At 46.2% G+C, this 62,107-nt stretch overlaps 1 protein-coding gene across 2 annotated transcripts; it reads left to right on the top strand.

The window, feature by feature from the left end:
• Positions 1–2,356: 2,356 nt before the first annotated feature.
• Positions 2,357–52,048, top strand: LOC125361713 (prolylcarboxypeptidase). 2 transcript variants are annotated; one of them, XM_048360293.1, is made up of 10 exons: positions 2,357–2,670; positions 27,748–27,888; positions 30,503–30,604; positions 33,054–33,235; positions 33,476–33,633; positions 35,624–35,793; positions 39,550–39,591; positions 44,364–44,528; positions 45,311–45,498; positions 51,808–52,048. In XM_048360293.1, the coding sequence occupies exons 1-10, from the start codon at positions 2,491–2,493 to the stop codon at positions 52,028–52,030; spliced, it is 1,551 nt and encodes a 516-aa protein (XP_048216250.1). In that variant the 5' UTR covers positions 2,357–2,490; the 3' UTR covers positions 52,031–52,048. The 2 variants fall into 2 exon arrangements, with proteins under 2 accessions (XP_048216250.1, XP_048216251.1); XM_048360294.1 differs by lacking the exon at positions 39,550–39,591 and having other exon boundaries at positions 2,358–2,670.
• Positions 52,049–62,107: the final 10,059 nt, after the last annotated feature.

Here is a 62,107-nt window from a genome sequence, read left to right as displayed (position 1 = left end):
GCCTTTTCTGAAAAGGTTCCAGCATCAGTGGTCTTTTCTCAAGCTCATCAATATTAAGATGTCAAGCTCTTGCCTGTCTTCTCTTGTAAGGATGGATCATTACCATTTTTGATTTCTGGTCGGTTGTGAGGCTTGAACTCAGAGCCTGGGCACTGACCCTGAGGCTCTTTTTCTCAAGGCTAGAGCTCTATCTTGTGAGCCTTAGCACCACTTCCGGTTTCCTCCCAGTTAGAGGGAAGTGTCTCAGGGACACGCCCCACCCCTATCCTCAGATTTCAGCCTCTAGAGTCACTTGCGATTACAGGCCTGAACTACCCTAGCTGGATCATTATCTCTTCAGGCCTCAGTTTTAATATCAATATCCTCAGGGAGGTCTTCCCTGACCAACCTAATCTCAGGTCTGCTATTCATTTTCTGATCCTCCCAGAGACCAGGTCTTGCAAAGTGGCTTAGGCAGGTTTCAAATTCCACATCCTCTTGCCTAACTCTCCCCTGCGGGCCTGGCTCTGTTATTCACTTTCTTAGCTCCACAGAAGAACGCGCAAATTCAATTACAATAAGAGTATATCCTTCTCACCATTGTAACCCAACGCCTGGCAGTAGTTGGTATAGAGGGAAGCACTTGAAAACAACAAACAAACTACTATACTGCTGGGTTCTCAGGTGGCTCATCTGAGCTACTCCAGCTGATCGGGGTTGGGAGCCAGCCCAGACAGGAAAGCCGAGGAAACGCCTCTTTCCAATTAACTACCCCCAAAATGCACCAAATGAAGCTGTGGCTCAAGTGGTAGAGTGCTAGCCTTGAACAAAAAAGATCAGTGGCAGCACCCAAGTCCGAAGTTCAAGCCCCAAGGCGGGCAAAGGAAAAAAAAAAAAAAGAAGCAAGCTCCTTTGGGGGAAGGGGGCAATTACTGTACTGTACAGTGAGTGAAAAATTACTTAGTGCCCCGTGACTCCGTCTTGTGGGGTGAAGAAAGGCTGCCTGATCTTTAAAAAAAAAAACACAAATATTTTCAAACCGAGAAATAAGAATGGATAACAAGCCGGGTTGGGGATGGGGCAGGCGGAGACCTCGAAGAGGGAGGATGGTTCATTTGAGGAATAAGAGGCATTTTGGGGGTCTCGGGGTTGTGCCTCACTGGGAGATCACCCCTGAGGCTGGAGAGGCAGGCGGGCCTGAGGAAGAACGGGCTTCTTCTAAGCTCCCCGGAGGGCTTTAAACTCAACCCTGAAGGCAGACAGCCGCAGCTGGCAGGTCACACGGGCGCCCTGTCAGGGCTATCCGAGAGGGGACCCGACGGGGAGGGAGCCGGATAAAGCCGGGGAAGCGGCCGGGAGGCTCCCACCCCCAGCTACGCCGCAGTCCCCGGGTGGAGAGCAGGGGAAAGCGGGTTGACGTGCTCCGGGGACGCGCGCGGCAGGCAGACCGGCCCCAGGGGAGGCCCTCCACCCGCCGCCACGGCCGCCCGCGGAGGAGCGCAGACGCCGGTGCCGTGCTCGTGCTCCCCGAGAACCCCTTCCCCGCCAACTCCTCACCTGAGGCAGGGAACGGGGGACCCGCCCGGGCAAGGCCCAGCGGGCGCGCCGGAAGACTCCGGCCGGCAGCTTCCCCAGATGACTCTCAGTCGAATCTCCCGCGGCTCCTTCCGCCGGAAGTGACGTCAAGGCGTGGCTTTTCCCCCAGAGCCAATCGGAAACGCCGTTTCGGGGGGCGGGGCTTAGTCACCAAATCCCGCGAGCGTTCGGGAGCGACCATGTTGGTTCAACTGTGGGGAGAGACGGGGCTGGCGGGAGCGACCATTTTCACCCGAGTGCGGGTAGAGGCAGGGCTTGGACCCGAGCCGCGGTGCGTGCGGTCCGGCAAGCTGGCTTCGAAAGGCCGCTGGACCGCAGGGATGGGGCGGGGCCGGAGCCGGGGCCGGGGACATGCGGCCGAGTGGAGACGGGGTGCAGGCCGGGTGGAAGAGGACTGGAGCCGGGGCGGGGCGGGCCGCCGGCCGGGGGCGTTCCGGTGGACCGGGGAGCGGGTGGGCTGGCGTCGGCGTGCCGGGTGGCCCGGTGTCCGGAGCCGGGTTTGGGGAGCCGCGCTGCACTCCCGCTACCTGCGTGCTCTCCGGGCCCCGCGTCCGTCCGCGTCCGCGTCCCCGGAGGGCCGTGCGTGGCCGGCGGAGTTGGACGGGGCGGTCGCGCCTGCCCGTGCTGAGCTGTCAATAAACTTCCCGCCGAGTGCTGACGGGCGGGGCGGGGGCGGGCCGGCCTGGAGGAGGGGGCGGCGGCCGAGCCGGCTGCGGGGCTCGGGGCTTCCCGGGGGGCGGGGGTGGGGGAGGAGGAGCGGGTGTGCCGCGGGCGGAGCTGCGGGGCCGGGCCGGGCTGAGGGCTGCGCGCTGCTGCTGCTGAGGAGTCCGCCCGTCCGCCCTCCGGTCCTCCCGCCCGTCCCCGCGCGCCCGTCCCCGCGCCCGCCCGCCCGCGTCGCTGCCGCCGGCCGGAGCCATGGGCCCCCCGGCCCCGCCGCTCCTGCTCCTGCTCCTGCCGGTCCTGGCGCCGGGGGCCGCCCCCGCCGTCCACCCGGCCTTCTTGAGGGTCCTCGGCAGCCTCCTCGCACCACCACCCCAACCCACACCCCGCCCCACGGGCGCTCAGGGCTACTCGGTTCGTTACTTCCATCAGAAGGTAAGGGGGGGGAGCCGGGAGGGGCGGGCTTGGACCAGGTCCCGGGTCTCAACCGTCCGGGGTGGGGGGGACCCTGCCGCCCCGCCGAGCCGGTCCCGGAGCCCGCTCCGACCCAGGCCCCCCTCCCAGCGCCCGGACCCTCCCCGCGCCGTCCGAGGCCCGCTTCCCAACCGGTGGCCGAGTCCCACCTGCTCCACACCGGCCTCCCCCTTCCCCCCCCCCCCGCCCGATCGCGTGGTAGCGATCGCAGCTCTCGGTGAACCTTTATCTTAAAAAAGAAAAAAAAAAAACTATCTGTACTTCTGAAAGTTTCCTGCTTCTTGATCCCTCAGTCCGAACTCCTTCGGCTTTTTCCAGATCTAAACGGACGAAGGACCCCCGCACGGGAACCATGCCTTTGCCCCTTAGATAACGCCGACCATGAATGCAAAAGGCCAGCCCGATCCTCTTAGCATCAGATCCAAGTTTACTTTATGCACCCCCCCGCCCCTCTTTCTTTTTTTTGGGGGGGGGGGGAACTTTGGACAGTTCCTCTTTTCTGCAAGACTTGTTTCTCACAAAGTAAGTTGTAGGCACAGGTCAGTTTTTGAGGTGTGTGAGCTCGTCGTTAATTGTGCGGGTACCGTGGTTTGAACTCTACCATTTGAGCCAACCTCTCCACCTTCTCCCTCCCCGCACACTTAGTACTTTTCTGCTGGTTAACCCGGAGATGAGAGTCTCCATCTCTGTCTTGTCTACCAGACCTGGCTTTTTGAACCTTGACCCTCAGATCTCAGTTTGAATAGCTAGGAATTTAGGCATGAGCCACTGGCTTTGTACTGGGAATTAAAAACAAAAAACAAAAACCACACAACAGAAAACCTCCCATAGTTCTATAAGTATATCAAAGTTGGACTGATGTTAAAAGTATTCTGTATCTTCAGAGACTGGTAATTTTTTTTTTTTTTTTTTTTTTTTTTTGGCCAGTCCTGGGCCTTGGACTCAGGGCCTGAGCACTGTCCCTGGCTTCTTCCCGCTCAAGGGTAGCACTCTGCCACTTGAGCCACAGGGCCGCTTCTGGCCGTTTTCTGTATATGTGGTGCTGGGGAATCGAACCTAGGGCCTCATGTATCCAAGGCAGGCACTCTTGCCACTAGGCTATATCCCCAGCCCGAGACTGGTAATTTTTATACAGCTATTTGCTGCATCCTGTTACTAAAAGTAAAACTGGTGGCAAAACTTTTGGAATAGAAGATCTATAAAATCTCTGGGAATGATGAAAAGAAATAAGCAGCCGAGAGGGGAGTGGACGGGGAAGGTGATAACGAATGATTTATTCTTTGTTCCACTTTCCTTTGCTGGCCCTTTCACTCTTTAGAAGTATAATTTGAAACTGGTTCTTTGCCTGCTTTAGGTGATTTCCAAATTATGTTTGGGTTTACTTAGCTTACCTTTGTTCAATTTGGTATTACTTTTGTCCGTTAGACACAGATTCCACATATATGCTTAGTGCCATAATAATTTCCTTATGTCGGGGCTGGGGATATGGCCTAGTGGCAAGAGTACTTGTGAGGCCCTGGGTTCAATTCCCCAGCACCACATATACAGAAAATGGCCAGAAGTGGCGCTGTGGCTCAAGTGGCAGAGTGCTAGCCTTGAGCAAAAAGAAGCCAGGGACAGTGCTCAGGCCCTGAGTCCAAGCGCTAGGACTGGCAAAAAACAAAAAAACCTTACACATAAGTTTTCATTCCGTATTCAGAGTAGTTATCAGTTTCTGGATGGTGGATTTTTAGTTTGGATTGTGTGTAACTCAACTTGTATTTTTAGTGTTTGGGATCAAGCCAAGGCCTTCCATATATGAAGCAAATACTCTATTACTAGCTATATCTCCACCCTTTGGCTTTTAGTGGACATAGAGCCTTGTTATGTAGCCAGGATAGCCTTGAACTTGGTGATTCTCCAGCTTCTGACTCCCACCCTTGGGATTACAGGCATGCCTCCAAACTCTTATGCCTTTATTTATTTATTTTTATTTATTTATTTATTTTTTGGCCAGTCCTGGGGCTTGGACTCAGGGCCTGAGCACTGTCCCTGGCTTCTTTTTGCTCAAGGCTAGCACTCTGCCACTTGAGCCACAGCGCCACTTCTGGCCATTTTCTGTATATGTGGTGCTGGGGAATCGAACCCAGGGCTTCATGTATATGAGACAAGCACTCTTGCCACTAGGCCATATCCCCAGCCCACCTCTTATGCCTTTAATAATAAAATTATTAATGTAACTAAGGCTGAGTTTCTATTTAAGATTTTATTTTTATCAGACTTTATGGTTTGTCTGTTATATGTCTGTCCAAGTGACAAACCTGCCCAGCTTTCTTTATATCCACATGAAGGACATTATGAAATGGCTTCTGTAAATAGCCTTAGTCCATGGAGTTGTCTGTCCCCTGCTTAGAAATCTTTCATAACCATGATTGCAGATAAAGACCAAACTTTCTGCATTGAATCCATTGGTCCTCACTGCTTAACACCAGATTGCCGCCTTGGGGTAGCCTCCTGGCCCAACTCCACACACTTCCTCTTAGCCACATTGGAGCAGCAGATTCCTGTGAAAAGTTCTGTCTGCAATACTGTCTCTCCTCTATGCTAAACTCACCCTTACCTCAGCTAGCTGAAAGGTCACCCTTCTGTGAAGCCTTGTCTTCTTTAGGGCAGTGTAGTTCGTCTTCTTTCATTTTGCCCACTTATACTAGTTTGTGTGTGTCCCTCCAAGCTAGACTGTACTCTTTAGTTCCTAGAAGAGCTTAGAAAAAGCATAAGAGTTTTCCATTTCCAGTTTTGGAGGAGGGTTGGAAAAGGACTGGCAAATATCCAGTACAAAAGATGGCAAGAAGAAGCAGTTCCTAAAACCCCAAGCAGCAGGCCATGGAAATGGGTGAAATATGGCTTTCAAGCAGAAACGAAAAGATGAGGACATTTAGGGGGGAAAAATGTGTGTATGTGGGAGGTGGAAGGACTCCTTGACTGAATGTATAATCAAGAAATATGGCAAAAAGTAAGCAGTTCCTTAGACCTTTGGTTCCATTCTTATTTAAACAATGGGATCCCATGTTTTTGCACCTCTTGCCACCTATAGCTAGAATGAAATGTTGAGTCTTACTGTGTTTCCAAAGAGAGAGTGGGTGGTTGATGGAGACTTGCTTTCATGGCTGTATCTCTGGAAAAAAGAATGTGGAAAGTGTAACATAAATACACCAACTTGCCAGTGACACACACCATCTTATTTCCCACTTGCTTGGAACAGAGCTGGGTATGTGACAGCCCAGGGCAGGAGACAGGAAATACTGGTTTTGGAGTGCCCTGAAGATGAGACCTTACTCCACCAGTCACTTACCCACCTCACCACCCACTCAGCGCTTCTTTCTGTGTCAGCACTGGGCTAGGTCCTGGGGAGGTAGAGATGATTGCATTGTACCTGTTCACCACTCAAACTTGTATCTGGAAAACAGGGAAAAGCTCTCAAAGTTTTATAATTCCTTGGCATTCCTATGGCTACAACTCACACTCTAAAAAAAAAAAAAAATCACTGAGTAAGTAATGTTTATTTAATAATTTCCTCTTTATAATAACTTACCCATCTGGTATGAATATATGCTAAGACATGATAAAAGGAACTTACTTATTTGTTCAGTACTTAAAAACAATTGAAAATATGTGATAGGAAAAATGGTAAATATTTTTATACTCACAATCCTTCCTCCCTCCCTCCTCCCTTCCTTCCCTCCTTCCTTCCTTCCCTTCCTCCCTCTCTCTCGCTCCTCTCCATCTTTTCCTCTCTCTTTCCTTTCCCTCCCTCCCTCCATCTCTGTCCTCCCTCCCTCTTTCCTTCCCTCCCTCTTTCCTTCCCTCCCTCCCTCCCCCTTTCCTTCCCTCCCTCCCTCCCTCCCTCCCTCCCTCCCTCCCTCCTTCCTTCCTGTCCGTCCATCCTTGTGCTAGGCAAATGCTCCACCAGGCCCTACATAGCTGTTTTGAATTATAATTTCTTTTTGAAACACTTTTTTTTGTGTGATACTGGAGTTTGAACTTGGGGCCTCATGCTTACTAGACAGGTACTGTACTACCTAACCAGTCCTCTATCCCTTTTTAGGCTGTTTGTTTTTGAGATAAGAGTCTTGCTTTCTACCCAGAAGCATGACTGGAACATGGTCTGCTATCTTACATTTCCTGTTGTGGCTGGGATGACAGACTTGTCTGTGCCACTACACCCAGCTACTGATTGAGAAGGGGTCTTGCATGTTATGCCTGGGCTGGCTTCAAAAGGTAATCCTCTCGATCTCAGCCTCCCAAATAACGAGAATTCTAGATGTCAGCCGTCAGCACCTGGCTGAAATAGAGTGTTTAACTCTGTCTCATACAGGTTTGACTTAATCAAGTAATTAAGGAATATTCTTAGTCAATTTTTAATCTGTTTTTTTTCCAAGATCTGTGATTTCTTAACATCATGATGCCTCCGCCTTTTATAGTAATAAATTGTAATAAAACTGTTATGTCTGTATTTTTTTTTATTTCTTTGCATTCAGTCGTTATGACCATCTTGTGGATGAATAGAAGTGAAACTACTGTTTTTAGAAGTGAAACTACTGGGCTTCAGAAAGATTGGGGAAGAAAAAAACACAAAGCAACCCAGCCCATTTGAATCCCAGCTACTTGGGAGGTAGAAATCGGTAGGGTTGTGGATGAGACCAGCTCAGGCAAAAAGGTTGCTGGAACTCTATCACAGCCAGTCAGCTGGGTGTGGTGGTGCACCTCTCTGATCCCAGCTTTGCTGGAGAGAGAGTTAGAATCTCAGCCCAAGGCCAGCCCTGAGCAAAGACGAGAAACTGTTCAAAGAATAAACCAAAAAGGGCTGGAAGCATACTTAAGTGCCAAGCCCCAAGTTCAAGCCCCAATACAGCCCAAAAGGAAGAAAGTACAAGCAGCACGGTGCCACCTATATAGTGAGACCGGAAGCAAGAGAACAGGGAGGTGCCACTTTTGCTCTGTGCCAACAACTCACTTTCACAATAACTCTAGGCGTTAGTCCCTCTGGGGACAATGCCTCCAAGTGACCTAATTAAACAAACGTCCGTAGTCTTCACCTCTTAAAGATCCCCCCCACCAACATCTCTATGCTGAGGGCCAAGCTTCCCGTACCTGTGCCCTTGGGGGACAGACCACATCCAAACCATAGCACATGTGTCTCCAGGTACACTCAAGTGCCTGTTGTGTGCGAGGCACTGTTGTAGGCACTGAGGGAAGAGCCTTTGTAGACCCGGGGAAGATCATTTAGAAGCTCAGAGGCAAGTGTGTCTGGGAAGAGCAAGTGTCTAAGGCCATTCTGGCTGGGGGACGAGTCCAAGGGACAGCTGGTAGAGAAGGACAGAAGGACGCCTCAAAGTGAGCTGGGCCATGTGAGCACAGGAGGGCCACTGTCGAGGATTTACATCTTAGCCAGGTGCGGGTGGCTCATACCTGTAGTCCTGGCTGCTACTCAGGAGCCTGAGGTTTTTAGGATCAAGGTTCAAAGCCAGCTCAGGTGGGAAAGTCCACGAGACTCTTATCCCCAACAAGCCACTGAAAAGCCAGAAGTAGAGCTGTGGCTCTAGCGGTAGAGCGCCAAAATGCTAAGGGACAGAGCCCTAGGACTGGCACAAAAGAAAACAGAAACCCAGGAGATGAGAAATGTTTGGAGCACTAGGATCCAAAGAGTGACAGTCTGACCAAGGCACTAATGTTTTAACAGACGTGTTCCAGCTGTTGTGCTGAGACTGTAGAGGGGAAGTGGGTGATGGCAGAAAATCTTTGAGGTGATGTTGGCTATAGCGCTGTAGTACTTCCAGTTCTGGGTATTTTTAAAGAGATAGCTGAAGGGTAGTTGATGAATTCGATATGGGGTGTGGGGTGAAGAACAGAGGCTGACTGCTAGATGAACAGTTGGGAAGATAGGCCTGCTGTTTTCTCTGACGTGGAAGGCTGTAGAAGTAAGTTTGGGGAGGGAAGGAGAGGCAGAACTTGCTTCTAGATGTGATATTTGAGTTTGGGCTCAGAAGAAAGGTGGAAAGAGGGAAGGTGACTAAGACACCCAGACTTCTTTTGTGTCTGTGAATCTGAAAGCACAACTTCAGGTGCACAGCTGCAGGGAGAAGCAGGTGGTGCGGGAAGGCAGAGCTGGAAGCCACATTAGACAGAGACCAGACATATCGCACTTCAGATTTACAAAAACAGATCATAAAACGCTAAGCAGAACAATAGTGAGGGGAGAACCCCCCCCCACCTTCCTCCTACCCATCCGGTCTGTAAGTAAAAGATCAGGGGGGTTGGGGAGAGCCCCACAGTCCATCTGCAAAGGCAAAGTTTAGGATGGGAGCTTTTGATGTTTCGTTGTGGAGATTCTGAATGTCTGAGTGAAAACCAGACTTCCTCCTGGTAGGCCAGCTATCAACTCAGAATGATCAAGAGTCTACACATATACCTGCTACTCGAGACTACAGGCATACTGTCCCTGTGACGCTCGTTTTCTGGCTGCGCAATTCAAACCTAACAAGCACGTAAGATTGCAAGCTACAATTCTTCAAGGAAATAAGCAGATATGTGTACATTTATGCGGTACAATGTGCATTAGGAAGGTTTTTATGAGGAAGGGTCATCGAACCTGAAAGAAAGGAGAGCAGAGCGACGAAGGCCCTATGGCTCGTCTTTCCCCTGTGGTCCTGGCAGTTAGGTGGGGTTGTTCCCGTTCCTATCTGTTATTTCACTCATGTAGGGCTGGCCCTGTGGCAGCCATCTGGGTGGTGACTGGGTTCCCCCAGCTTTCTGCAAAGCCCCTCCCCTCGCTCCTCCCCTGGGTTGTCACACTAATCACCTCTGCTGTTCCACTCACTCTTCTGCTCAGAGCCGATATAAGTCTTTCTATTGTTTGCTTTATTCAGAACTCAGTCCTGGAGCATGCGAAGCCTTTCACTCTGACCCCAGCCCACCTTTCCAGTGGGCTTATCTATTCCACACACACACGCTTTCCTGTCTCTGTTCCTTAGCCTACCTTGTTCCCTCGGTCTGGAATGTCTCCTGACCTCTGGCTGCTGTATCACTCCCGTCCACGTCTTAAGTCCTGTCTTAGAAACCGTCACCTCCGGAAGCCAGTCGCCTGGACAGTGTGGGACTGATCAGATCTTTCTTTATACTTCTGTCTTGGCCTAGTTTTTCTTCTTTTAGAGGTAGTGGGATTTGAACTCAAGGCCTTACACTTGTGCAGGAATTCTATATGTATTAGAACTAGGAAAGGGAAAGGGAATACCAAAATCGAGAGACAAAGGATAAAAAGACAAACGATTCCAAAAGGAATACTTACAAAACCATTTGGTGTAAGCCAACTGTACAACTCATGGTGTGGGGGGAGAGGGAGGAGGGAGGGGGGAAATGAGGGAGGAGGTAACAAGTTGAACAAGAAATGTACCCACTCTCTTACATATGAAACTGTAACCCCTCTGTAATTCACTTTGACAATAAAGGGAAAAAATGGAAAAAAATGCTAGGTTCAATCACTAGCACCAAGACAATAGTTTAAAAAAATAAAGACAGCTTCTATGGTAGTTGTGTTTCATTCGTATTTACTAGACTGCTATAGTGAATGTCTTGTGGTTTTCATTTTGCATTTGTGTGTGTATATATCTCTCTATACAGATTTTTATATATAAATCTTTACTTTCTCTTACATATATGTGAGCTCAAGTTACTCAGCAATGCCACAACTGGCAACAGAAAAGCAGCTGCATGTCTCTGGCAAGTCTATTGTGCTATCTTGCTTGCTGTTCATATTTTGTGGACTGCTGGCATCGTTAGGAAAACGTAGGTTGCTAGAGTCTGATTTCCTTTGGAGCATTCTCTGAGCAGGGCTGCATTGGGGTTACAGTCTGTAGAAGAGCAAGGAGAACTTGCCCATTGCCCTCCGAAAGTTTGCTGACATAAACTGAAAGCAGACAGATGAAATAGGAGAAAAGGTAAATATATTGACATGTATCAAGAAGTATTTCAGGTGTGTCATCACTTTCAACATAGTGTCCAGTATGTATCACTGCTGCATTTATTCACCCTTTGTCCCTCCATTTTTGTATTCTCCACCACTTCCCCAAACAGATAAGCTAGGCGCTTTTTGTAGGCTTTCCTGATACGCGTGTGGTTAGTGTGTCCGGACAGCATCATTGTGATTTAATAACCCCATTTTAAAAAGGAAACGCAAAACAAACAATGGCTTTGATTCATCCCATAAGAAAGCAAGGAAGTAGTTGTTATCCTTTGCCAGTACATTTTTATTTTTACGCAGTTTGAACCATGGGTCACACTGCAGACCCTGTCCTTTAAAACTGTCGGAAACCTCTGCCACTTCCCGAGTGCGATGGCCTCTTCCAGGAGGGAGCAGGAGGTCACGGCGGGGCGGAAATGCCTTAGCCACAGCTCTCCTTGGTGCTGAACGGCTCCTCTCCCCAGGCTTTCTTGTGGTTATTTTGAGTTGGAATCCGATGGGCTTTTCTGTCCAGGCTGGCTTTGAGCCACAATCCTCAGATCTCAGCCTCTGGTGGAGGCAGGATGACGGGCCTGAGCCACCGAGGCCCAGCTGAACAATCGGCTTTAAATGACTATACACAGGCCATGGAGACCAAAGCAGAGTGTTTGTGTGTGTTTTTGTATATGTGGTCTAATATGTGTGTGTGTGTTTCTATGTAATAATATGTTTATGTTTCTGTATGTAGATTTAAAGGGAAAAGAGATTTGCTGTGCATCTCTTGGTGACCTCAAGGGTAGCCACCTTGCATCTCGCTTGCCAGAGACTCTGAAAGGCCTGTGAGCACCCAGGCACAACTGTGTTGTGCACAGTCACACAAGTTGGGGGGGCTTGTAGCTGACGATGCACATCTCAAGAAGCGCATTTCCTGCGGTGTGCATGCGAAGTGAAGCAGCGTATCCTACTCTCCCCCCCCACCCCCGCTCACCTGGTGTATGTGGCGTTGATCAGATGAGCTCTGCTCACAAACTGACCGCAACTGCCGAAAGATAATAATCAGAACCCCCCCCCCAAAAAAAACCAAACCCAATAGCACAGAGATCCACCTTTAAAAACATAAGCAAAGAAGTAAATTTGCAAGGAGGAAAAACAAATCTCCGATTCGGACTCGCGATTATGTGTGCCGGGCATTACACATGGGTCATCTGGGTCATCTCGTTGCTGTGTACACGCTGCGGGCTCCCCCTCCCCCCTCCTCCCTGGCCCTCCATTCCAGCTTCTGTTCAGGCCAGCTGCGTGGTGGGGGACTTCCTCTTTCCCTTCCAGTCCAGCCTCACTGGGCTCTGCTGACACCATACCTCTTCGACTGACCCACGCCGGTTTGAGCTATCCTTCCTCTGGTTCCTACTGTCTGCAGCACTAATTTACCTGTTTGCTGTGTTCTACTGGGAGAGCTGCCTGGAATGAAATTGTATCTTCAAGTAGAACTGTCACACACACAAGGGCATAGGGGCCATTTAGATTTCTTTTTTTTTTTTTTTTTAAGAAAATAGAACGAATTTCAAGTTCTGAAGCTTGGTTGCTCAGTAGTATTCAAATTTGCTCAAAAAAAAAATTGACGACCTGCTCAACTGAGTTTATGACCCACCGTTGATTCACGACCTTGATTTTGTTCCTGTTGGTCAAAATCATATAGGTCTACAAAGGTGGACATTTCTTTCATAATAAAGATAGGTTGGAGGTGTGGCTTAGTAGAGTGCTAGCCAGTGAGGGAGAGTGGCAGGTACCCAGTTCAAGTCCTGGTCTTGGACCTTAAAGGAAAGATAGAGAGCGGGAGAGAGAAGAAGTAAGCGACCCATAATAGGTGGGTAGCGCACACGTTCGTTTCCTTCCTTTTAGTCTTCTCTAGGTTTTTGTTGTTGTTATTTTGACTGTCATCCTCCCACTTCTGCGTAGCTGGGATTACAGATGTGAATTGTCACTCCCAGCTTGGTGGTTGAGGTGTGAGCTCACTGATGTTTTGCCTAGGCTGGCATAAAACTTCAATTCTGCCCGTCTTCGTCCCTGCATGACTGGGATTACGGGAATGAGTCCTCAGCTTCTGTCCGTCCTTATGTTTCTTTCTTTCTTTCTTTTTTTAAATTCACCATCTTGCTTTTCCTCCCAGTGTTCATGTGCTCGTATAATTAGAGGGTTCCCTGAGGTTTTCTGTTGTGTTTCCAAAAACTAACAAGAGTGAATGAAACACAATACCATGAGGGTTTTGTGGATCACTAAAAAGACCGCCTCCAAAGTGGAGACCTCTAGGGGATGAAAAGACTCCCCCTTGTGCATAGTTGTAATTATCTTCTTATGGGAGGCAAGAATGTAATTGTTAAGGGAGGGGGTCCTGTCGTGGCGGAGAACTCTAATGACTGTCCCTGAGTCAATTTGCTTCAGAATGTGCTGCTGCTTTTCCACTGATTTACTTACTTATTTATTCTTGAGTGAAACATATCTTTGTGGAAGAGTTTTTCTTGGTTGTATTCTTTGTATATTTTTTTTCTGTCTTTGATAGTTCCTTTGTTTTTCTGGCCTCAATAAAGACAGAATTGTACCTGCGTTTCAGATTCTTCACAATCACATGCCCAATCTGAAAACACCCAAGTGGTTGTGATGTGTTTTTATTAATACCACACTACACAATTATTGATGGCCATCTAGCATCAGGTTATTTGTTATAATCGGACAAACTGTTGAGCTGTTGCTCTGGCCATGGGCTTGTATGCAGTCTACCTGGAATGTTTGTAGCTCTGTGAGGAAAGTGTTAGTAGCTTCCTTTCAAAACAAGGCAGCCCAGGTTCAGACATGGGAAGCGCTTGCAGGACATGGACATTATTAGCAGGAGATGCGCCGCAGTCAGCTTCACCTTTGGACTCTCAGGCTGCTGACTTTCAACACAGTGACCACACAGCCAGGTGGCTGCTACGCTGAGGGCCCTAAGAGGATGGGAGGAGACGGAGGGTGGCACCCGCCCCCCCCCCCCCCCCCGCCTGGACTTGTGCTGAAAAGCCTTGCAGAGGTACAGCACTTAGGGGGGACACTTGGGGGAGGAGGATGTCTTTTGTAAGACATTGCATTTGGAGGAAATTCATCTACCGGAGTCTGGAGACTTGATTAGGTCTGTTCTACCACTGATGTCCAAAATACAAAGGGGAACTGGGCAACATGTAGAAGAGGGGTGCTGGGGATGGGTAGGCTGGGTCCCAGGACAGGCCTCAGCTCAGGGGGTTTGCTTTTACTCTATCCCTGGAGCCACCGCTTGGTTAAGTTGTGTCTTCTCTCTGCCTTTACCTGGGGCTTGAACTCTGGTCCTGGGTTCTGTCCCTGAGCTCCTTTTTGCTCAAAGTAGTGCTCTATCACTTGGGCCACACCTCCATCTCTGGCCTTTTCTGTGACTCATTGTAGATAAGGATCTCGTGGACTTTCCTGCCCAGCTGGCTTTGAGCCTCAATCCTCAGATCTCAGCCTCCTGAGGAGCCAGGATTACTGGGGTGAGCCACAGCATCCGGCTGTATCTCTACTTTGTTGCCAAATAAAGACTGTTCTTACTCTCATTCACAATGCACATTTCTTTCTTTCTTCTTTTTCTTTTCTTGTCAGGACCAGGACTTAAACTTACAGCTTTTGTACTCACCTGGCCTGCTTGCTCGCTACTGACACACTACCACTTGAGCTCTGTGTCCAGCCTGGCATTTTACTGGTTAACTGGAGAACTGAACTATAATCCTCTGATCTCAGCCTCCTGAGTAGCTAGGATCACAGGCGTGAGCAGCTTCAGACATTTTCACTTTCCATCTCCTCCCCCACACCGTGGCTTCCTTGAGAACAAAGAGTGTGCCTTTTATCTTTGCTGCCAGGATTGCTGGGGGTGGGGGGTGGGCATGGAGGAGGTGCTGGGAGGAGGGACACCGTGCCGATGGGAGTCACCTGTGTTGACCACTCTTCCGCATCCTCCAGGTTGAGTTCAGTGTTCACTTACCTTGTCACAATCTGCTCATGTGTCCCTAGGGTGCTGTACTACGCCTGAGGGAGAGATGGTGGAGTCTCCCTCAGGGTCCCAAGAGACCAGGCAGATGTGACCAGTGTCGCCTAAGGCCACTCCGAGCCACCTGGTCTTCTGCTGTCACGTCACACGCCACACTTCTCCTCTGTTCAGGTCCACGGTCATTGGAGGCCGAAGGGCTGTGTGCGTGGTGTTTTGTGCAACGAGGTGACAGCGATGGGGGGGGGGAGGGGGCCTGTGGCATGGCAGGAAGCGCATAGCTTCTCCCCTTCCCGGCACTCCTGTGGAGGACACGTGGGGTAGCAGTGTTGTACACAGAGCCCAGGGCAGACTGAGGAATCCCGAGAGGGGCGGCCGTCCACACCCGCCCGCTGCAGTCTATACATCCTAACTCACAACATGGCTGCCTTGGAGGTTATACGAGTGCAGGAGACGTAAGACGTGCATATAGAAGTCACAGTGAAGGCTAAGCCTAAAAGCGTTGCAATTGAGCTAGAGCTGCCGCACTTAACTACAGGAGCGCAAATAAAGCCGGGCTGCTCCCTGCGCGAAGTGACACCCGACCGAACTCCGTGGCCCTCTCCTCCCATCTGCGTGTGAATAGCCGGGACAGTGGTCGTCATCTCCAAGATCCCTTCTCCGGCCACCCGTCAAAACGCAGGCTTGCCTCTGCCCCTGTTTCTCAGGATGCCTGTGCGGGTACTGTGGCTAAGCACTCTTGTGTTCTGTCACCGAACGCGAAGCTCAGGCCCCGCGGTGAGTGCTCAGGTGAACGCAGGCCAGCTGCGGACCAGGGCGAGTCCCTCATCCCCTTAGGCCTGGGTGGTCTTCAGCCCACAGTGGGTTGCAGTGGATTGAGCGCGTCCGGAAGTCATTGGCGAAGCCACTCGATTGCCTTTGAATTTGCTGTGACTGCCCGAGCCTTTTGGTTTCAGTTGAGGATATCCTTTTTCCCGTCCGTCCGTCATTGTTTTCTACGGTGCTCAGAACAATGTAGTTTGTGGAGTGTGTATTTAAGAAGATGATAAGAAATCCCTGGAGACCAGGCTGCAGTGAAATCAGCATTGGAAATAGGATGTTGGAGTTTCCCCGGGAGGAAAAAACTTAGGTATTACTTTCTTTGGTTGCTTCCTTTTGTGGTTATGATTATTGCGGGGGGGCTTTGTAAAGTTTACTTTCTTTTCCCCCTGAGTGCCTCAAAATTATGTATTTTGCAATGCGATGGGACCAATTTATTTTAAGGCCATTTCTAAAAAAGGAAACATTATAGGTTTTCTATTTCAGTCCTTCCCACTCTGTGATTTGTAGAAGATCTTGCCTGAGGAAGATGAGTTGTATTTTAACAAAAACAAAAGAGAATCAGGCAAGCAAGCAAAAACAAACAAACCAAACAAGTAGTTTCTTGCCAGGTGCTGTAATCCTAGCTATTCTGGAGACTGAGATCTAAGGACAGAAGTTTGAAGCCAGTTCAGGTGGGAAAGTCTGGGAGACCCTTATCCCCAATTAATAATAATAATAACAAAGCCAGATGTGGAGCAGTGGCTCAGCTTCAAGTCCCGGACCGGCACACGCACAAAAGCCGTTTCCTAACTCAGCAGAAGTAACTAGGTTCAGATTGTGGTCCCTTGGCGTCCTTTGTCTCATGGGAGTAGAACGTGGAATGTATGTTTGAGAGCAATTAGGGTATCCCTCTGTCCGATTCTTGAAACCGTTTTGGAAAAAGAGAATGGAAATAGACGGTGTCTTGCTAACATCTGTCCAATGCGACCAGGGAGCCTTGGGCCTCCCCCAGTCCAGCGGGGCCCTCCGTGTTCAGCTCCGTGCTCAGGCCTTGCAGAGCCGCTTGTGAATGGGTGACAGTGGTGGCTGCCACTGCACAAAAGCCGTCCTTTTGCTGACCGCTGGCATTGTCACTGTGCTCATTCTCCGGTATTATGGTTTTGCAAATAAACATTGCTGCATCTGTAATAACTGAAGAGGGACCTTGCTTTGAAACCTGCTTATTGTTCTTATAATTGTCTCCCACGGGGACTTTTCAGTGACCCCTCCCCTGCCCCTCCTTTCCACTAGTCTGCCTTCCCCCAGAGCAGCTGGAGTGATCTTCAAATAAATCAGAGTACGTCTTGACGCACTACGAGATGGTGCCATCATAATGAAATTCGGGCTCCCTGTCCTAGTGGGTTTGAATCAGCCCCTAAGCCTTCTCTCATAACACCCCTCTCCTTGTTTACCACATCTCAGGCTTCAGCTCCAATGCCACCTCCCTGGAGAGGCTTTCTGTACTAATTTCTTCCTTATTCGTGTGTGTGTGTGTGTGTGTGTGTGTGTGTGCACTGTTACTGAAGCTTGAATTCAGGGCCTTGTGCCCTTGGCTTTTTTGCTCAAGGCTAGTGCTCTATCACTTGAGCCATACCTCTATCCTGGCTTTTTTTTTTTTTTTTTTTTGCTGGCTAATTGGAGATTAAACATTTTATACATGAGTTGGCTTCAAACCTCCATCCACAGATCTAAGTATCCTAGGTCGCTAGAATTACATGTGCGAGCCAGTGCTGGCTATATTAGTTTTCATAAGGAAGCTGTAACAAAGACCAGACTGAGAGGCTAAAACAAAGGAAATGTATTCTCTCCATGCGGAGACCACGTGCCAAACTCAAGGCTCGGGCTGGATAGGTTTCTTCTTTCTTGGTGGCTCAGAGAGACACTTCCATGCCTGTCTCCAGGCTTCTGGTGGCCGTTGGTGGTTCTTGACACCATTCATTGCCGCATGAGCATCTTCTTGCACATCTGCATTTTTTTCATAGCATTCACTTTAACTTGTTCTACTCTACATAGCTTACGAAGTCGATGAACTTTAACAACAACATCACTTCCTCTGTTTCATATGATATGTACATTACGTTCCTTTTGCATCTGCATTTTTGTATGGCATTTTCCTTTCCATGCTTCTCTCTGTGTCTCTGTTGGTTTCTCTGTCTCTGTCTCTCTGTCTTTGTGCTGGTCCTGGGGCTTGAACTCAGGGCCCGGACACTGTCCTTGAGCTTTTTACTCAAGGCTAGTGCTCTGCCACTTGAGCCACAGTTCCACTTCTGGCTTTTTTGGTACTTAACTGCAGATAAGAAAATAACAGGCTTTCCTGCCTGTGCTGGCTTTGAACCTCAAACCTTAGCTCTTGACCTTCTAAGTAGCTAGGATTACAGGAATAAGCCACCAGCACCAGGCACTGTCCTTCTTTTAAAAAATAACAATAATAGTCCTGTTGTATTAAGGATCCTCCTACTCTAGCTTGACCTCATCTTAGGTAATTGCATTGTCAATGACGCTCTTACCGTATAAGGTCCCATTCAGAGGTCCTAGGAGAGATAGGAACTTGGGAGGGAATGCTCTTCATCTCTCCCTTCCCTGCCTCTGAATTGCGTCAGTGGCGACGCATCTGTGAATGAGTTCCTGAGCAAGGCAGAGCTGGTTGGACCTTATGTCGTATGTGCTATTCAGTCCTGAGTAGGGGTAAGAGGATCTGGACAGGGCATTATGTGGAGAACAGTAAGAACTGGGCTTCTCAGGTGAAGAAGATTAAGTAAGCCCTTGCAGCCTGCCGCAGGAGGAGGCATGGATTGCGAGAGTGGATTAGGCTATCCGACTACAAGCCTGTGCTCCTGCGTGTGAGAAGCCTGCCACTGTCTTGTTGAGCGTTGGAGTATCCTTATCCCTTCCATTATACCAGATACTAGCCTCCGTTTCTCAAAAAAATGGAGCATAGTATATGGTCATAACAGTGGTATATGAGAATAACAATTCCTAACAAGGGATCATAAGGCACGAAAAAAATTAGTGCTATATCATCCTATGCTTAACTAAACAGGGAAACAGAGACCTGTTATGCTTGTAATATATCATTATGTACTTTTAGAGTGTCTTTGAAGTGCCTACATTTTGTATATTTGTGATCTGGCAAGAAATTTTACTTTCTAAAATGAAATACATCCAACACAGTTGAGAGTACTTGCAATGGATGCAAAGCATGCACTCTTTAGCTTGTCACTGAGCCACTACTTACCAGCCGTGCTTACAGACATCGGTGACTCAGCCATGCACAGACATCCTAGCCTTATGAGTGTCTGCTTCTGCAAGCAGAAAGAGTTTCTTACATTCTGATTTGCAAGCAGATTGTAGCAGCCTGATGGTTCTGTCTGGTAGATTTTGTACTTCTGGGCGTATACCTCCGCAGCATAGAGACCAGGAGTGACCTTGACTCTCTCGCCCTTATCTTCTGTCACGGCCTCCCTATGAATATTCTAATCATCTCGCCTCTGCCTTGGTGTGTGTGTCTCTCCTGAATGAAGCAAGCTTAGAACTGCACAGTGGTGCCTGTGCCCGCAGATTCAGTTTCCAGCCTCAGGGACTCTGCGAAGGCTGAGATGTCATAGGATCTCTATCTTTAAATCATTGCTTCATCCTCCCTTTTAAGAAGTCACTTTGCGGGGCTGGGGATATAGCCTAGTGGCAAGAGTGCCTGCCTCGGATACACAAGGCCCTAGGTTCGATTCCCCAGCACCACATATACAGAAAACGGCCAGAAGCGGCGCTGTGGCTCAAGTGGCAGAGTGCTAGCCTTGAGCGGGAAGAAGCCAGGGACAGTGCTCAGGCCCTGAGTCCAAGGCCCAGGACTGGCCAAAAAAAAAAAAAAAAAAGTCACTTTGCGGGTTGGGAATATGGCCTAGTGGCAAGAGTGCTTGCCTCATATACATGAAGCCCTGGGTTCGATTCCCCAGCACCACATATATAGAAAATGGCCAGAAGTGGCGCTGTGGCTCAAGTGGCAGAGTGCTAGCCTTGAGCAAAAAGAAGCCAGGGACAGTGCTCAGGCCCTGAGTCCAAGGCCCAGGACTGGCAAAAAAAAAAAAAAAAGAAGTCACTTTGCCCTCCTACTTTAGTGACTGAGAAACTTAGATGTACGAACGGGATGTAGCTCAGGTAATAGAGTACCTACCTAGCAAGCACAAGGCCTTCAGTTCAAACAGCAGAACCATAGGAAGAAAAGGAAATAGAAGCTGAGGTGTCCAATGAGAATCCTGTCAGAAAGCACTCAGTTCCCTACAACTGTTCTAGAAAGGTTAATTCCTTCTGGGTTCATCTGTTTTCAGTGGGGATGGGATTACTTCTCTTGCCTAAGTCAAATCTCTCCTGCATCTAGGCCACAGACTGATCCTTCTGCCCCCTCAGAGTCTCCCTACCTCAGATATTTTCCTGTGCTGGTCCTGGGGCTTGAACTCAGGGCTTGGGCACTGTCCCTGAGCTTTTGTGCCCAAGGCTCGTACTCTACCTAGTTAGCCACAACTCTCCACCGACTTTGTTGCCTGATCTGACTTGTTGAAGTGAAACAACAAACAACAAAAACTCCCCAACATTTTCTGGCATGTGTAGGTTTGTCAAACACCCGTGTGCTACTGAACGAACCATCGTGGCATACATTTTTCAGGTAAAATTATTGTGTTGTATGAGAGTCATAGGACACAACCAGAGTCCTGGTTGAAAGTGTCAGTTTCCAAGGTGTTCCATCCTTATAAGCTTTGACTTTATCCTTGTTACAGGGTCAGGTATATTTTAGATAATGTATGCTGAAAGAGTGCTGATCAGTCCTCCCTCTGCTGTCTGCGTGTGGTTATCTCAGCATCTCCCCATTTCCCCATGCAGCAGGAAGCAGGCAGTTTCGGATTCATCAGTCTGGGAAGACCGCACTGTTTGGTCTTAGGTTTTAGGCTTGGGTTCTTCCTAAGGCATGTGATTTGTCACAGGGCAAGAGGCATTTCCAATCTCAGTGTTCTGTAGCTCTCCTCAAACCAGCAATGGACCCAAACAGTAAATCTACCTGCACAAACCTGCCCTTCTTGGGAACTTTGCACTCCCTTACATTTATCTTGACTCGTGCTTTTTTTTTTTTTCTCTGAAATCTTAATCTGTTTTCCTACTGATTACAGAACCATAATTCGTGCACTTTTTCATTATCTGTGTATTCATTGACCATCTACCATATGCACAGCAGTGGAGACGAAAGTTGCTATTGCTAGGTCTCTGTTTCTAGTGGTTCTGTTTATTCACTGTCAGTTTAGAGAAAAGATTTCAGATTTAAATTGTTTTACTTTACAGGAAGATTTTCCTCTAAATCTGATGTCAGCCTGATGAATCAAATCTCTTTACCCATCTCTTCATTCATATCATATAATTTCTTTCAGAAGCACTACTGTGCTGCTGAATGAACCACTGTGATATACATCTCTTTAGACTACTGTTATTCAGGTCGGATTATGAGTTCTGGCTGAGAGCTACACCTTATTGTCTTTCAGCTCTAGAAGCATTGACTGTACCTTGTCACTGCGTCAAGAATATTTTAGATGATGAGTAAGTTACAAGTTTGAGCTTGCTTGGCACAGTTCACCGTAGCTTTGCACCTGTGTCTTCTGCCTTTGCTTGAAATGCTCTGCTGTCTCTTTTCTACCTGCAAAAAACGCTCGTTATGCTTCAAGGGTCAGCTTGCGCGTTATCTCCTCAGAGAAGCCTTCTGGGAATTCCTCTCAAAGGATGACACCTCCGCCGCTGCCGGAGTTCTCCCCGCGCGAAGCACACGGACTGTAACCACACCATCGTGCAGTTGCTTGTTGCTGTTTTCATGACTTTTGTTAGGATCAGAACTTGAAAGAAGGGATCCTGCCTCAATGTGTGCCATTTAGTGAGAACTCCACAAATATTTTTATTTAAATGAAAAACATTTTATATTTAAATTAAAATAACATAAGATAACATAAAAATTAAAATAACCTTGTTTTATTGTAATCAGTTTACATATGATTCAGGTGAAATCGAAATGTAAGCATAGGCACATTATGGCATTCTATATTAAATGAAATTGTGAATGCTCACAGATAGGTTTGTAAACTTTGATTATTCTGTAGCAATATGCATCATCCTCACCAGATGATTGAAGTTGAGATGGTCACCATTTAGGCGTCGTCTTTGTTCACTGTGCTCCTGCAGTCACCACCACTAACTATCCTGACTTCTAAGGCATGCATTTTAAACTTGGATCTTAAAAAGAAGGGAAATGTAAAGCATGGTGGTGCTCTTCTGTAATCGCAGCTCCCAGGAGGAGGCTGAGAGAGGAGGATCTGCAGTGGAGGCCAGCCTGGACTGCATAGCGTACTTCATCTCTAAAAACAATCCCAAGTCTGGGTATCTCACTCGCCTGTTATGTACAGGGCCTGAGACTCGCACCCCATCTCTAGCACCAGGAAAAACAAAAGGACAGTGTTTCACTTATTTCAGAGATGGGGACACACCCTTATCTAGGAGAGCACATTTAAAAATAACTGGCATCGGGGTATCCGATTCTAATCTAAGCATTGGGCCTTAGCGTCCATCTGGTCTGCGAGGCCTTCCCGCATCACCGCTTATCCAACAGCACCGCCTAGTGGCAGATCAGTTCCCCGAGCCGTGTGCGTGTAGCCATTCGTCCCAGCGGCACCCGAGTTCCAGAGATGACGCGGAGATCCCGTACGTCCAGTGCAGAGCTGCTTTCCTGTGAGAGCCCTAGCTCTCACTGTTTAGGTACGGTGATTCCAGAATCTTCTTATTCTGTTAACTTTGTGACAAGCTTTCTTTTACCTTGGCTTACTGGAATGTGTTCAGTGTCCCAAGGGCAGAATGCTCCATCTTTATTTTATTTTATTTTTTTTAGCAGCATGTTAGGGACTGTTTTGATTTTTATAACATTTCAGTTAAGACTGTGACTTCCCTCTTGGCCGGTGGTCTTTGGTCAGAGGGGAATTCCAGAGCATCGAAGGGCTTCTTCTAGAAGCCAGTGTACTATATACATCCCTGTTGAATTCACAGTAGGGTCGCATTTTCTCAAGCACTAGCTAGCACAGTGTATTGCATCTATGAAAGTTTTAACATTAGCAACCTCATACTCAGAAACACGGAAAGCCACTGGTTTGGAACTACGTTCCTTTTATAATTATTTAATAAAGTATCTGTCCTATCCAAGGACACTGTGACACCTTCTGTCCCGGTGGCTTTTAAATTACCCATTTACAGTATAGGAGACTGGATTGCAAATTAGTTTCCATGACAGTCTGTCTCATATCATTTCTTCCTTCATTAGTTCTTTTTCAATAAATGTTGTATTTCTGAGCCTCCCTTTTAGGATTTGGTATATTCAAAAATAGTATAGGAGGAAGGTAATGTAATTCTTGCTCCTGGTTAGTAATGATAAACAAGTGTATGAAGACCATAATCCTATAATCCTATCGCGGAAGCTGAGATCTGAGGATCCCGATTCAAAGCCAGCCCAGGCAGGAAAGCCTGTGAGACTCTTATCTCCACTTAACCACCAAAAAGCTTGAAGTGGAGCTGTGGCTCAATGGGTAGAGCACTAGTTTTCAGCTTAAAAGTTCAGAGACAGGGTCCAGGCCCTGTGTTCAAGCCCCAGGACTGACAAAAAAGGGGGAAAAAGAGTGTGTGAAGAATAGGATCCTACTACATAGATAGCCTTCCTTTGAAGAGTATCTCTGAGGAAATGCTCTTGATTCCAGTGAAATCTAGGGCTGGGGGTGTAGCTCAGGGGAGCAGCGTGTATCCAGCATGCCGCAGGCCCTGACACCAAACCGAACAGACAGTGGAAAGTAGGCCCCTGGGGTTGACCAGAAAGAGGAAGGAGGGACAGTTCCCGTTTCTTAGACTCATCTTCTTCTTAGAGGGACTCACACTCGCCTCAGGAGCCAGGGTCTCCCTCGCCATTCTTTAAGTCAAATGTAGCCTCCGCGTACTTCCCAGATCCTCATTGTACGTGCGAGGAAGGGCAGAACATTGAAGGCCTTGCCATCATAAAATCAGCAGGGAGTCACTGGGCAGCCGATGATTTGACTCCGGGTAAGTGGACTGGTCTCTGATCTTGTGGTAGGTCTTAGGGTTCCCCTGTATGAGGGGCCGCCTAGTAGCACACCCCACCTAGACATGTATCCTCCTGTAGCTGTAAACCTAAATCCTGCCAAAACGTCCCCCTCCTTCTGGGTTTGGGTTCTTTCCTTGAGGCCTGTGAAGTTGCCACCCTTCCGCACAGAACTCGCCCAGAAACATTAGTCTCCAGTTAAGAGCTCTCGTAGAGGATAATGGCATGCTCGTGCGTGTTGGCTTTAAGTTGTCAAGATACACGTGGAAAGGGAAATGCTTGAGACAAGCGCTGGCTCACTGCACCGGGCCTGGCGTTCGCAGCACTGATGTTGAGGCCGGGCATCTCGAAAGGCTGGGACTTCTTCATTCAGGGCCTCCGGGTCTCGCCTTCCGCCTGGGCCACTTTCGTATCCAAGGCAGCGTATCGGATGCTTTGCAACGATTGGCTCCATAGGAGGCCTTCCTGGTCTTCCTGTCAGAGTTTTCCTGTCTGACAAGGGGTTTTCTTCTTTCCTCTCCTTCCTTTTCCTTTTTTTTTTTTTTTTTGTTGTTGGTTGTGGGGCTTGAATTTAGGGCCTAGGCACTGTCCCTGAGCCTTTTTTGCTCAAGGCTAGTGCTCTACCACTTTAAGTCACAGTGCCACTTCCAGTTTTCTGGACATAAACATCTCATGAACTTTCCTGCTCCCGCTGGCTTTGAGATTTCATCCTTAGATCTCAGCCTCCAGCGTAGCGAGGATTACAGGTGAGGAGGATGCTGCTTCTGCGGCAGCTCCTCCTCCTCCTCCTCCTCCTCCTCCTCCTCCTCCTCCTCCTCCTCCTCCTCCTCCTCCTCCTCCTCCTCCTCCTCCTCCTCCTTCTCCTCCTTCTCCTCCTCCTCCTCCTCTTTTACTACTATCACCACCATCACCACCACCTCCTCCTCCCCCCCCTTTATTATCTTTAAGTAGTTGTACAAAGGAGTTGCACCTTCAATAAATCAGTTTATGAATACAGTACATCTTGATTGATGTCACTCCTTTCATCATTCTCCCTCGTCTCTCCCGACCCAACAGCTCTTCCCTTTTGGATTTTTCTTGGCCACAGTTTAGCAAGAACAGTTGAGCATGGCTAGAAGTGTGTTCCCACCTGGGGGTCATGCTTGGGTTCCCTTTACAGCACTGTTATTTATTTCTGTTATATTTCAAGAAATCAAAGTGCCAATGCAAAGTTCCAGCTCTGGCTTGACATTAATCAAATCATTTGATGATCTCCTTGAGCTGAGCAACACCGGTGACATGATTTCGAAAGCCCTTTCTTGTTGGGATTTATAACAGCATTTCCCTTTAGGATCACAGAAGGGGCGTGCGGGTCTCGTGTTTGAACACCAGAGGGCACCACTGCCCCTCGCGTGGCTGATCAGGACGGATGGAAACCCACAGTTAATGTCCGCAGCTGCAAGTTGCTATCCCTGAGGAAGAAGTCAAGGACATTCTGTAAATTCACGTGGATAGTAGTTCCCGGCGCAGAACTTCAACGTGTTAATAAGCACTGAGACACGAAACACTTAGAAAAACAGGCGATTTTTGACATTCTAAGAATGCTTCCTGCGGTTCCGTGGAGAGCTTCGCTTGCTCTTGCCTAAGCGCTCCTAGGATTGCTATGCAAATGAAAGGGAGAAGAGCACTTCCATTTATTGAGCCCTTACTGTGACCAGAAACCATACCTGGTACTGTAGGTACATTTTCTCTATCCTTTCACCAACTCCTGAAGGACCTGTCATCTTCATAGTATGTAGGATGACACCAGTGCTCAGGGTAGTTAAATACCTGGTTTTACAGCTAGGAAGGCCTGTGAACTCTCACAGTTGCCTTTCTTCCACAGTGAGGCCCCTCCTGTCCCTCCTGCCCCTCCTGCCCCTCCTGCCCCTCCTGCCCCTGTTAACCACACCGGTGAAGAGGAGTAGGAGGCCACAGAGGAAATTTGGCTTTTCTTTTTCTTTTTGGATCTTAAGTTTCTTGCAATCCTACGTGGAAAGTTGGCATGTTTGGTGTGTGTGTGTGGGGGGGGGGGTCTAATGTCAGGTAGTAATTAAATTCCAGAGAACTCATTCAGCATAGCAAGCTGCTTTAGAGGTATTCTGAACTGTATGTAGCTCAAGAGAATGAGTAACAATTTCATGTCTTGTGTTGTCGCTTAATCTAATTGAGGGGTTTTCAAAATATCAGAATCACCCAAAGAGCTCGTGAAAAACGTGGGTTGCAAGGTCGTGCGCCTTCCTGCAGCGTGGGATTCAGTGGGCCTGGGGTTCGAGCAGGTGCTCCGGTGAGGCCGAGAGCTCTCGGGAGAACCCGCGCACCGGGGCAGTGGCAGCGGATGGAGTCACTCGGCGTCTCCGCTGTTCCTCTCGCGTGCTCTCGTTTCCAGGCTGGCTTGGATTAATGGAAGCTACACACACGTTGGGGTTGCGGCTCAGCCTCCTCACGGCGTCTTAGCCCTGCAGGTGGCCGGGAACAGCTCAGCGCGCGCTGCGCTTGCTGACTGAGTGGTGGAGACGTGGTGTCTGCGATGAGAGGAAAGTATAGCGCATGCACCTCAGAATGCGCCTCCCGGCCCCTCCAAACGGCTGGTTCCCCTCAGAAGAAGGCCGGGCGTCTGTGTGTTTGAAAATGGCTTCTATCTAAGGAGTACCTACAGTGACGATGATGGATACCAGAAAGCAGGCACGTTAGGTGCCAATTTGAGACACTTGATTCTGGGATCTGTGACTGTGGTGTGTGTGAGTGTGTGTGTGTGTGTGTGTGTGTGTGTGTGTGTGTGTGTGTACGTGTCTGGAGATGGGGCAGAGGGTCGATTCCGACTGTTTTATAATGGCTAGGCAGGGCTCTGGGGTCTGGCTTAGGCGGGAATGGGTCCTTGTCTGGGGTGTGTGTGTGTGTGTGTGTGTGTGTGTGTGTGTGTGTAGGAGAGCTGGAACAGCAAGTCCAGTCTGTACAACCTCCTCACTTCAGTCCCAACGAAACCCTAGGAATTCAGCCTTCACCAACCTGAAGGCTCAGGGCTCCATGCTGCGGGTCACCCGGAAAATGCAGGAATCTAATCATGTTGTAGCTTTTGATTGTTGTATTGTAAAACGGGAGTTAAAATCCCAAAGGGGAAAAAAAAAACAAACCCTCAAATATGCATCTGAAGCTCAATTTAGGCTTAAGATAGTTTTGTCACTCTTGTTTTCTGACATGTTGGTGAAGTACCTTCTGTTGGGGATGGTATTAAATATCAGAATCCTGGCATTTGGAATCTATTGAAGTGACAGTGTTTCTCGGCTTTGTCAGTGGTCTGTGTGGCTTTTGAATGTTGATACTGAAAGGCTATGAAATGAAATTTTAGATAGTAAGGAATGTATTAAATTTGAAAACTTACGGGCTAGGATGTACACTTGAAAATTTCGAGTAGGTTTAAAGTCTTCTCATCCCTCCAAATGAGATAGTGCCTATTTTAGCTGGATTAATTAGCCATTCTATCACGTGTCCCTATTTCAAGACATCATGCTGTACATTATATGTACAGTTTTTTTTGTCAAGAATCAAACAAAAATAAGTGAGAATAGATTAATAGTTCTAGTTTTAATTCAGTTTTAATATTATTGTGTTTTAAAGTAGCTACTTGACTTTATAATTGTATCTATTCTCATTCCCACTGAATCTATTTTCCAGCAATAACCATATAAAGAAAATAATTTCAAAATAAAACCAATATTAATATTAATAATAAAAAATGAGGGCTTGGAATATGGCCTAGTGGTAAAGTGCTCACCTTGTATACATGAAACCCTGGGTTTGATTCCTTAGCACCACATATGTAGAAAAAGCCGGAAGTGGCGCTATGGCTCAAGTGGTAGGGTGCTACCCCTTGAGCAAAAAGAAGCCAGGGACAGTGCTCAGGCCCTGAGTTCAAGCCCCAGGACTGGCAAAAAAAGAAAATCAAATTTTCTTTTGCTTATTTTTATAGTTGATTTTAGTGGGAGAAGCACTTTTATATTGATCTCATTTCCTTTCCTGCCTATAAAATGCATCTTCTTTGTTTTGTTTCTATCATAGGTTAATCATTTTGGATTTAGTGACGCAAAAACCTTTAAACAGCGGTACCTAATAGCTGATAGATACTGGAAGAAAGATGGTGGATCAATACTTTTCTACACTGGTAATGAAGGGGACATTGTCTGGTTTAGCAATAATACGGTATGTGCCAGTTTGAAATTCCTCTGCTCCAAACATTTGCTTTTTATTACAATAAACTGGAAAAATGTTTTTGATGTAGATGACCAGATGTTACTGTTCTTACATGTAAAATTCTTTTAGAAACCACAAAAGATAAACTCAATCATAGAAAAAATAGTAAAGTGCATGCTAGGCAGTCCACAAAAGAATAAAAACAGATAACATCCAAGAGTACCTGTGTATTCAGCTTTCAAGAGTTATAAAAGGATGAAATACTTTACTTTGAAAACTGATTTTAAAAAATTTGTGTTACTGGCCTGGGCTTAGCACCTTGGGCTGGCTGTCTCGGAGTCGCAGCTCCACTTCCAGCTTGGTGGTGGTTACCTGGAGGTAAGAGTTTCATCGACTTTCCTGCTCAGGCTATCTTCAAAACATGATCCTCACATCTCACCTCCCAGAGTAGATGGGATTACAGGCATAAGCCACCAGTGTCCACCTTAAAAAATGAGTGCTAAGTTTTTGGTGTTTTTTTTAAATCTTAGTTTATTTCTAGAGTGAACGGGGATCTGAGAGAACTGGAGATAGGAGTGTTAATGCATTGTGTGTTTTTTTTTTTTTTTTTTGCGCCAGTCCTGGGCCTTGGACTCAGGGCCTGAGCACTGTCCCTGGCTTCTTCCCGCTCAAGGCTAGCTAGCACTCTGCCACTTGAGCCACAGTGCCGCTTCTGGCTGTTTTCCCTATATGTGGTGCTGGGGAATCGAACCTAGGGCCTCGTGTATCCGAGGCAGGCACTCTTGCCACTAGGCCATATCCCCAGCCCCCATTGTGTTGTTTTGATTATCCTAGAGAAGGTAAATGACAGGGCAAGAATTTTTAAATATTTATTCAGAAATATATTTTCAGAGTGGAAGACTCTATTGGGCATGTGGTAGCTGCTCAATAAACCATAGTTAAATGAATAAAACCGAAACACAAGTCAGTGCGAAAAGGAAAAGATATATAAGTTTGAATATGTTTTATATTAATATATAATATATATGAATATGTGACACCTATATAATGTACCATAACTACATATGGATATATCATACATTATACACATATACTCATATATAACATATATAAAGGAAAGAGTATCTATAGGAAGGAAAAATATATAACCTGTTATCTATGTATCTATCTAATATCTAATATATAACCTGGACCTCTTTAGAAAAATGAAAGTACTCCTGAAATAGATGTAAGCAAATAATCACTGTGCAATTAGATTGCTTTCTTTCATGGCCCTGAAGGCAGCTCCACAGAAGCCTGGCTGTTTTGATGACTAGTTATGATTCCTAGGGCACTCAGTCTCCTAGGGCGAGCCATGGAAGCAAATATTGCAGCCTGCTAATAGAGATCTATAGCTAGCAGGACGGTATTGAGAAAGGGGTCAGTCCTACCAGGATGGGGCGGGGAGAAGAGGGTGTGCTTGACATGCGTGTGTGGCCAAATGGGTGGCTACGCGCAGGGAATGAGTAGGCCTGGGAAGAGACGGTGGGGCTCCCTAACCCTCACAGGGGTCATGCCACATTCTCCAGCCTCACGTCCACACAGTTCTTTAGTTGCTCAACACAATTTGTTGATCAAGAGAAATGTTTTGAGGTTGATAGTCCTTGCTAGGGAGTAACCTATTAAAAAGCAAGAACATGCATTAAGAATGATGTGTGTTTGGGGGGTGCACACGCGTGCATCTGCATGGTCCTGGGACTTGAACTCAGGGCCTGGATGCTGTTCTGAGCGTCTTCTGCTCAAGGCTAGCACTCTACCACTTTGAGCCCTAGTGCTACTCCCAAGCATGACATGTTTTCATCACTGCTACATCATCAAATCCATTGATACCGGCTCTTGGGATGCTTTCTAAAGGACTTTGAGATCACAACTGAGGCCAGAATAAAAACAAAGTGAAACACAGCGAGTGGTTTCCTGGCCAGACCTAGGTGTTGGAGTAAGGAAGCCTGGCAGCTCTTGGCCACTGTGCTTTGAAGCCAGGCCGCCTGTCCTACAGTCTTGGCTCTGCTACTTGAAAGTTGTATGTATGTAGAAATGATGACAGGTGCCAGGGTTCTTGTCTGCAAACTCACAGCACTGGTTTCTGCAGTGCTGGGGATTGAACCCAGGTCCTCGTGGATAGTTCTGCTCTTTCCCACTTGAGCTGTGTACCTCGTCCTTTTCTTTTTATTTCCGAGATTGAGTCTTGATACCTTTGTCAAAGCTGGCCACGAACTCAGCTCTTTGCTAGACTTTTTGGTACACATGCAACTTGAAGATCAAGACAAGAATGCGAATTCCAGGGCTGGAGGGGCAGGAGAAGAAGCATCAGAGAGACGTCAGTGTGAGCCTGATGTTTAGCCGGGAAACAGCGGTTCCATCATGACGCTGTAGAACAAGCTGAAACCACGCCACTTTTCAGAGTGTTCTTTGTAGGGTTTGAACTCGGGGCTCGCCCTCGTTAAATAGTCACTCCTACCCTCTGAGCCACGTCAGCCACCAGAGAGTTTGTTATGGTCTTTGTTAGCAGCTATTGTATGTGGATTGCAGAAAGTTTGAGTGGTGCTTTGTTCACGTCCTCATTTTAACTGGCGAATTCTCCTAGGGGTTCATGTGGGATGTGGCTGCGGAGCTGAAGGCCATGTTGGTGTTTGCTGAGCATCGGTACTATGGAGAGTCCCTGCCCTTTGGTGAGGAGTCCTTCAAGGCAAGTATACCTTTGTCTTAAAGGAAGTGTTTCTGTTTGTTGGTTTCGCAGTACTGGGGATGGAACTCAGGGCCTTGTGCTTGCTACGTCCTCAACCCCTTTTTTTGCACTGGTTATTTTTAAGGTAAGGTCTTCCTTTATGCTCAGGCTGGCCTGGGCTGTTCTACTGGCCCTGTGTTGCTGGGTGCTCAAGGCTAGCACTTTACCACTTGAGCCACAGCGCCCACTTCCGGCTTTTTCTGTGTATGTGGTGCTGAGGAATGGAACCCAGGGCTTCATGCATGCTAGGCAAGCACTCTACCACTAAGCCACATGCCCAGCCCCCAAACACCAGCTTTGAACAACAAAAGCCAAATGAGAACAAGAGGGTCTGAGTTTAAGCCTGAATACCAACACACGGGCACACACACACACACACAGAAACACACACGCATGCACACACACAGACTTAGAAAGTCTGCATCTTGTATGAGGGGAAGGCTAAGGGAATAGATAATGGAGAGAGGAAAGATGGGGACTCTGTGAGAAGATAGTACAGAATAACCTAATGCAGAGGAATATCTGCATTAGTTATCTAGCGCTATGTATGTCAAACCTTCAAGGCTTAACATAGCAATAAATATTTTGTTTTTCAGAAAGAGTCTCTAGATACCCCAAGCTAGCCTGGGCGGTACCTTCTGGAATGCCTGGTGTTTCATCAACAATATGCACCTACTACCTCCCAGTTTCTGTTGGGGGGGGGGCGGCTAGGAGTGGCTTAGCAGGTGGTTCTGTTTCCAGGTGTCATGGAGTCTAGGATGGCAGCCAGTGCTGTGCTCCTGGAAGGCCTGCCTGAGGCCGGGAGATCCTCCCAGCTAGTGCTGGGTGCTGGCAAGAAGCTCCCCTTCCAGGCTCCTCCAAGCGCCTACCTGAATGGCTGCGTTGACATGCAGACCACCTCCTCCTCACTGTTGATAGGCCAAGAGTGCTTGTTTGTGGCCTAACTTGGGCAGTCTCATATAACCTCTGCCATCTTTTGCTCATTAAAACCCAAGTCACTAAGTCCCGGCCAAGTTTAAGGGTGTGTGTGTGTGTGTGTGTGTGTGTGTGGAATTAGGCACCACCATTGTGTGATGAATTTTCAGCTATGTTCTCTGGAGCACCTGGTAGCCTTTCAGTTCAACAGGACTCCTTTTGAACGCCACTTTGCTATGCTACAGGGGAACGTGGTCCCCACACAGAGCTACATGACCACAGGGCTTGTTTTATGGGTTTTCCTTTTCTTGGGGATCAGTGTCTTGTCTTGTATGTTTCCCAATAAGTTTTTCTCTTGCTAATGTTAAAGTTTTTAAAAGTAATATTTTATATTTAAATATTAAACTATTTTTAAATTCATAGTCTAGTTGATATGGACAACGTAATATATAGTCTTTCTGATGAGGAGATGAATTAAAAGAAATTTTTTTTTGGTCAGTCGTGGGGCTTGAACTCAGTGATGATTGGTCTTGTCCATGAGCTTTTCTTTGGTGTCAGTGTAGCACCCTGCCACTTTGAGCCACAGTGCTACTTCTGTTTTTCTGGTGATTAATTGGAGATAAGAGTCTCAAGGACTCTCCAGCCTATGCTGGCTTTGAACTCGATCCTCAGATCTCAGCCTCCCGAGTAGCTAGGATTACAGGTGTGAGCCACTGGTGCCTGGGAGGCATGAATTTTCTTTTTACCAGTGATCCTTATCTCTGGTTTAATTTTTCTTTGGCTTACATTGTAGATATTTTAACTTTGTCAGGATTTGAAATAAAGTTATAACTGTTGCCTGTTTAGTTTTCTGTCGTGTGTGTGTGTGTGTGTGTGTGTGTGTTTGTGTGTGCCAGTTCTGTGGCTTGAACTCAGAGCCTTGGCACTGCCCCTTCGCTTTCTCACTCAAGGCTGGTGTTCCACCACTTGTGCCGAAGCTCCACTTCCAACTCTTTGGTGGCGAATTGGAGATTCTCATGGCCTCTCTGCTCAGGGTGGCTTACAAACTGTGATCCTCAGGCCCCCCGTCTTCTGAATAGCCAGGATTGTAGGTGTGAGCCGCCCGCTCCCTGCTCAGCTTCCTATTCTAGCCCACTTGTTGTCGAATGTCACTTACATTTTTTCCTGTTATTTCTACAGTTCCAACAAGGTCTTTAGTCCATAGCAGCTAACAGAAATTACATTTGAAAGGGGAAATACAGGTGGGTTTTGTGACAGGCTTGAAAAGAAAGCATATGGTCTTATCTAAGAGAAAAATTTGCCCGGGTCTGAAGTGCTAGGGAGCAGGGAGTGGGGGCAAGTCAGAACTCCAGGGCCCACCCGACGAGCGCATCGTGCTCCGACTGGGCATTTTAGCACAGTGGCTTAGGAATTTTATTTGGAGGAAAGCTTATACGGATCTATTCGATGTGCAGGTTGATACCCAGGTTCCTTTTTTTTTTTCTTTTTCTTTCAGGATTCTAAGCACATGAATTTCCTGACATCAGAGCAAGCCCTGGTTGATTTTGTAGAGTTAATCAAGCACTTGAAAAAAACAATTCCTGGAGCCCAAAACCAACCTGTCATCGCCATAGGGGGCTCTTACGGCGGCATGCTCGCGGCCTGGCTGAGGATGAAGTACCCGCATGTAGTCGTTGGGTAAGTGACCGAATGCTGGATCTTATAAGCACTTTGCACTGACCGTGGCGGCAAACTTAGACGTTGGTCTGTGGGTAAGAGATGTCCCTTTCTATCATATTGCCAGCTCTGGTGTCTGTCTCATTAACATCATATTATTTTTTTTTTCTCCACAGTTTAGCTCAGTCTCAGTTTTCATTTTAAAAACTTGAGTGAGATGAGCTACATTTTGTCCGTTTCTCCTCATTTCCCTTCCCACAGAGCTCTTGCAGCTTCTGCCCCTATCTGGCAGTTTGAGGATTTGGTTCCTTGTGGTATGTTTATGAAGATTGTGACCGCAGACTTTAAGAAAAGTGGCCCAAATTGTTCCCAGGCCATCCGGAAATCCTGGGAAGCCATTAATCGACTTGCAGGTTCAGGTAAGCTTTAATTAACAGAACAGATTTGCAGGGATTTTTTTTTTTTGCAGTCCTGGGGCTTGGACTCAGGGCCTGAGCACTGTCCCTGGCTTCTTTTTGCTCAAGGCTAGCGCTCTGCCACTTGAGTCACAGCGCCACCTCTGACTTTTTTCTATATATGTGGTGCTGAGGAATCGAACCCAGGGCTTCATATATACGAGGTGAGCACTTTACCACCAGGCCATATTCCCAGCCCAGCTGTTTTATTTCTTAGAAAGGATTTATTTTAGTTTAACGGGATAAAGTAGGGAAAAATGGGAAAAGAAGGAGAAACATTTCCTGCTTTCCAAGCAGGAAATGGAGTAAAGACTAAGACTCTGCAGATCTCTTATTTGTTAAGTTCAACATTTTGATTTTATTTCAATTTTTGGCAGTACTGGGGTTTAAACCTAGCACCTTGTGCTTGCTAGGTAAGTGCTTTACCATCTGAGTCAAGGCCCTGGTCCTTTTTGGTCTAGTTGGATTTCAGATGGGGTCTTGCACTTTGCTCAGGCCAGTGATCCTCTAACCTATGCTTTCCTTGTAGTTGGGATTACAAGTATAGACCACCCTGCCAGGCTTGGTCTTTGAAACAGAGTCTTGTTAACTTCTGTTGACTAGGTTGTACTCAAATCTTGGTTCTCATATATTTTTTGTTGTGTTGTTGTTGGTCATGGTGCTTGAACCCAGGGCCTGTGCTCTGTCCCTGAGCTTTGTCACTGCATCCTAGTGGTCTGCCACTTTGAGCCACAGCACCACTTTCAGTTTTCTGGTGGTTCCTTAGAGATAAGAGTCTCACGAACTTTCCTTCCCTCACTGGCTTTGAACCACATTCCTCAGGTCTTAGCCTCCTGAGTAGCTAGGATGACAGGCACGAGCCACTGGTGGCCAGCCTTGGTTCTCATGTTTTTATCTTTCAAGTAGCTGGAATTGCAGGCATGTCTAGCAGTTCTACTTTTTAAGTAGACATTTTATAAAAGTACAATATACATATAGGAAACCATACCAATAAAATATATTGCTTGATGATTTTGACAAAGTGAATACTAACTCTAATTAGCATCCAGATCAAGAAAGCATACCAATCAAGTTGGTGCTGACTACTCAAGAGACAGAAATCAAGAGGATCAAGGTTCAAAGCCAGAGTGTGTGACACTCTCTCTAAAATAATCAACAGAGGGCTGGGAATGTGGCTTGGTGGTAGAGTGCTTGCCTAGCATACATGAAGCCCTGGGTTCGACTCCTCAGTACCACATACACAGAAAAAGACAGAAGCAGCGCTGTGGCTCAAATGGTAGAGCACCAGCCTTGAGCAAAAGAAGCTTAGGGACAGTGCCCAGGCCCTGAGGACTGGCAAGCCCCAGTATGGCAATAATAATAAAAATAATCAATAAATTAAATAAAGTAATGAGCAGAGCTGGAGGCATGGCTGTAAAATACCAGCTGAGTAAGCACACACACACAAAAAGAAAGAATAGGATCAGCATCCTACAAACTCCCTGGTACCATTTTCAGTCATTACCTCTACATCTACCCAAGCTAATCACTACCCTCACTCCTTAAAACATAGGTCCATTTGACTTGTTCTTGAATTCTAGGAATCAACATGTTTGTGTATGTATATCCTACTACTGTTGCCTGATTCTGTATTTGTTAAATGCACCCATTTATTTTATGTATAGTTTATGTGATTCTTCTCATTCTATGACGTTCTTTTGTTTTTTGTTTATGTCACTAGTATATTGAAAAGGGGGTGGTGTAGAGAATAATTCTGGGAAGCTCCACAAAGACAGACATCACTGAGGCCTATCGCGGGACTATCCAATTGCTCTGAAAATGGTTTCTTTGAAACAATATTTGGAGAAGTGGTATAGAAAATAATGTCTTTAGTAATACTGATGACCGGTAATGAGATGTAAAGACATACACGGACAAAGTCCTCTTTTAGATTCCACTGTGATTCTCCCCCCAGGCAGTGGACTTCTGTGGCTCTCCGAGACTTTTCACCTGTGTAGCCCCCTAACGTCTGACGATATCGCCCGCTTGAAAGAGTGGATCTCTGAAACCTGGGTGAATCTGGCGATGGTGAACTACCCTTACGAGTGTAACTTTTTGCAGCCTTTGCCTGCCTGGCCTATCAAGGTAATAGAAAAATGCTTCTCATCATTTTTAAGAACACACCTTTTTCTTTTGCTTTTCATATATATTCTCTAGCTTTCATCATCAGAGGAAATCTGAGGGGTATAGAAAGCTCCTTGTTAGTCAAGGCGAGGCAGAAATCCTGGATTCAGACACTTTCTTTGTTTTTTGTTTTATTTTTTTACTTTCCATTGCGTGATCCTGTGTTTTCCTCTGTGGAGCAGGATAGTCGTACAGAATTGTGTTGAAGACGAAATTAAAAAAAACCAAAAACAACAACTGAGGTGAAGATATTCAGAGAAGTGTAAAGACATATCACTTTTAGGTCCTTTTAGAAGTGTAAAAGCATGTTACCCCCAATTTCAAATTATTTTACAATTTGTTAGGGTTCTTTTCATGACAAAATTATTTATTGCAGCCAGGTACTGGTGGCTCACACCTGTAATCTTAGCTACTCAGGAGGCTGAGATCTAAAGCTCATGGTTTGAAGCCAGCCTGGGGAGACAAATCCAAGAGACTTTTATCCTCAGTTAGCCAGCAAAAAGCCAGAAGTGGAGCTAGGCTTCAGTGTTAGAATGACAGCTTTAAGTGGAAAAAGTGAAGGGATAGTGCCCAGGCCCCGAGGTTCAAGCCCAGTAGCTTTGCATGTACACGCGTGCACACACACACGTGCACACATAGTTTGTTGGTGTATGTGCTGATATATATATGTATATGTACATGTACATACACATATATTTACAGGGAGAGCTATCTAGATCTATCTACATATCATATATATATATTTACAGAGAGATCTAGCTAGCTATATACATACATATATATGTGTGTATATATATATGGATTTTGTTAAAAATTTTTTCTTAGTTTTTAAAATCAAAACTTGGTCAACTTGATGGTTACTTTTGTGAATATGATTGACTCTGCAGCTAGGATGGATTTGGGAAGTGAAAATAAAATTGAACTGATTGTAGGACAGCTAGGTTTCAAAAACACTTTTAATTTAACTGTTGCTTTGAACTATTAAATGCACCTTGTTTAAAACTTCATAATTTTAAAAGGAAACAAACCCACTTGCTATTAATTATCATGTACAGCGTTACTGGTTGACACATACCAGGCTGGAGGTAAATGTGCATTGAATTAAATTGAATACTGATAATTCATTGATAAGTCATTAAAAAGAGTAGATCCTTAAGAACACCTGGATCCAAATATCAAGTTTAATTCTGTATTCTATCATTGAACAAAGTGAGAATTACCGGTACATCATTATGTCCACTTGAAGAACAAATATGTTGTCAAATGATTTAAAAACTAGGATTTCTCGTATTACTTAAAACAGGGGTGGATGGAAGAGGTCACATTAATCAAGATGCATTATGCTTATAAGTTGATATTTTGAGTTGAAACCCCTCTGTATAGCGGCTTAAAGATAATAAAATTTAAAACAGACAAACGAAAACCCCCACAAGAGGCATGGGCAAAGTTTATGTGACTGTGAACTGTGTGGTGTCTGACACAGTTACTCAGTTCTGCAGCTGTAGCCTGAAAGAGCCACAGATGATTCATCAGCAAGTGAGGAGAGCCAGTCATTATTTCTCAAAACAGGCCATAGGTTGCATTTGGCCTGTGGGTTACTGAGCCCTGTGGAGAAAGAGGGCCAGAGACACATAGCTCTTTACTGTTAGTTGGTTTCTCGCAGTCCAGCTGTTTTCTCTCCATTTCCTTTTTTTTTTTTTTTGCCAGTCCCGGGGCTTGCACTCAGGGCCTGAGCACTGTCCCTGGCTTTTCTTTGCTCAAGACTAGCACTCTACCACTCAAGCCAGAGCGCCATTTCTGGCTTTTTCTATATATGTGGTACTGAGGAATTGAACCCAGGGCTTCATGTATACGAGGCAAGTACTCTACCGCTAGGCCATATTCCCAGCCCCTCTCCATTTCTTTAATGTTCCTTTTGAGGCATTTTGCTATTGAGTCTTAAATGCAATTTTTTTCTTCACTCTCTTAAATAATCACTTGAAACTGGTGGAGTATACCTCAAATATTTTGCTGTCTATTTTTTTGGTTTAGTACAATTCTTGTCTTACATGTGTATGTATGTATACATGTTTGTGTGTGTGTGTGTATATATATATATATATATATATATATATAATATTCTAGAAGTTTATTTAGCTAGTCCTGGGACCTGAACTCAGGGCCTGAGCACTGTCCCCGGCTTCCTTTTGCTCAAGGCTAGCACTCTGCCACTTGAACCACAACTCCACTTCTGGCCTTTTCTGTTTATGTGGTGCTGAGGAATCGAACCCAGGGCTTCATACATGCTAGGCAAGCACTGTACTGCTAAGACACCTTCTCAGCCCCTAGAAGTTTATTTTTAAGGCAAGATAACATTGTCTTTCCTCCATAATCACCTTTTACTTTTATCCAGGATTAGTTTTTTTCATATACTGCAGTTATTCCTTACCAAAGTATCCTTTTCCTTGACATATTAAGGACTTCTTTAGGGATGATTGGATTGTGTTTATAGAGCCCAGGGCTCATGTTCACCAAGCAAGCACTCAGTACCAAGATGTATCTCCAGCTTGATATGAAGGAATTTTTCTCCTCTTCCTCACCCTTTTCTTCCTTCTCTTCCTTTTCCCATCTTCTTTTTCTTCCTGCTCCTTTGTGCGCATGTGCACACACACATACACACCCCACCCACCCGAGCATGCTGGTACTGGAGCTTGAACCCAGGGCCTCCTGCTCTCACTTACCTTTTATGCTTTTTTTTTTTTTTTGCCAGTCCTGGGCCTTGGACTCAGGGCCTGAGCACTGTCCCTGGCTTCTTCCCGCTCAAGGCTAGCACTCTGCCACTTGAGCCACAGCGCCGCTTCTGGCCGTTTTCTGTATATGTGGTGCTGGGGAATCGAACCTAGGGCCTCGTGTATCCGAGGCAGGCACTCTTGCCACTAGGCTATATCCCCAGCCCCGTTACCTTTTATGCTTAAGACTGGCACTCTACTGCTTGAACCACTTCTCCATTTCTGGACTTCTGGTGGCTATTTGGAGATGAGTCTCACCACTTTTCTTGCCAGGGCTGGCTTCCAGCAGAGGTATTCCGAGTTCCGGCTTCTCAGTAGCTAGGATTATGGGTGTGAGCCACCAGCATCCCACAACAACAACAACATACTCTTAATGGCTCATGTTTGTGATTCTGTTTTGTACCAGTGATTTTTTTTCTTTTTGCCTCTTTCTTGAGAAACTTCCATTGTCTCCGTTTCCTCCTCCAGCTACCCCCTCATCTGATTTTTTTTTTTCTATTGCCGTTCCCTCCCCATCTTTGAGCTTCAGATCACTTTCTTTCACTGCCCATTCTATTCCTCCTTTCGTGACCTCCTCTCTGTTCTCCCAACCTCCTAATCCCTGGAACACTAGCCAGCTGGGGAGCGCTCTTTCACTCGGATAGTTCCATTTAGCCAGGACCCCTCCTCCTCATGATACACTTCCTCCTTTTTAGAGGGCTGACAAACAGCCTTCCTTTTCTAAGTCTGTAACTCTGGCTTGGGATCGAGATAATATGTAACACAGTTGGGTTATGGGGGGGGGAGGGGAGAAACAGGTGATTTCCAATTCTGTCTGGAACTGTACCTTTCTGAAGGATCCAGGGGCAGCAGCTAAATGCCATTTTCCATGTCAGTTCAACGATGGTTTCTTTTAATTTGACATTGGGCTTTGTACTCAGACTCCATTTGCTTTTGTTTACTGTTACAGAAGCTGCAACATTCATGCAGAAATAATCATGGACTTGGCCTGGTAAGAGGAAGAAGAGAAAAATAGAAACCCCCTTTGTCATTTGACTCTTGAGGCCAAGTAAGGACTACTAGGTCTCTTCTCAGCTCCAAGAGCAGTTTCAAAGGATGCTGTAGTCTGTTCATTTGGAATCTTTTATTCCACGCCCCCCCCTCCTCCATAACTAAGTATTTTGGCTTAGTCTTTTGAACACACAGATAGGTATAGTGAAATAATAAGACGTAAGAGGGGAAATCTCTTCCGTTTGTCTTGGCGTTTGATAATGTATGCGACCTCTCTGGGTGGTTTAAGCGGTTTAGGTGCCTGCTATGAAAAGGGAGCTTTTAATGACAAAACTAATGTGATTATCTCAGCGAGTGTGAGAGGGGCATTGAAGCCCTAGAGAAAGAAAATCTGTTAGGAAAGCTGAATGTATCTGCTTAATCCTTTCTCTAATGTGGATCCACCATACTCTGAGAGGAGATTGGTCTTTTTTTTTTTTTTTAACTTATCTTCTTTCCTTCTTCTTAAAAAAAATTCTCTTTACTCTCCTTTTCTTCCTTTTGTTCAAATGCTTATCCTCCTAGGTTGGGACACCTTACAGCTTTTAAACAAGTCATTATCTTTACTTTCTCGGGTGTACATATGGTCAAAGGACAGAATTAAATATTTGAGTGTAGATCAAATTAGTTTGGCTGGGAGGTTGTGCGAATGGTCTATTTCTACACTATTTCTGTACTCTTTAAAACTAGAATTATTATAGTATACCTCTGATACCCTTTTAAGTGTTTCCTGAGTATTCACTTTTTATATTAAGAAACAAAAAGTGAATTGAATCTACCAATTTTAAGAGTTAACCCTCACATGACTCTTCTATTTTATAATTTCCTTTTTTACTATTGTGTAGCTGAAACTTTTGATGTATATTGTCACACAACCCCTTCTAAGTTAAATGTATAAACTTAGAAAAAAATGTAAAGGCAATCTAAGACTATATATTTGTTTAAGAAGGTAAACATGAGAGGATAGGCCCATTTAGGCACTGCTTGTATTGTTTTTTTTTCTTTTACACTATATCTTACAAAGTTACAAGTATTTACAGTGGTTGTAGAAGAGAGCTCCAGAGTGATTCTGTATTCAAACTATACAGCTTTGCCACTTCTTTTTGTGTAGCTTTGGACAAAATGATAATTATAGTGTTTATATTAGTTATTAGTTATTAGTATTTTATAGGATCTGCTATATAAGATGAAATGGAAGCTAGATGTATAAAAAGAAAAGCAGCTTGTTGTTATATTAGGCATGAAGATCTTGACTTGGCCAAAATTGAGATTTAGAACCTATTTTCATTTTCTAATTGTGTATTCAGTTCTTTCTGAGCTATTTCTTTCCTCTGCATGTTTTTTTGTGTGTATATGTGTGTATGTGTGTATATGTATGTGTATATGTGTGTATGTGTCTGTATGTGTCTGTGTGTATGTGTGAATGTGTGTATATGTAGGTATGTGTGTATATGTGTGTCTGTGTCTGTGTGTATATGTGTATGTGTATATGTGTGTATGTGTGTATATGTATGTGTATATGTGTGTATGTGTCTGTATGTGTCTGTGTGTATGTGTGAATGTGTGTATATGTGTGTCTGTGTGTATGTGTGTATGGTGTATATGTATGTGTATGTGTATATATGTGTATGTCTGTATATGTGTATGTGTGTATATGTGTGTATGTATGTGTGTATATGTATGTGTGTATATGTGTGTCTGTGTGTATGTGTGTATATGTGTGTATGTGTGTATGGTGTATATGTAGGTGTATGTGTGTATATGTGTATGTGTGTGTGTGTGTGTTTTCCTGGAGTTTGAACTCAGGGCTGTGCACTTGCTAGGCCAGCACGATACATCTGAGCCACACTTCCAGCCCTGTTTTCCCTCTGTGATACGGGAATACTCCTATGTGGGTCTCTGGGTTAAAGTGGAAACAGTACTCAGTCTCAAGGACTTCCTCTGAGTTGTCCTAGCAGCTTCGGCCCCAGCTTCCCCCCTTTCAGTGCATTTATGGCCTGTTGTTGAGACTGTGTGGTGTGTACACCTGTAATTCAAGCATTCAGGGATCTGAGATAGGAAGATCATGGCCAGCTTGGGCTAATAGTTTATCTGCAGATTTTAAACTGCTCTTTCTTTCTTCAAAGGTAGCTCAATGAGAACTACCAAATACCTTAAAAATATCCATTCCTTAGAACAAGTAATTCTTCTAAGAATTTATCTCAAGCAAACTATTAAAGGTGAATGTATGGACATAATCATATATGTGTCTATACGCATATATGTATACATGCATGTCCGTGTATGTGTATATACATATACATACATATATATGCATATACGAATCTTTATATGTATATATATTAACACTTATGTATAAATACAAATAGCTCTCAGGATTTTTTTTTTTGTGGTTTTACTTGTAATACTGAAAGATTGAGAATGATCCAGATGAGTGGATTGCTTTACCTGTTTGTTCCTCAGCTCTTCATCCTGGCAACTCCGTGTTTTTCTCCTGTGGGTAAATGTCCTTCTCGGACTGGACCCAGTCCCCACGGTGATCTAACAGTACAGGGACAGTAGAGCCAGGATTTCCCTTAGTCTGGGAATGGGGTTTCCATCAGCAGAGGCCAAGTTTCTGCCCATGATGTTCCGGGGCTGCTGAAGCCCAAGCGTTGTCAGCTGGTGCCGGTCTCCAGCCACGCTTGTGTCTTCTTAGGAGTTGACGGTCACCGCTCTTCACAGAGAAGGCTATTCATGGGACTCCTTTTCTTTGCCTGACAGAGGCTCAGTGTTCCAGCCCTAAGAGGGGCTCTACTGCCAGCATGTGAGTCACACTCACTTGCTACTGTTGTGTTTCCAGAGTCGTGGGCACTGGTTGTTACATATCAGGACTTCCTTTCTCCTGCCCAGCCAGCTCTGTGATCCTGCTTCTTACACCATGCTGTGCTGGGACCTAGTGCCCCTCGTTCCATTGATCTCACCCATCGTTCTGCACTGCATTTGGAAAGAGCTGAGTCTGCTGCTCTTGTCGGGATAGAGGAGAGAATACCGATCAGCTCTTGGCAATAGATGCTATCATGTGGCCCGCGATGAGCCCTTCTCTCCCGTATTGTCTTGAGTCTTTCTGATGGCTTTATTTCTTAGGAACATTTTCTGAGAAAAGTGCTACACAAATGTTGGGTAGTTTTTTATTTACTATGAATAATCAAGAGTTTTTGCAATACTGAAACATTGTTTTGACTTTTAATTTTCTTCCACCTGTCACTTCCTTTTTGTTTTAAGGGGTAATAGACTGGCACGGCTCTCTGTTTGGCCTATTTCTCCATGTAGATGCTGAACCTGGGGTTGGGCCATATGCTAATGACCTCGCAGTCACTTTTTTTTTTTTAAAGGTTTGTCCAGTTGTTTAGATATCCTACTTTGTGATTTTACTCGCACTTAGCATTACCAAAAGTTTATTATCTTGGAAAATCAGTTTGCAGTTGAGGTTGTTAAAGGCTCTGAGAAATCCTACTGTCAGAGAAACTGTTCACATTTGCTAAAATAACATCATAATACTTTGTAAAATTACTTGACTAAGATTTTTTTTTCACAAATTACCAACTAACATTCCACAGGATGTTAATTATCATGCAGAATAGAGGCACCAACTTTTCCCTACAATTCTTTTCCTCTGTTCTTTCAACTTTTCCCCCTTTTATCCTTTTTACATTTAATGGATTTCATTATGCTGTTTCACACATTTATAGGATTGTACTTTGAACACACTCCCATCCTTTACTTTCCCCCACATTTGCCTATGATTCTTACATTTCACTTAGTATTGACTGTGATGTTCGCAGATAGAATTTCAGGCCCTGATCTATCGGCTAGTGATGGAAATATGTGGGAATTGGAAAACTGCAGAATACACTCCTGATCATATCATAGATGGTGGAACTCAGTGTAGTCATTAAGCTCTGTAAGAAATTTTTATAAAGTTTGCATTTTTGTTTAAAATATAGTCTTTCATTCAGCAAACAATGAGCAGAGGCCTTGCTCTGTGTTGGGGAAGAGTTTCTGCTGGAGTTCAGTGAGGTTCCGGTAGAAATATGGTCAGGGCAGTGGAAGGGATAAGAGGGTAGTGCTTTAGTTCTTCTAAACTGGGAAGCAGGCAAGGATGATTCCAGGGAGGAGGGAGTATTTGAATGGAGTGTCCTAAAACCTGGAAGTGGAGGGGAGTTTGCATTCTGTGTGAATGACTTTGGTTCACTTCTGTAGCCTGGAAAGGTGTTCAGAGATGTATTCTTGCTCACGCTTGTAATCCTAGCTATTCAGGAGGCTGAAATCTGAGAATCAGGATTTGAAGCCAGCCTAGGCAATAAAGTCTGTCAGACTCTTGTCTTCAATTAACCATCAAAAGAAGCCAGAAGTGGAGCTGTGGCTCAAATGATAGAATGCTAGCCTTGAACAAATAAACTCAGGGACAGTGTCCAGGCCTGAGTTTAAGTCCCAGAACCAACATGTGTGCTTGTGCACACACACACAGATTTATTCTTGTTGAGAGGGGTTTAGACTCAAGAGGTAGAAGTTTTTAAGTAGTGCAGCTAGATGTTTAAAAATTATATTTCTTATTTGGGTTATTAAGCTGTAATTAAAATTCTTTGTATGTTTATTTCATTATCTTTAAGTGCTTATCCATGCTATTCACCATGTTTAAACTGTAATTTTAAATTCCTATTCTAACTTCTGTTTATCTCTCCAAAATGACAGGTAGTGTGCCAGTATTTCAAAGATACTAATACATCTGAATCACAGTTGGTGGAGAATGTTTTCCAAGCTCTTAATGTATATTATAATTATTCAGGCCAAACAAAATGCTTGAATATGTCAGAAACAACAACCAGAAATCTGGGGTCCGTGGGTTGGGGCTATCAGGTAAGCATGCATGAGTTCCTGGAGCAGAGCTTGTTTTCACTAATAAAGCTGTGCTGTAACAGAAATGGGACAAAATCCTGCCACCTAATCCAGATCCAAGTTTGTTATATTATAGTTGAAACTGCAGAAACCTACCTTCCTTCCTTCCTTCCTTCCTTCCTTCCTTCCTTCCTTCCTTGCTTCCTTCCTTGCTTCCTTCCTTCCTTCCCTATCTATGTTCTTCCTTTTCTCTCCTTCCTTCACTTCCTCTTTCCTTGCTCCTTCCTTTTCCTCCCTCCCTCCCTTTCTTCCTTCCTGTATTTAATCATCATCAAATTTACAGTGAGTGTTAATACCAGTTTCTGTGCTTCACATAGGCAAATATAAATAATACATGATCTTACTGTCAAATATAGCACCTGAGAAAGATAGGTGAAGTGACTAACAATGTGATACATCTTCCTAAGTCCTCTATGGAGGCAGGACTGTCTCTCTGCACTCTTTGAGTCCCTATTCCTTTTTGTACACAGTAAGCCTAGAGGGACAATAGTGCTTTCTTTCCAGAGTTGTCCTGAGGATTAAATTCTATATTGATGTGAAAGAAGGTCATTTGCAAAAAAATAAAACATATAACCCTAATTGCTATGATTTCTTAGCCAAACCTTTCTTTTGAGTAAAAGGGGGTTCTTATCCAGTAAAGAAGGGCGGGAGGTCTGGTCTGTCCCTGAAGCTCAATGGCCTGATTTCAAACCCTCTCCGTGCCTCACGCTCTTTTGCATTTGTCTCTTGGTTTGCTTTTTAAGGCCTGTACAGAAATGGTCATGCCCTTTTGTACTAATGGTATCGATGACATGTTTGAACCTGAGTCATGGGACTTTAAGAAGTTTTCAAACGAATGCTATAAGCAGTGGGGCGTGAGGCCGCGGCCCTCCTGGATCAATACCATCTATGGAGGCAGAAACATTAGCGCGCACTCCAACATCATCTTCAGGTGAGTTCTGGCCAGCCCAAAGAGAAACTGCTGGAGATACTTAGAGAATCTCTAAGAAGATAGAACTAGTATAGTGTTGGACAATAAAAGAATACACAGTACAACAGTGGTGCCCATTGAGTTTTCTGCTATGTTACTACTGTGCTTCAAGTTTGAAAAAGAAAAGCCACAAAATTAAAAGGTTTTTTTAAACTTCCCCAGCACAAAGTGAAGCATCACCTTTTGTTCTTATTATATTTTAAGTATTATGCCTTTTTATTTTTGTGCTGGTATTGGGGCTTAAACTTAGGGTCACTGTCCCTGAGCTTTTTTTTCTTTTTTGTTCAAGGCTAGCAGCATTCTACCAGTTGAGCCACAGTGCCACTTCTGGCTTTTCAGTGGTTAAGGGGAGATACGAGTGTCACAGACTTCCCTGCCCAGGACAGTTTGCAACTGTGATTCTCAGCTCTCTGCCTCCCAGGTAGCTGGGGTCACAGGTGTGGTCCACAGACAGCCTAACCCCCAGAATGAGGGGCTGTTGAGACAGCAGTGTCCAAGTCATCAGTTGGTCCGAGGAGGAAGTCCTTTGTCAGTGTGCTTGACTTCAGGAGCTTATCTCATGGAGCGGTGATATGGATTTCTTTCTGTCATTCTGAATATTAAATTCATGCCTCCTTGCGTTGACCCAACTATGTAGCTAAAGTTTAAGTTAAATTAAATGACATTTTTAATCTTTGTGTGAGATTTTAAAACATGAGCTTCATCCAAATACATTTACCTGTCTTATTGGTGATTTAAGATATCACCAATGTAGATATAATAATTATCTATATAACATTTTATATAGTCAGAATTATCACTATCATCATGGTTATGGGAGAAAGGGGCAGAGTTTTGTGAGAAAAGTTTCAGGAATAGGACCAGAAGTCAGTAGACAGACATTATGGTTCAGTATAAGAAACAATGCCCTGTAAGAGCTGTGCAAAAGTATAATGATTTGCCCTCACTAAAATTACCCAAGTTTTTTGATCCTCAACTTTACCATCTGTAAAAAGAGAATAATAATACCACTCGCTTCATAGCGTCGCTGTGGTGCTTGGCCAGGCACCTAGCCGCTCAGGAGGCCGAGAGCAGAGAATTGAGGTTAGTAGCCAGACCAGGCAGAGATGTTTGCAAGACTCCATATCCAATTAAACAGCAAAAAGCCAGACTGGAGGCATGACTCAAGTGGTAGCGTTCCAGTCATCAGCAAGCAAGTGGAGTGAGAGTTCAGTGCCATGAATTCAAGCCATAGTACCAGCACAACACAACAGCAAAACAAAACAGAACGTTAACCCAGCAGTGTACTTGGCCCAGACCTGCTGGTTCAATAAATAAGAAGTGCACTTACTGCCTTGTACTTTTATGTTTGAGTCACAGGGAAATGGAGCCTTGTTCCTGAGTATCCTTTGGCTCTCTCTGACTTTAAGTGTCAGGCCTCTGAGAAACTTTCCCTGACCCTCCCAGGAAAGATAGGTTACCCACTGGGACCTCAGCCTGGCTGGGAGCTAGGACTGCCTGTTGATATGTACCCCAGGAGACCGTGAGCTTCTCAGTGGCAGACATTTCCTGTTAATCACTGTGCACTTAGCATCTGCTACCAGATTAACACACAGTAGATGCCCAATAAATGCATATGCTAGGATGAGGAATGAAGTACACGGTACAGGAAGTCTTTGAAGCCTGTGAAAGTCGAATCGGCAGGCTGAGTGAAAATGCTTGTTTAGCTTTCTACACTGGCAAGTCTGATTTTACAAAGAAATCTTCTACTACAAGTTAGTAGGAGGGAAAAGCCAGTGTCGAGAGTTATTCGGAATGTCATAGTTCTGCTTTTCTGAAGAAAGTGTACTCCCAAAGGGGAAGAGCAGCCCGGTGTGTGTTGTTCTTAGTGCTCTGACGGGAGCTACCCGAGGAACCGCATGGCAAGTACCTGTGTTCAGGTTCTTTCTTCAGCGTCTGCTGTTTTGATTGGGAAGTTCACTCTGTACTTGTCAGACTGAAGATGTGTCAGTGAAGATTTGTCTTGTAAAACCAGATGTGGTCATATAAACCTGTAATCCAAGTATTCTAGAGGCTGAGGCAAGAGGATTTTGTTTAAAGCCAGCCTGGACAGTAGAGTAGAAATTTGTCTCCAAAGACACAAAAAAATGATAAAATAAATAAATGGCTACTGAAGGCTTTGAAGACTCTGATGTCCTTCCGCTTCTCCCTGCAGTAGCGACATGACCTTGGGCAGATTGCCAGTTAATATAATTTGGGAAGGATTGTGGCTACCTGACTGACTCATTTGTGGAATGAACAGATTGTCATGGAAGTAAACACCAGTACGGCAGAGCTTTTTCTCTGTTTTGTTCTTGGCTGAATCCCCTGCGCCCATTGAGCGCCTGGACACACCCACCCTAGGCACTGAGTAAACATTTATCTGTTGGATAGATGAGGCCTTAACAATTAGCAGATGTTAATAGTCCCATTCCGGCATTTAAAAAAATTGCACAGTAGTTTTGTGTTTGCAGCTCAGAGATTATCTTACCAACCGTCACTGTCGGTCATGTAAATATAAATTCAGAAGGCAGTTCCCTGAGGAGCTGCTTAGTTTCAACACCACTTCTCAGGCAAATGAATTACTGCCAGAGATTAAGTAAGTAAGGTTGGTTGTTGGGACTTGTACCCAGGCATTCAGAGTCTCTCAAGAAAGCAAGATGGATTCCTCCCCCTCCCCCCCAATTTTGTGAACTTCCCAATGATGGGGTTAGCATGTCTAGGAACAAGAAATTCAAGTCCATGTGCATCTTAGGTCTCTCAGCAACTCCAAACACTGTTGCTAAGCCACTAGGTTGCTTCAGATGACCTTTTAAATCAAATGCAGTTTGCTTATTATGTGGCTGTTGGGTTAGCTTTTTGTTTCGCAAATAATGGAGAGTTTCCTATCTGAGTTGGGCCTGTCAAATTGGAACAATGCCGAAGGCTATTTGTTCACGTAAGAGAATTTAATGTCCGTGTGGTTTATGTTAAATATTTATCTGGCACTGAAGACTATGACCCCTGTTTGGAATGGGCAATTTCCCTTTTGTTTTTAATCAAACTGTAAGAGTAGAACTTTGGAATACCTTTTCTTTCCCAAGAATAATTTTACTAAGTTGCAATTAAAAGCATTATTTATTAAAGAGAGAAGCACATGATAATGTGTCTTGGAATTTTAAATGGTCTTTCAAGCACACATGTACTTACCATACCTAAATGTTTATTTTCTCATTTAATTTGCACATTTGACTAGGCAGAGTTGCTCCAGTTCATATTCTGTCTAAGCTTTTAAGGGAAACGCTTTCATAGCCATGTTCACGATTCACTTACCTCTTTGGAGGCACTCTAATTTCTTTTTTTTTTTTTTTTTGGCCAGTCCTGGGGCTTGGACTCAGGGCCTGAGCACTGTCCCTGGCTTCTTTTTCCTCAAGGCTAGCACTCTGCCACTTGAGCCACAGCGCCACTTCCGGCCATTTTCTATATATGTGGTGCTGGGGAATTGAACCCAGGGCTTCATGTATACGAGGCAAGCACTCTTGCCACTAGGCCATATCCCCAGCCCCACTCTAATTTCTTGTGCTTGCAGAATGTGATAGTTGTTATGATTATACTGCATATATTTGTGTCATGTTTTCTAGTGTCCACATATATTTTTATATGGGTCAGGAACGCATAAGATTAAAAATAGTCTCAGAGGTGACTGAGCCCCATTTCTGGTGTGAGCGGAGGCGGCAGGCAGCATGAGACTGTAATCATTGATGGCAGACGGCAGCGTTCGTCAACCCGTTCGTCTACAGAGCCAATGTTGTCATGATCAAAAATGCCCGGAATGGATAACTCATGTAGAAATGCACGGGGCCCACCCAAGAGAGCTAAAACTACCTGGAAAAGGAAGAACAAATTTGAAGAGCTTAAAAACTTGCCAGCTGACCCTTATCCCGGTAACGGTTGTGCACCCCGTGGGATGCTGGGGTGTCCGTCACCTGTGGCTCAGTGGAGGAGAGGGCCGGGAGTCCGCGAGTGAACTCTTGTATGCATGGTCAATTGATTCCAATGGGAGTGCCAAGACAATTCACTGCAAGGAGAATAGTTTTTGCTAACAAACGGTACTCTGAAAACTGGACATCAAATGCAAAAGAATGGAGGTTGGAACCCTTTCTCAGATCAGACCAAAACATTCACTCAGAATAGATCAAAGGCCCAAAGAGAAGAGCTAAAACTCTTAGAAGAAAATTTAGGAATAAATATTCATGACCAGAAACTTGGCAGTAGTTTTCTTATATACAATACCAAAAACATAAATAACAAAATAAAATAATAAATTGGACTTCATCAAAGTGAAAAAAATTGAGGCAGGTGCTGTTGGCTTATACTTATCATTCTAGCTACGTAGGAGGCGGAGATCTAAGAATCAGAGTTTAAAACCAGCCAGCGCAGACAAATCTGTGAGACTCTTATTTCCAGTGAACTACCAAAAAACCCCAAACAAGCCAGAAATGGGGGTATAGTTTAAGTGACAGAGCACCAACCTTGAGTGACAAAAGCCAAGCAAGAGCACCAGGCTCTGAGTTCAAGCCCCAGTACCAGCGTGCGTGAGCATGCGTGCACACACGCATCCCCCCCTCCCCCCAAAGAAACTTGTGCCTTGCTAATGTTACTATTAAGGTTACAAAATAGTCTAAATGATGGGAGAAAATGTTTGTAAATGATATATTTGATAGATGCCTTGTATCCAGAATGTAGAACTTTTTTTTTTTTTGCCAGTCCTGGGCCTTGGACTCAGGGCCTGAGCACTGTCCCTGGCTTCTTCCCGCTCAAGGCTAGCACTCTGCCACTTGAGCCACAGCACCACTTCTGGCCATTTTCTGTATATGTGGTGCTGGGGAGTCGAACCCAGGGCCTCATGTATATGAGGCAGGCACTCTTGCCACTAGGCCATATCCCCAGCCCCAGAACTTTTTTTGTTGTTGTTAAAACAGGCTAGCCTTGAACTCATGATGCTCCTACCTCAGCCTCTAGAAGATGGAATTACAGATATAGGCATGTACTACCACCATTTTCAGACAAAATGAATGCTGAGAACTCAACAGCAAGATGTATGACCCAGTCATTCTTATCTCCAATTAACCACCAGAAAACCAGAAGTGGAACTGTAGCTCAAGGTGGTAGAGCATTAGCCTTGAGCTAAAAAGGCCAAGGACAGCACCCAGGCCCTGAGTTCAAGCCCTATGACTGACCAAAAAATAAATAAATAAAGGAGAGAAGAGTGTAGTCTAAGTGTGGATGAGGTTATACAGAAATGGGCCCTCTTATATTGCTACTGAGAATGTATAATAGTTCAGCCACTTTGGAAAGCAGTGTAGCAGTTCATTACTAAGTCCAAATACCCTAGAGATTCCACCCAGGAGGAATGAAAACACATATCAGCACAAAAGCTTGTATTTGAGAATGTGTTTAGGAACAAGGTTTACAGTGCCAAAAAGTGGAAATGGTACAAATGTCGTTAACTAAGGAATAGATACCTGAAGTATTACATATTCATAGAATTGAATATTATTTGTCAAATATATGATATACTGACGCACACTACATGCTATAACTTGAAAGGTCAAGGGAAAAGTCACCCAGCACTACTCCTGATTGCTTAGTTCAGTTGATGGGACAGATGCAGCAAGTGAATCTCCAGAGACAGACGGTGGATTGGCGGTTGTGTGGGGCTGAGACCCAGAAGGGGGGGTGGGGAATAGGAGTGAGGAGCTTTAATTTCCTTCTGGGGTGAGGGAAATGTTCTAGGTTGATTGGGGTCCTGGGCGCAACTTTCTTTAAAAAGAACCATTGAGCGGTGTACTTGAAATAGGTAAGTATGGGGGGTAAATTAGATCTCAATATAGCTGTTAAAAATGTCGTGCTCACTTTTCTGGCCGGTTTCTGGGGACTTGGCTTAGTAGGTCAGCCCTATCTATCCCCAAGTCCTCTGGGCACCGGATCGCAGTGTGATCCCTTCCTCCCTCTCCCCTCCTCCAGCTGACAGCTCGCCTTTCTCCACACAGATGTGTATGTTTCTTTAGTAAGCGGGGAAACGCCGTTCGGGGAGCGGCTCCTCCCCAGCTAGCCAACCCTGGCGTTGGTTTACCGGGGCGTCCACAGGCTGGACCAACCGGGGGCCGGGGCCGGGGGTCTCCGCCCGCCGCAGGGCTGCGCAGGGGCGGCCGGCCGACCGCCGGTCTTCTCTTCTCTTCCATCCCTCCCCCCTCCCCCGCCCCCCCGCAGCAACGGCGACCTCGACCCCTGGTACGGAGGCGGAGTCACCCGGAACGTGTCGGACACGCTGGTGGCCGTCTTCATCCGCGACGCCGCCCACCACCTGGACCTCCGCGCCGCCCACGCCCAGGACACCCGCGAGGTGCGGGCCGCCCGCCGCCAGGAAGTGGGGTACATGAAGCAGTGGATCCGGGAGTTCCGCCGGGCCGCGGCGCCCCGGGGAGAGCGCTGAGCGGCCAGCCCCGCCCCCCGCTCCGCCCCGCCCCTCCAGGCCCCGCCCCGCCCCGCCCCGCCCCTCCAGGCCCCGCCCCACCCCTCCAGGCCCCGCCCCGCTAGGCCCCGCCCCTGCCCTTAGATGCGGTGGGGCTGTGCAGAGCCCTGCGGCTGCGCACACTGGACGGCCCCCCCCCCCTCCGCTCACACCGTCCCTCCCTCCCCCACGTGGCTCACACCATCCCGCTCTGCGGCTGCGCACACCGTCCACCTGTGGCTGCACACACTGGACGCTCCCCCCCCCCACACACACACCGTCCCTCTGCCCTGCCTGGCTCACATCATCGCGCTCTGCGGCTGCGCACACCGTCCCTTTCCCCCCCCCCCCCCCCCAGCGTGGCTCACACCGTCCCCTCCGCCCTGCGGCTGCGCCCTCCGTCCGTCCGTCCTGGCGCCACCTGCAGGAGGGCCCCGTCATGACAGCTCCCGATGGGGCCGTGGACCCGAACCCGGCCCCGGCACCCCACCCCCCACTGCCTTTCTCTGGGGGTGGGGGGTGGGAAGAGCCGCTCCCCCCCTCCCCGTCCCTCTCCTTGGCTTGGAGGCCGAGGTCTTTCCTTGCAGCCCCCCCACTCCCCTGGGGCAGGAAGGGCGGCCCACGCCAAGCCCGGAAGCGGGGCGGCTGGGGGGGTGGGCGGCCTTCCCTTTGTCCTTGAACAATGACCTTGCAGACCTTGCACTGGCCGGGAATGCAGAAGGCGGCCGGGCCTGCGACCCGGGGCGTGGTGGGGGGGGGGGGTAAGGGGGGCAAATCCTTCCGTTCCCTTCCACCCACCCAACCCGGCAGCTGCCCCTGGGCGCCGGGGCCTTCCCGGCACCGTTTCCCCGGCTTCCGAGGCCCGGCGGGCTCGGGGCCAGGCGGCTCCGTTCCGGGCCTGCGGCTTCGCGCGGGAGCCAAAGCCTCCCCGCCGCGGTCTCCACGACCCCTCAGCCGGCGGCCTCGCCACCCGGACAGACCCGCCATCCCGAAGCCACAAGGCACTGAGAGTCAGCTTTTCTATTCCAAATCCAAGTGGGGTTATTATTTTTTTTAATTTTCTGGGGGTCGCTCCCTCCGCCCTCACAGCCCCGGGGTGTCAGGACCCCCCGAGAGGCAGGTGCATTGGGGACTTCTCTGTATGGCTTCCAAACGACGAGCCCACATGGATGCAGGCAGCAGGTTTGACATTAATAAATGGCTGAGCCGTTCCTAGTTCCAAGGGGTTGGCTTCTTTCAAGCAGCTCTGACACTGAGACCTTTCTTCAGAGGAGCTTTTCTAAGATAACAAATAGGGTTGGATCCAAACCTTTCAGGGACACAGAGAAAGACTTAACAGTTTCTACTCTCGTTGAAAGATTTCTTCCTCCTAGTTTCTTTTTATGTTCCTCCCAGCTTTGCATAGTTTCCTTTGCTTCCCTCTCCTTGGGAACAACAGTTCCTGCTTAAAAAAAAAAAAAATAGCCTGAGCCCAGTCATTTCAACAGCATTAAAAAAAATTGTAGCAGCTCATGCTCTCTAGCATTAGACACTGTGAACTCTCTTAGTAGGTGACTGTTTCTGGTACTTTGTCTGACACCTTGGTTAATACAGGAAAATCGATCTTATTCTGGAAGCCTTCTGTTCTCATTGTAAAGAACTGCCCATCAAAGCACTTGGTCACTGTTTTCTTTCCCTCCCTCCCTCCCTCCCTTCCTTTCTTGTGCCAGTATTGGGTCTTGAACTCCGGTGAGGACGCCCAGCTTTTTAGTAAATCAGCACTCTGCCACTTGAGCTACATGACCACTTTCAGCTTTTGCTGGTTCATAGAGATAAAAGTGATTTTTCTCCCTGGGCTGTCTTCAAATCATGATCCTCAGATCTCAGCCTCCTGAATGGCTAGACAAAATAATTTTTTTTTTGGCCAGTCCTGGGCCTTGAACTCAGGGCCTGAGCACTGTCCCTGGCTTCTTCCCGCTCAAGGCTAGCACTCTGCCACCTGAGCCACAGCGCCGCTTCTGGCCGTTTTCTGTATATGTGGTGCTGGGGAATCGAACCTAGGGCCTCATGTATCCGAGGCAGGCACTCTTGCCACTAGGCTATATCCCCAGCCCTAGACAAAATAATTTTGAGTGCCCAGTTTGGGTCACTATTTTCATTGTTTTAGATCAGACTACTGGAATGTGATTTTTTTTTTTTTTGCCAGTCCTGGGCTTGAACTCAGGGCCTGAGCACTGTCCCTGGCTTCTTTTTGTTCAAGACTAGCACTCTGCCACCTGAGCCACAGCGCCACTTCTGGCTTTTTCTATATATGTGGTGCTGAGGAGTCTAACCCAGGGCTTTATGTATACAAGGTGAGCACTTTACCGCTAGGCCATATTCCCAGCCGAACAAAGGGAGTTTATTGCAACCATGCAAGGTTCAGATTCCAGTAGAAAGTCAGCAAATCAAAACCACTCAGTTCCATGTGTGGCTTTCACCAGAACAAATTCACTAATCACCAGCCCATGGATCGTAGCGGTACACAGCCCTACCCCAGGGTTTCTAGTGTGTCTCAGAGAAGAAGCTGAATTTCTAAACCATTCCCAGGTGATGCTAGAGGAACTCACTGTGAGAACCAGTACTTGAGAGGATTCTGAATGTGAATTTCTTTAGACAGAGCATACCCTCCCGTTTCCCTTGCTCCTGTTGTCCTGCCTGATTGTGGTGTGGGAGCCCTTCCCAAGCCTTCACTTTTGGTGGGTTGCTCCATCATCTCTGCTTCCTCTTGTCTTCTTACACAAGGCCCAGATGATTTCCTAGGCGATGCCTTCAGTCCCTCACAAGTCCACTGTCCTCGTGTGGTTAGGAATTGGAAGGGAACAGTTAAGGCAGCTCGGTCACATGTTTATTCCCCACACAGTATTTCTTGGAACACAGGTGTCCTGGCAAAGTGTGAGTAAGTTAGACAGTAGAAAGAGCTATAGTTGAGCATGTTTGGCAAAGGTGGGGATAAACAAAGTCCTTTTGTTATTTGTTACTATGCACTGTGACTGTCCCAAGTGGCAGTCAAGAAGGTAACTCTCACTGGGCACTGGCGCCTAAGCCTGCGCTTAGCTACTAAGGAGTCTGGAGAACATGGTTCAAAGTTAGTTGGGTCAGAAAAATTTGTGAGACTCCACCTCCAAAATGCCATCCTGGATGTGTGGCTCTAGGGGAAGAGTGCCAGCCACAGGCAAGAAAGGATAGACAGAAGACATTGCACCAGGGAATAGAAGACATTTAAAAGGGATAAAGATGAACGAATGGAGTTAGGAATGTAAAATACAAGCCACATTTATCAAGTGGGTTCATGGAATGCTAGTAAGATCAGAAGTTAGTAGATACTCCATGAAAAGGTGGTATTAGGATGAAAAGTGAGGTTAATTAAGTGCAGAATCGGTTTATTTTTATTGTTGTTATAAAGGTGATATACAAAGGAATTAGAGTTACATAAGTCAGGTAATGAGGACATTTTGGTTTGAACAATATTATCCCTTCCCTCGCTCTCTCGGTTTTTCCCTTCCATTCCCGCCCACAAGTTGTAGAGTTCATTTTCTTTTTTTTTTTGGCCAGTCCTGGGCCTTGGACTCAGGGCCTGAGCACTGTCCCTGGCTTCTTCCCGCTCAAGGCTAGCACTCTGCCACTTGAGCCACAGCGCCGCTTCTGGCCGTTTTCTGTATATGTGGTGCTGGGGAATCGAACCTAGGGCCTCGTATATCCGAGGCAGGCACTCTTGCCACTAGGCTATAGCCCCAGCCCTGTAGAGTTCATTTTCAACATAGTGAGTGCCTACTGGGTACACTACTGCAGTTGTTCACACTTTGTCCCTCCATTTCTGTGCCTCCGCTTTCCTTCCCAAAGACAGATAAATGGACACACAAGACAAGAAGAAAAACAACAAAACCCTCCTCTCTTTCTAATTCCTGGAGCTCACTCTTGTTAGGTTTTTAAAGTAGGTAGCCGGTAAAAGAGAACGCCATGCGGTATTCAGGCAGGAGAGAACGTTTATTACCGAACTGCTGGCCTGTGGCCAAGATGATCCATGGCCGGAGAGAAGGAAGAGAGAGAGAGAGAGACCCTCACCCAGCCCTGCTTTATTTAGGGCAGGGGCAAAGGGTGTGGCCAGGTGGATTAGGAGGTGACCTCAGGGAAAGGGGAGGTAACTGCCTCCAGGTCTGCTGGTTACCCAGGTAACTGGGTGGAGACTTAATGAGGTGGGGGCATCTGCATGTAGCCCTCAGGGAGAGGACCTAACAACTCTGATAATATTATTTTATATGATCAGAGTCATATTTTTTTTTTTTTTTTTTTGCCAGTCCTGGGCCTTGGACTCAGGGCCTGAGCACTGTCCCTGGCTTCTTCCCGCTCAAGGCTAGCACTCTGCCACTTGAGCCACAGCGCCGCTTCTGGCCGTTTTCTGTATATGTGGTGCTGGGGAATCGAACCTAGGGCCTCGTGTATCCGAGGCAGGCACTCTTGCCACTAGGCTATATCCCCAGCCCCAGAGTCATATTTTTAATACATGCATCGTGAGTCAGCAAGAATGCGATACTTTTCCATCTTACTTGATCTAGTTCAGTTTTTCATGCCACACTTGAGGAACTTGTACTCTGTGGAACACCTATTGCAAAGCACCGCCCGTGGAACTCTACGTATTTCCTGACAAATGAGTTCACAGTTAATACTGTACACAAGATAAAATCGTACCAATCAATGGAGAAACCTAAACAAGAGCTCCATGGAAGAGCCTCAGAAAGGGGAAAATGTGGTATAACGAATGAGACATAAGTTTCACTGTGTTTATCCTTACAATACCCATTATACAATGAACTAATGAACTGTACCACAGACATACATTTGATCATGCTTCACCTAGAAGTTGATTTTACAGTGTCGGAATATTCTCAGACAAAACGTAGCTAGTTAAATGGTTTGGGGCTAGTTTCAATGCCTTTATAGATAGTCAGATAGTGGTAGGGGATGGAATGAGGTCAGACACTGAATGGAAATTGCACTGCTTGGTACACAAGAGAACTAGGGGCCTGGTCCCAGCTCGTCAGCCACGTGGCGGAAGAACTGAGGCCGATCCAGGAGTTTCCACCACACAGAGGTCTTACCAAACTTCCTCTGTGGCTTCAGAGGAACAGTTTAATTGCTTTGCTTTGTTTTGTAGTTTCTAAACGTAGACACATAGAGCCAAATAAATGCAAGTTGGAGAAAACCAGCAAGATACTAAACTCTTGGTGGAACTGTGCTACGGTGATAGGCAGAGTGACGTCACTGAAGGCACACAAGAAGCACTTTAAAATAAGTTTAGAAAAGTGGGAGACGCAGGAGAGCTTCACAGGGGATTTCCATTCATCAAAGGTTATCAGAGTATTTCCCACTTCAGAAATCTTCCTTGCACTTGATGGAAGACATTTCCAATGGTATGATGAGTTCAGTTCATTGTCAGTCTACCTGCCTTCAAAACAGAACGTACAATACAAACCAGGAATACATACCCATCTGCTATGTCTTTAAGGAACTTAGAGTGCTACCATTTTTTTTTTCTATTTCATATAAGTGTGCTCAGTAGGTTTAAGCCAGTGGTCCTCAATTTTGCCCCCAGGGGACACCTGGCAATGTTGGAATTGATTTTTGTTGTCACAGCTGGTTTGGGACTGGGCCATCGCGATTCCTAATACAAACCAGGGATGTCGTCCAGCAATGTCTATGTCACCCCCAGAACAAAGAATGGCCTGGCCTCCCACGGCGTGGATGCTAAACCAAGCCTTCTGCAGCCAGATTTTAGAACCTGTCCCTAAGTTTTTCACCCTGCAGGGGAGACGCAAAGCTGTTAATTCACCTCATTCAATAGCCGCCACCAGTCCTTTAAATAGCACAATAGCACAAGGAATGTTTAGTGCAGACACCTGCTCTAAATTTCAATGACCATTACTTTGATGACCGAGATTTTTAAGTTACTTCCTCTTTCCTGGGTGAAGTAACAACAAAACTTTGGATTGTTTGTCCACTTAGGATCTGTTGATTCAGACATTCATTTGACAAATTTATGGTGAACAGCAATAAGAAGTAAGTGGTCAAAGAAGAAGCCCAGTGTTCTTGAGGAACTGAAGGGTAAAGAAAAAAGATGGCCACAATGCCAGGTAAGTGATTAATCTTGGGCTCAGAGTTTGTATTGCATTCAGGAAACCGTGGAACATAATGTAGGCAATAGTGATGAATTCATCCCGAAGGTCCTAGGAAGACACCCCTCCCCCCTTCAAGGAAGGTCTGGGCACTCAGGGCTAGGGCGCTGTCTCTGAGCTGTTTCTGCTTAAGGCTAGTGCTCTACCATTTGAACCACAGCTCCACATCTAGCCATTTTGGTGTTTAATTGGAGAGAACAGTTTCAGGGACTTTCCTCCCTGGGCTGGCTTCCAACTGTGATCCTCAGAGCTCAACCTCTTTAGAGGCTAGGATTACAGGCTCCAACCAAAGCAGGCTTTTGTAACGTTTGCATTTGGACTTGAGGGATGGTTCAGAACTGGGTTAAAAGGCAGTAGTAAAAACACCGTTCGTTAAGACAAATGGTGGGTTGCCACTCACTGGGTGCCATGCTAATCATGGTACCTGAAAACAAAACCAAAGGAAACACATCCATGATCGCGGGATGATGAAAAGGGGACCAGAGCAGGAGGCTTAGCTCCATCGCGGAGCACTGGTCGACCGTGTGGGAGTCACGCTGGGTTCCATCTTCACTACTGCGGGTGGCAGGAATCTCTTCTTGAATGCTTGGCTGTAAACCTCTATAGACTCTTAAGACTTCAAAACCCTTCTGCCTGCCATTCCTCCTTGGAGTCCCACAACAACGAGGGCAGACTCAAAGAGAGATGGGGGTCTCCATTCTAACAAGCAGGACCCCGAGGTCAAGAGAAACAAAGTGACTCCCTTCCAGCCCCAATCATGACCCCAGATCAAGTAAGTGCCAGTTGTCTGAGTCCAAATCCCATGCTTTTCTGCTTTTCCTTACATCCAAATGTAACCTCCTCTGGCAGAAAGGCAAGCACACCTGTTTCGAATTGCTCTCTGACCTGCTATCTTCAGGTGTACCTTGGGGGTTCGGCTGGCCGCGGGGTTGCAGAAGTAGAGGGGAGGAGGCGAAAGCGGCTTCCAGACTCAGCCCATTCACAAAATCGCTTCTACCTTGATTTCCCAATCCTGTGTGAAGAGTAAGGAAAACTGAGATGTGGAATGGGGGGGGGAAGTCCCCTTTTGTTTGTCTTGGCGCGTGATAATGTATGCAACCTCTCTGGGTGGTTTTTAGTGGGTTAGGTGCTTTCTATAAAAGGAATCTTTTAATGACAAAACTAATGTGATTATCTGAGAGGGAGTGAGAGGCGCATTCAAAGCTTAAAGAATAGCTGAATGTATCTGCTTAATCCTTTCTCTAATGTGGCTGAACAATGCTCTGAGAAGCCACTGGCCTGCGCTTTCTTCTAGCAAATGCCCATTTCCAGAGGTAGAGGCTGTGTGCAGCTTTTGATACACTTAGGCTTCACCTTCTCAGCCTACAAAAGCTCAGGCAAAGCCTGGAGGGAGGCACCCGAGGCCCTGGCCGGAAAGCGGCCTCTCCTCCCACTGCGCGGGTGCGGTCGCCCTAGGGACGGGAGCCCCGTTTCCTCTTGCTGGGCCACAGAGCAATTGCAGATCTCTAAACGTGACACCTGCAGTTGAGTGCCGAGGGCTCCGGCGGGTAATCCTAACTACTCCGGAGGCTGAGATCTGAGGGTTGAAGTGCAAAGTCAGCCAGGGCAGGAAACGTTTGCGAGACCCTTATCTTCAATAAATGAATGATTCATAAAATGTCAGAAGTGGAGCTGTGGCTTCAGTGGTAGGGGACTAGTCTATTCAGCAAAAGAGCCTCAAGGACAGTGCCCAGGCCCTGAGTTCAAGCCCTAGGAGCAGCGCGCGCACACACACACACACACACACACACACACACACACACACTACACCTGAGCTAGAAGAGTGACTTTTGAGGGGTCAGCAACATGTGAGAAGGGAGAAAAGTAATTCAATTTGAGGCCAGCAACTTCTTCTAGGATTTGGGGCCAAAATTAAGCCTTTGGGATATCTGTCCTCTCATTTGTGAACTGGAGATAAAAAGACCTGTCACACACACACCATGGAAAGGAGAGGGAAACGGGTTCATCTCCAATGTTACCACATAATATATTGTACACATAGGTTTTAGATGGAGTATACTCATAAATGGACATGTTGAATTGAAACCCCTTTGTAGAACTACTTGGAGATACTAAAAAATAAAATAAAACCTTTAATTCTTGTTCATTGAAGAATACTCTAACAGGTATGTAACTGAACTCAATAAAGCCTTTGCTGATTACTCACATCATGGGAAGTAGGCTGGCTCGGATATTGAAAAAACTTTGGCCTATAAGGTCATACTCTTATAGGGAGGCGGAGGCATAAAATGTATCTTGAAAAATTCACAGGACAGCTGGGCACTGGTGGCTTATGCATATAATCCTAACGACTCAGGAAGCCGATGTTTGAGGATCTCTGTTCAAAGCCAGTCTGCGTAGGAAGTCTAAGTGACTTTTCAGTTAACTACCAAATATCCTGAAATGGAGCAAAGGAACAATGCCCATACCCTGAGTTCAAGCCCCGCTGCCAACACATACAGGGTAGTTGTAACTTGGCATTTTAAATTAAAATAATAACTAAGACTTACAATGGGCCTAAAGTTGAGACTTAACTAGCCAAATGCTGTACTTTGGGGGGTGGTGGTATGGTATTGGGGTTTGAACTTAGGGCTGCACACTTGCTGAGCGTATACTTTATCACTTTAGCCACATCCTCAGTCCTTTGTGCTTTAGTTTTTTATTTTTCCAGGTAGGATCTTGCATTTTTTATTTTTGCCCCGACTTCATCCCTTCTGTCTATGATTGCCTGTGTACATGGGACCACAGATGTTGCTGTACCATGCCCACTTTGCTGATTGAGACGAGGTCTCACTGACTTTTTGCCTGGACTAGACTCCAGCTGCAATAACAATGGTTTTTTTTTTTGCCAGTCAGTCCTGGGCCTTGGACTCAGGGCCTGAGCACTGTCCCTGGCTTCCTTTTGCTCAAGGCTAGCACTCTGCCACTTGAGCCACAGTGCCACTTCTGGCCGTTTTCTATATATGTGGTGCTGGGGAATTGAACCCAGGGCTTCATGTACACGAGGCAAGCACTCTTGTCACTAGGCCATATCCCCAGCCCCATGCAATACCAATGTTGACTTCCCAAGTACTTGGGATTATGGGTATGAACCATTGTACCTGGCCAGTCCTTCTACCCGAGTAACCTCATTGAATCCCCATACCCATGGCAGAAAGGATCTATTATCATGCCATTTTACAGATAGATGAAGTTCAGTCAGCTCAGGTAAGACCCTTTCCCACAATAAGTAGACACAAGTACTTAAGTGGTGGACCAAGAGTTCTGGGTCTGCTTAGATTCAAGGGTAAACTTGAAGTTGATCCGGTGCTGCATCCCAAGACATTCTAACGGAAGGTGCCAGAGGTGAGGCCTAATGTAGACTTGAAAGCGTGACAGAAATGCAGGAGAAAAGGGTTAAAAAAGAACAGTGTAGGAAAAAGCACATTGACCAGATGAGCAGTGTATGGTTAGCGGCTGAATGGAGCAGGTGGAAAGGAACCTGGGTCTGATCATGAACTCCACTCTTTCAACTTTGTGGAAAAAAGTAGGTCACTTAAAGTAGATCAAATTAATCACCTTGTTCATATCCTGTTTGTCAAAAGGCTTTGAAGCAAAGTGGAGTCTGTTGTCACTTTTTATTTTATTTTATTTATGCCAGTCCTGGGGCTTGAACTCAGGGCCTGAGCACTGTCTGTGGCTTCCTTTACAGAAGCCTAGCACTCTACCACGTGAGCCACAGCACCGCTTCCAGCTTTTTCTATATATGTGGTGCTGAGGAATCGAACCCAGGGCTTCCTGCACGCTAGGCAAGCACTCTACCACCAAGCCACATTCCCAGCCCTGCTGT

This window comes from Perognathus longimembris, chromosome 13 (genome assembly GCF_023159225.1).
Source record: "Perognathus longimembris pacificus isolate PPM17 chromosome 13, ASM2315922v1, whole genome shotgun sequence".
NCBI classification, from domain to species: Eukaryota; Metazoa; Chordata; class Mammalia; order Rodentia; family Heteromyidae; genus Perognathus; species Perognathus longimembris.
Note: the sequence above shows the minus strand (reverse complement) of the source record. Positions and strands in the feature narration are given on the sequence as shown.

What these genes read in the sequence shown, in the direction of transcription:
- LOC125361713 (XM_048360293.1), top strand. Translation starts at nt 2,491, where the DNA reads ATGGGCCCCCCGGCCCCGCCGCTCCTGCTCCTGCTCCTGCCGGTCCTG. An exon ending in TACCCGCATGTAGTCGTTGG is followed by an intron (nt 33,236 to 33,475) that starts GTAAGTGACCGA and finishes CCCTTCCCACAG; the next exon opens with AGCTCTTGCAGCTTCTGCCC. An exon ending in TGCCTGCCTGGCCTATCAAG is followed by an intron (nt 35,794 to 39,549) that starts GTAATAGAAAAA and finishes TTACTGTTACAG; the next exon opens with AAGCTGCAACATTCATGCAG.